Source organism: Mytilus galloprovincialis, chromosome 9 (assembly GCF_965363235.1).
Source record: "Mytilus galloprovincialis chromosome 9, xbMytGall1.hap1.1, whole genome shotgun sequence".
In the NCBI taxonomy this organism is placed as follows: Eukaryota; Metazoa; Mollusca; class Bivalvia; order Mytilida; family Mytilidae; genus Mytilus; species Mytilus galloprovincialis.
Window position 1 is genome coordinate 18,961,176 of NC_134846.1, and position 72,089 is coordinate 19,033,264.

A 72,089-nucleotide genomic window follows, 5' to 3' on the forward strand; every position below is an offset into this window, starting at 1 on the left:
TGATTTCAAAAATTTTTGAGAGGTCTATAGAAAATCAACTTGTTGAATACTCTAATTCATTTTTCCACATTTTTCTGTCAGCTTTTCGAAAAGGATATGGATGCCAAACCGCTTTATTAAAAATAATTGAAGATTGGAAAAAGGCTTTAGATCAGAATAAATATGTAGCAGCTATATTAATGGACTTGTCCAAGGCTTTTGACTGCCTACCCCATGACCTCCTCCTACTAAAATTAAAATCCTATGGGGTTTCCGCCTCATCTCTTAAACTTTTGGAAAGCTATTTAACTAATAGAAAACAGTGTGTTTAAGTAGGTACTAATTCAAGCTATTGGCAAACAATGTTTAAAGGGGTGCCACAAGGGTCAATATTAGGGCCTACATTATTTAATATTTTTTTAAATGACATTTTCTATTTTATTCATAAAAGTGAACTCTATAATTATGCAGATGACAACACCCTTTCATACGCAGATAACGATTTAGATAAATTAATTAAAACTTTAGAAGATGAAAGTAAAATTTTGATAAACTGGTTCTCAATAAATAAAATGAAAGCAAATCCAGAAAAATTTCAAGCAATAGCTGTAGGTAAAAAAACTAAAGACAAAAACCTAAAATTTGAATTAGAAGGTAATGAAATAGAGTGTGAAGATAACGTTAAACTTCTAGGTGTAACAATAGATTTTAAACTAAATTTCAATGAACATGTCTCTATAATATCATGCTTTTTTACATATAATATGTAAAAAAGCATCCAAACAATTAAATGTATTAAAAAGAATAGGTAAACACCTGACTAAACTCGGAAAATTAACCATTTATTATTCTTTCATAATGTCCAACTTTAACTACTGCCCACTAGTTTGGCACTTTTGTGGGGAGGTAAATGCAAAAAAGATAGAGAAAATTCAAGAGAGAGCACTAAGGTTCATCTATGAAGACCATTCAGCAAGTTATGAAGATCTACTCTGCAAATCAAAATTACCATCTTTAAAAAGAAGAAGAATGAGATCTTTGGCGATTAAAGTTTTCAAAATTATAAATAAAGATTGTCCTGTATATCTCCATGATTTGATTCACTTAAAGGAAAACACTTACTCTTTCCAGAATACAGCAGATCTACCACATGTAAGAACAACTGCATATGGCCTACAATCCTTCAGGTATGCGGGTGCTAGGCTTTGGAATGAGCTGCCAGATGAGCTTCGAAAGCAATCATCTTTAAATCAATTCAAGAACTTGATAAATTCTTGGTCTGGCAGCTCATGCCAATGCTTTGCCTGCAAAACCACTTAATCTATGTTCATTTTTTTTGGTTTGTTGCTTTATTTTCAGCATGGCAAATTTATTTTATTATCTTTACTATAGTGCTTCTGGTGCTTTGTGCTAATTTTAGAAACTTTATGTGCTTTTAATGTGCTTTCTATGTGCAAACCATTTTATTTGTGCTTTTGTTTTTATCTCATAATTGCATGTATCAGTATGTGTTTAACATATACGATGCTTAAAGAACTTTTGTGCTGCATGGTTATATACTGATATGAACTCTTGCTTTATACGTTTAATGTTGTGTGCATGACTCGATATCATGTATGTTTTGTTTTACTTGTTGTTATGTCGGTTTTTAAAGCTCTTCAGAGCTTATGTTTGTAATTGCTTGCTTATACCGACTCTAAATAAAGCTTTATGTCTTATGTCTTATCCTTAAAATTGACAGAAAATAGCCAAGCTACCAGTTTGTTGAGACATGTTTTGAGTGCCCGCAAAAGAAATATCCTACAAACCAATAAAATTGATAACAAAATTTTTCCTATAAAATATGTTCTGGCCCATCCACTAAATATTTTAAAAAAAGTAATTAATTAAATTAAAAATGACAGTTCTTGCCCATCCAAATATTTCCACAAAAAAGTGCTTGCCCCGCCCCATTTTGCACCGGCCCATCCATCTGATAAATATTGAACGGTCCCTTAGTGCAATAATTTGTTCTTAGTGCACTAAGGAAGCCCTTTGCGGTATTTCTACTTGTACCTGTAAATACCGAAAAGAACCATCTCAGTGCACTAAGAACAAACATTTGCAAACAAGTCTAAATTATTTGCGCAATTAAATGATTGTTTTATTGGAGCAAATGAATGCTGCAGTTTTTAAGATAAAGTGATGCAAAAAAAAAAAAAAAAAAAAAACGAATTACCGTAATAAAGTTGTTGCGCAAATTAATTCTTTTTCAGCGAAACTGGATATCTGCCTTCAAAACACCATGTGTACACACACAAAACAGTATTCATCTTTTACGCAGTCTAGCCTGAGAACAGTTTTGGCAATTTGTGTAGGATTTTAATTTTAGAATGTACACAATGTAATGAATACATAAGTACATCGTATAAATGCACGATGATAGGGAAAAGTTTGGTGCGTCGATAAGAAATTTCATAGAGGCATGTGATATTTGTAAAATTTCAAGTCTTTCAATAACAACCATTTGTAGAACTGATTATTTCGATCCGTCAAAAATGTGTAATATAATTAAAACTTATATTATTTAGTCTCTTTCATATATACAATAATTATTGTAGTATGTTTATAGATAATGTAGATTTGTATTTGATCATCGATTGTATGCATAACGTCCAGTGACAAATATTTCATGTATTCGTACAAAAAGCAAATCAACAACTTTTGAAATACAATTGGTTGGTTATTTAAGGTAAATAATTTGCATTTAAATAGGTGAAACTTGGCCAGAAGCCACCTCTAAAATAAAGAAATATAAAAAAAGGTTTAGTTAAACTTTAAATCTGTATTTTACTCGTACATGGACTTGCGCACTTTTTACAACCAAAATAAAAGTTTTTAACTCCGATAGCAGGACTCACAAGCGATGCTGGTTCCATAGATGTCTTCAACAATTTTTTATATATCCCTGGCAATTTTCGGTTTATATCATACTCTGACATTGAGGTGAACAAATACCATGGATGTCTTGTCTTCTTTTTTTTTAAACATTTAGATATAAAACGTGTATCTCATATAAATCCTCATTTATAGAAATATTTGGTGGATGAGAGAGAGAGAGAAAGAGAGAGACTTATATCGCGAATGTGATGGGAGGAAACGTTCCCCCTTTCGTTTTATATATATATTTTATAATATGAGGCAGGCATTTCCTGTAAATGGGGACGAAGTCTGTATGAATTATTTTTTTGTAACTTAAATATTTGTTAAAAAAAAAGAAACGGAATTACCGTAACGTTTCCGATTTTGGTTCTGTTGTAAGGGATTTTAGTTGTGACGTTATTTAAGTTATGACGTCATATGCAATGTAAACAAAGAAACGCTATCATCAGGTAACGTTTATTCATATCAAGGAATTATTAAAAATGAAATTGGTATTGCGTCCCTTCCTATTTTATACTAGACTGATAAATATATTTTTTACTCAAAGTTTCATACAAACGAGACCGGAAAAAGGAAGTACATTGTAGATTTCTGCGCAGATCCGGAAATTCAAAAACGCGACAAAAAAAAAATAGCTTTCTGAAATGAAACCCTAACATATATCAGACGCTTAACAAAACGATATACCATACGATTGATGAAACGCTAAACGATATCACAAACCATACGATAAACGAAACGCTAAACCAAACCATGTACCATACGACAAATAAACCGCTTAACCATACGATATACAAAACCCTAAACGGTGACATTTACCATACGATGAACGAACGCTGACCGAACGTTGTACGGATGCTATACGAATGATGTACGAACGATGATCGAACTCTATACGAACGATTCCCGAACGCTGTACTTACGATGAACGAACGGAAAAGTGTTAACTTTTACGTTACAGGGACTGTAACATGAGTGTAAGGATAAGTTAACCCGAACACGTCTCTAATTATGCAGTAAATTCATGCCAAAGATGAGTCTATTTTTTTAAATGTAATGTATAAAAACGCTGCCACCTACAGTATGATAGACACGTTAAGTTCGATGTATATGATTGGGAGAGTAACGTTCATGTATCAACTTTACTAATTACTATTTCTAGGCATATTCATAAATATTTAATACTATGTATATTGCCGATAGCCCAGCAATACTGGTGGGCCCCATATTTTATTAATATAATTGATATACACAATATACATGAAGCATAAGTATCAATGAACGATAAGTAAACTTTCATTAAATATAAAAAAGAAGATGTGGTATGATTGCCAATGAGACAACTATCCACAAAAGACTTCATTAAAGAACTTAATAGAAAAACTAGTAAATTTTGGTAAAAAATAGGGGCTCTGTCATCAACGATCCCGCCGGCCAGGAAAAATCAACAAAAACGAGTTACCTCGGTTCAAACTCCATTTACTGCAGTCAAAAGACTACATTTTAAATAAAGTGGAAAATGTGGGAAACCTGTGTCCAAACCCAAATGCTCGGAAAACCGTCTCGAGAGTTACACGTGAACTGTATATAACTGAATTAAATATACTATATGGAATAAGTAATAAATCAAGTTACTTTTTATACGCCCGTCAAAATTTTGACGGGACGTATTATGGTATACAAATGTCCGGTGTCCGTCCGTCTGTCTGTCCGGCGTAAACATGTCGCACCGTTACTTGAGAACGACTTATCCAAATTTCATGAATCTTAATATAGTTGTTTCTTATAATGGTCAAATGATCTGTATACTTTTTGGTGAAAATAAGGTATAAACTTTTTGAGTTACGGCACTTTGTAACTAAAACAAGGGTATGTTTTTTTTTCACATGTCGCACCGTATCTCAAAAACAATTTATGATTATTGCTTAAAACTTTATACACTTCTTTGTTATATTAATCTTAAGATATGTATACTTTTTGATGATGATTCAAAATTTCATTTTTGAGTTATTGACTATTTTGTATAAAAGGGGAGGGGGTTTTTACATGTCGTGCCGTATCTCAAAAACAATTTATGATTATTGCTTGAAACTGTACACACTTCCTTTTTTTATATTAATCTAAAGATCTATATACATTTTGGTTTGATTCAAAATTTTATTTTAGTGATATGTAGTTTTTTGTAAAAATGCCCTACCGTGTCTCAAAAACAATAAATGGTTATTGCTGAAAACTTTCTCAGAAACTATTGATGATTATTGCTAGAAACTTCCACACAAGACGTCGGGCGTATCATGCGCTCATGGCGCAGCTGTTTATTAGTAAAATATCTAACCCCTACTAAATACAAATTAAAATAATAATGCAATTGAAAATGAAATTCATTTTACTGTTGTCCAGTCTGATGCTTGACTAGAAGTGACCAACAAGGGATAATATTCCCGCTAAATATCAGTATCACGTGATATGTATATACGTGTACATAAGAAGTACCCGTCCATGTATCAATAGTATTCACAAGTACCGTTATTACAGTAATTTCCCACTATACTATCGAACTGTTGGAAGAGAGGGACGAAAGATACCAAAGGAACAGTCAAACTCATAAATCTAAAACAAACTGACAACGCCATGGCTAAAAATGAAAGACAAACAAACAACAGCACACATGACACAACATAGAAAACTAAAGAATAAACAACACGAACCCCACCAAAAAAATAGGGGTAATCTCAGGTGCTCCGGAAGGATAAGCAGATCCTGCTCCACATGTGGCACCCGTCGTGTTGCTTATATGATAACAAATCCGGTAAATAGTCTAATTCGGTAGGTCACATTCATGAAAGGGAATGGGGATTGTAGTTTAGTTACAAGCATGTGCTGTATAGGCTTTGCTCATTGTTGAAGGCCGTACGGCAACCTATAGTTGTTAATTAATGTGTCTTTTAGTCTCTTGTGGAGAGTTGTCTCATTGACAATCACACCACATCTTAACTGTTTTATTACGGTTTATTGTATATATAACTGGGAATGGAAATGGAGAATCTGTCAAATAGACAACAAACCGACCATAGACAATAAAAAAGTCGAAGGCCACCAAAGGGTCTACAATATACTTGTAGCTAGAAAATCCTGCACCCGGTGGAGTCCTTCAGCAGTCCCCTAAACAAAAAGCAGTTCAGATCAAATGGACGTCACATTAAACTCTAAAACAAATAAATGAACCAGAATTAAAAAAAAACACACCGTTAGTTACTCTTTTGAATTGTTTTACATTATCATTGGGGGCCTTTTATAGTTGATTGTGCTGTATAGGTTTTGCTCATTGTTGAAGGCCGTACGGCAACCTATAGTTGTTAATTAATGTGTCTTTTAGTCTCTTGTGGAGAGTTGTCTCATTGACAATCGCACCACATCTTCTTTTATATACATACAAGACTAACAGTCAACGGCCAGAGACGCAAAAATGAAGCGGGCTTTAAGATGTTTTGTGAGATATCAGCCTCCCCCATACCTCTAGCCCATTAATAATCAACAAACAATTATGTCAGGCAGTTATAAAAGTTAAAAAGGTAAAAGATTTTTGATTTGGTTGAAATATATTTGACATTTGATTTGCATTCCTTCTGTTCGTTGATATTCAAGCGTTTGATTTTGTTAAAGTTTATGTACTTCCTCTGCCTTATAATATTTTTTTTAAAGCCGTTAGTTCATTCTTAGTACAACAATCTGCATTCGCGCAAATTTCTTTTTTAAAAATACAGAGAAAAAAGAATTAAAATCAAACGTGTAATTTGTTATAATTCAGGTAAAAATTTAAGGTTTCTGACGTGTTTTTTCGATACTATTGAAATATATTTTCTGACATATTATTTAGATACTATTTAAAAATATATTTTCTAATCATGCGTATTAGTAAAACTATTTTCAATTTGCAACAATTCATTAAGGAATCCGCATTTGGCTAGCTGTTATGCTTAACAGTCCTTATCCAATATACCCCTATTCTCCAGTGGTATTTCAATTTTCACATCATATGGCAAAATCAAGGGTACTTTATTCAAAAGATTTGCACCACGTGACTTTGTCCCTTTTGATCAAATTACCTCCCTTAGCTTAAGATTGAAAATATAATTTATTGTAGATTTGCGGATAATCCAGTCCTTTTCCGTCATGTATCTAAAACTACTGTATCTTTAAAAACTTCCTTTGGCGGAAATTACAAAAAATGCTGTGTAATTCTAAGGGAAAATGCTTAAAATTTGACTTTTTACGAAATGGGAAGGTTGAAATCATCATGTTTTTTAAAGAATTTGGCCGAAAACTTAAGAAAGCAGGTAAGTTCAAAGTTATTTAACTTTAAAATTCAACCTACAAGGTGTTTCCCTGTATGCGAACAAATCATGAACAATATCTTCTAGCATATGTATTTCTGTTTTGAATCTTGCTATTTTACGATTTCCCGTCATTTTATATGATCTTACATAGTAATTATACTATGTTTATGCTTCCGATTTTTAAACTAAAAAGGCCGAAAGATTTCAGAGTAGACAGTGTCCATTTGTACACGGACAGAAGCCTGAACATGCATGAAATATTTGCTACTGGAGGTTCAACAAACAACAAACACTGGACACTTTTAATTTGCAAAACACTCATTTGCAAATCCGCCGCCGCCTCAAACAAGAGCTACAATATCATGTATATAACCAAAATGTGCAGAATTACATGGGATTCAATAATTTCATTGGTTTTCTACAGTTACTTTCATATTTATTTTGCAATTTGAATTATAAAAACATGGGATTTTCAATATCCCATGGGACAGGGCAAAATCCCATGGGATTTACCATTATCCCATGGGATTTTGGTTAAATCCCATGGGATTTTTTTTGTCCCATGGGATTATTGTAGTCCCATGGGATATTTGTTGTCCCATGGGACAAAAAAAAATCCCATGGGATTTTTAATATCCCATGGGACAAATTAAAATCCTATGGGATTCTAATTGTAAATATATAGATATAAATAAACAGTAATGTGTATGTTACAATGTATTCTATTTGGTAGTAAATTATTATAAGATGAATCTTTTTAATTGAATATCTTTTTTTCTTGGGAAATGTTAATTTAGCATATTGTTCTTTAACTGTTCAAAACTAAACTTTTAAACAACAAAGCAGATAATGTAAGTATCAATATATGTTTATTCATGAATTATAGAATACTTTCTTGAAACACAATTATTTGCCATTTGAAATCAATAAAAACTCTATTGTTAGGCTTATTTTACATACTAGTAGCTATTTAAAGTAAATCTATTTTTTTCACAATATCCCTCAACACAAAACATTAATAGTTTCTTATCATCCAGCATTGTTTGATGGTATAGTCCACTTTTTGGACATTCAGCACAGAACTTTGACATTATTGTGGTTTCAATATTTTTTTGAATTTAAAAGAACTTCAAATCATTGACTGAGTGATGAAAATAATAACTGATCCAACTTTTTTCTTTGAATTTATTCTGGTCTTGTTTCTATGTTTTCTCCATTTATTTTAGGTGGTGAATTTCAATCCTTCTGAAAAAGAACCAATAAAATCTAAAGTAATGGATTATACAAAATTGTTTTCATACATGTAGCAATAATATGATTTTCAATAAAAATAGCTATGCGGTATGGATTTTACTGATTGTTAAAGGTTGTCCAGTGTCATCAGTTGCTAACGGCCTACATCCTTTGGTCTCTGATGGAGGGTTGTCAAATTAGCAATATACCACATCTTCCTATTCTAATACCATATAACAATCAATTAATTTATTCTTTATAAAATTTGGGTATTTTCCCAAGTTATATACATGTACATAATATATATATATACTGTAAATTCGGAATTAATGCAAGTTTTTTTTTATTGCGAAAAATGCAACGGAGTTGTAAACGCAATAATTTAAACTCGTATTATGAAATATTTTATATGGCATATATACATACTGACATATATTTATATATGTATGTGTTTTTATTATATATATATTATACATGTTATATGTTATTCAGGTCTCAGACAGAGTATATACTGTGACAAAGGCGAAGGGGGTATAAGCCCTAAGCCGGGAATGTCACAGTATATACCTTTTGGATTTCATATTATTATTATATTTTAAATCTAAAATGCTTTTTTCCTTTCAAATTTTAAGCTAATACTTGATGGATTTATCAAGTTGATCTTGTTGACGAATTTGTCATTGTGAATTTTTTAACTACAGAGTAAACATAAAAGTGATAATGTTTAATGTTTGTGAAGTATTAATGGTCATTAAATGTGTGTATGTTAGTTAATCAAATGTATGACATGTTCATGGTTGTCATGGTTGTATAAAATGTACATTAGAACAAGGTTTTTTTTCATATCCAACTTTTTTCAGACATCATTTTATTGTTTTGCTGAGATTTATTTTTTAAAGCGCTTGCTCTAAAGGCCATTTTAGTTTTTTTTTTCAAGGTTAATATAATCAAATATACATTTTTTGTAAACAAATATTTTAACATTAATTATAGCTATCACAGTGCAGTGGATCAGTTTTTACTAGTGTTTTAACAATGAAACAAAAATTAATATTGAAAGAGAATATTGAAATAAGACCAGAAAATATAGCTTTTGGGGGGGGGGGGAAATTTTCACAATAGTATTTGTGATTTTTTTTCAAATGGTCATTCATCATGTTCATGTTACACCAGTGCTTGTTTTAAGTTTTACACATGTCCAATTTAATTATCATCTAGTCTGTAAATAGTCTTAGTCTTTCATCTGCAATATTATGGCTGTCAGTTGTCTTGTTTCAATTGCATCATTCAATAAAATTTTTATTAGTAATCTGTTTCTTATACTGTAATAAAAATTATGTTTGGAATCATTATTCTAGTCATTTATTTATGATTTTATATTTTTGTGTGATTTTGGTTATAATATTGTGAAAAACACGCCAAAAAATAGTAAAATAAAAGGATTGCCTGCATGCAATATGATTTGACTCATTTTGTTTACTTTTCATCAATATCATGATTTCATTATTAGTCAGGAATGTATAAAAAATCTGAATGCGAGTGACAATTTCATATGCCAATATTGTGTTCACATATTTTGTTGATTATAGTTGAATAAAAAAATGAAAATAATGGCTGTGTTTACTTTTTTTTAGGGGAGACAATTCAAACAATAATACAGGCTTAACATTGCCATTTTTTTTTACCTGTCGGCCTAGCCACAATCAGATGTGCATTTTGTGTTTCACATGAAGTCAAAAATGAGTATCACCTCAGGGAAAAACTCTTTTGATATTTTGGTTCAAAAATGGTTTAAATTATGAAAAATTGCCATCGTTAGGCTAACACTGGAAGCATTTATTTAATTAGATCCAGTTTTGGAAGAAATATTTAATTTTTTTATTAAATAAATGGTGTTTAAAAACTGTATAATTTTCTGTAATGGTTGCCTTCAAGACATTGTCACCAGTGTCAGATTTTTGGTCAATTACAAAGACAACAAAATATGTTTTGAATTATTGAATATCAAACATTTTAATTGAAAAAAAATTGACAAGAACATGTTTAACTCACAGTTATTTCAAACAACAGTAGCTTTCTTTGATCATTAATCTTATCTGATAAAACTGTATCTAAACTTATCTATAGATAACAAAACTTCCAAAAAAACCCTTTCTTTTGGTGTATAGAACATTAAAATAACTTGATGCATATTCGTACAATAAACAATCAAACTTACAATACAATTTATATGTTTTGTCTACGGACAAGACATTGTATTCATATTTAATGAAATGAACTATTAAAACCTAGTAATTTTGATATTGCTGAAAGTGTTCTCTTGAAGAAAAAAACATACATTTTATCAGGTTTATCTATCAAATGATGCTTAACTTTGAGGAAAATGGAAACAAATACATTTTGATAATTTCTACGGACAAGACGTTTTATTGATATTCAATTAAATGCTTTCAAAGATGATTGTTAAAGTTAAGATTAAAAGTTACTAATTAAATTTTATGTTGTGTTTTTTTTATTTTGGAAAATATAAAAATGTACTCACAATTCTTTACATATCTCAATAATTTATTGATTAAGCCAAAATGAAGACACATTCTTTTAACTGAAATCCATATATCTGACTGTTTAAAACAATCAAACTATTATTAAAACTCAATTTTGACATAGTTGAATGTGTTCTCTTGAAAAAATAACATACATTTTACCTATCAAATTATGCTGAACTCAAGGAAATTGGATACACATATATTGTGGTGATGTCTACGGACAAGACAATTTCAGTTAAAAAAAAAATCTGTTAGAATTAATTGTGACTATATTTATGTTGAAAATACTGAGTTTTAATTTGAATAGATAACTTTCATCACCTATAAATAAGATTTAAGTTCCATAGCAGACATATAATTGAATTTAATACTTGTTATGTACAAGTGTCTTGTCCGTAGACACTTCCTCATCTGCTGTTAATACTGAAATGCAAAAGAGAAAGTTAGAGAGAGAGAAATACTTTTTCTTCATTTGATTTAGTTAATCTTTTAAGGTATGCAGCAACAGGAATAAACAATATTGGAGTAATATAAGGTTTGCTTTTTATGACTGATAATCTGACACTTTTTAAAATCCACTCCTGTAAAGTAATTTTACAAAAATTGAGAACACTTAAATTACCATTTATTTATTAAAAATAAGATATTTCTAAGTTTAAACAACACATAGGACTTATTAAGACCCATGAAGCTAAGCAATATTGATAAAAAGACATGTCTACGGACAAGACATGTGTCTACGGACAAGACATTCTGACATATTTTTGAATTTTTTCCTCTATTAATAGATGGTAGAAAAAAATGTTAGTAGTGTTTTCATATCTACAAAAGAACAGGAACTTAGCAATGTAACATTAATGTAATTATGCTTCCAGTTTACTAGGGAATGCATGTCTACGGACAAGACATTTTTTCACTTTATTTGTATATTCAACTTTGATGGCATATGTCTCCAGCTAGGGTACTGCAATTTTGATAAATGAGGTATTTTTTTTTATAATGTATATACTAAAAGAGAAAACAAAACACATAATAGCATAAATTTGATTTATTTTTCTCTTTTATCACTACACTGAGCAAGCTAAAATCAAAAGTACAAAATTGCATAACAAGCGCATAGTATTCAACTTTTTATCATAACTTTGTAACCACTGAAGATTTTTTGTTGCAACAACCAGTAAAAGAAAGATGAATAAATTGTCTATAACAGTGAACCAATAATGTAGTTGAAATTAAGTTCACTTATTAACTATCAAATGATAAAAACAGCGAAATTTTAAATGAAACAACATAACGTGAAATTTTGCCCATTTTCAGCGTGTATTTTAGTGTTTTTTTTCAAAACGGTAACACCTATACATAATATTTGATATTCATTGTGAAGCCCTACATTCTCTTCTTCAGTTCAAAGATGTATTACTTATGTAAAGTTTATCTTCTTGTCTTTACAAGCCTATAACATAGACCCAATATGAAATGCACATCTGATCTTGGCTAGGCCGTGTACAAGTTAAAAAATTGTTTTCTTGGTAAGGGAAACAACTCTTACTCATTTTTTTTTACTTGTATAAGTAAAAAAAAATTACTTGTATAAATAATTAATACTTATGTAAACACATTAATTTAAATTTACTTGTAGAAGTAAAAAAAATACACTTGTATAAGTAGTACCCCTGACTGTATGGATTAAACAGGATTTTTCAAAATCGTAAAATTTAAAATCGCATTTAAGTCTAAAATGACAGAATCGCAATAATAAATGCACGCAATAATTTATGAATTTTACAGTATAAAGATCAATGTTAAAAGTTAAAACTTTAGACAACTATAATAACATTCCATTATTCACAAGAATTTGCAATATATTATACAAAATGCAGACAACAGAAACAATATTTCTTTAAGCTTTTGAAGTTCAGACAGATTTCAATTTGTGTTTTATTTCAATGAAAAAATACCTTGAACATATTGGAAATTATAACATTGATACAAACAAAATATGTATGTTTTAACCCTTTTTTTTTGAGTTGTTGGCTTGCTGTCTCATTTTAATATACATTTAAACATACATCAATAATCTTCTTCTTTATTAAAAGTAAAAATGGGATATTTTTGATTTTGATATCCCAAAACATTATAATTCTATCACATAACTTATTACCAAGTTCAAAAACACCAATGTGTTTGATATTAATTTTAAGACATGTATAAATGTTCCAGACCATATCAGTATTCGGATCTTACTTTTATGGTCCAGAACTTACAGTCCCACCATAAGTGTACAGTCAGACCATTTAAGTATACTTGTACTGTCTGGTACCAGCTCAACCAAACCTGTGTTTTTATTTTAACTGCAATTAAACTTTTTGTATTAATCTATTAAAGATTTCAGTTATGTTGATCTGTACTGTACATTTGTTTGTAATAAACTTGACCAACTTCTTAAAATTGGGCAGACTGTATGCGTACAGTCCAAATACTTGTTTGTTCTGGAACATAAACATGATTAACAAGCATTTGGCAGGATGTCATGCTAAAATCCCATTAATATTAGTACTAAATTTTGAGTATATACATGTAAATCCACAAGTTACTTACTGAAATTCATGGTGAACACTCACCAAAAACTTACAATTTAGAGGAAAGACTGGAAAGATGAATGCACTAACACTATCAAAACAGAGCATAAAACTTACCGAAAAACAAGATGTTTTACATTTATCCAGGAGCAGGATAATTGAAAAGTTGTTTTTTTCTTTCTCTGCTGTCCATCATATAACCTTTGAATTCATTCATGCAAAATATGAAAATCTGCAAAGGTAAGACCTAGAACCTCAACTTATCCACATTTTGAATTTTGAACTGCATACTTGTCCTTTTTCATCTTGCTGACAACCTAAACATAAAAAAATGATAAAAACATAATTCTAGATTGAATTTGTGTTTTTATTTTTGTTGGTACATGTACAAACAATTTTCCCAACTTTAAAACGAAAACATCATCACCAAAGAGGAGGTCATACTAACCTCCGAAATATTTATACAAACCGAAATTATTACTTGATTAAGATCTTGTCGTAAATTAATGGCATAGATACTCTTATTTTTGAAAACTTGATGTCTATTGCATACTTATATTCCTTTGTACGAGAGTATGCATATTAAGATGGACTCCATGGACTTTAATGTAAGCATGATTAATTTTACAGTCACTGACAGTTTTTCAGCTCTATGTGTACATTTTGAGAGAATCTTGCAATACTGTATATTCTGATATTCAGAACTTATTGTGAGGTTTTTATTAATACAACTGAAAGCTGTATCTCGTTTTCATTTCTGATACATATTTATGAGCTGAAGACCAGTGCCGAATTTTTCTCACTGCATTGAAGACCCATAGGTGACCTTCGGCCGTTGTCTGCTCTTTGATTGGGTTGTTGTCTCTTTGTCAAATTCCCAGTTTCCACTTCCCATTTTATATCATGTATGCTGATTTTTCTTAAATTACAATATTCAATCATGCAATTTTGTCTATTATTGAAAATACGATAAGCAAAAATAAATGCACAAAAAATTTAACATTGTTATATATATGTAAAAGACTTTTTTTTTAAATTCAAAACAGCCTGCCTACACTGTTAATTTCCTTGTTTGATTTCATATTTTTAAAGCCTTTATAGCTAGCTAGATGGTATGCCGGGGCGGATCCAGCCATTTTAAAAAGGGGGGTTCCCAACCCAAGACAAAGGGGATGATCCTATATTCATTTGATTTGTTTTATTGTCTCATACAAGAATATATATGGTTTGACGGTGGGGATCAGGGATCCTGAAATTTTTTCACCTAACCACTGGATGACAGGGGATCTCAACCATTTAAAAGTTTCTCAAACATGTGGGGGTGGGGGTGAACCCCATGGACTCTCCCTATATTTCCTTTGATTTGTTTTATTGTTCTATACAAGAATATATAAATATGGTTTAGGGGTGGGGATCTTGACCGTTTACAAGTTTTCAAACTAGAGGGGGTGGGACTTCACTTTTATTTTATTTCATTATTAATTTTATTGTCCCCGACAAGAATATATATGGTTTAGGGGTGGGGATCTGGATCGTTCACAAGATAATAGCACATTCTCAAATTGAACAGAGTGGGGTAACCCCCAAAGACCTCCTTTTAATTTCATTTGATTTGTTTTATCGTCCCATTCAAGAATATATATGGTTTAGGGATGGGGATCTGGACCGTTTACAAGATAATAGCATATTCTCAAATTGAAAGGGGTGGGGATTACCTCCCATGGACTCACCCTCCCTTCTTTCTTCCCCCCGAAATACCTTTTAATAAGCCCCAATGCACAGATAGTTCACAGTATTTTCCCTTGATTTACACTAAAGAATATACACTATACAGGTGTAATTTTTTTTTTAAAAGATAATACAACTGAAGACCACCATGACCACAGTGGTGGATCCAGAATTTTTCATAAGTGGGGCCCACCGACTGCCTAAGAGGGGCCTGCTCCTGCCATGACTCAGTGATTCCATATATAATCAACCAATTCTTTTCCCAAACAGGGGGCCCAGAACTCCTGATTCCCCCTTTTTTCCCTCATTTCAATCACCCTGATATAAATTTAGTTTTATCACTTACAATAGGAATGGTTTGAATTCCCCAATAATTCTTATATACCATTAATATCAACATATTTCATTTTTGATAAATGAAATGCAAAAGTTTTCTATGGGTAGAAATGGATAGTGGGAAGCTTTCAGATTCACACCATGCCGGTGGCTGTGTTCAAAGTGCTGGGTTTTTATGACCCTCGTTGTTTGCGGACTAACTATTTAGGCCAGTGGTGGATAATAGTGTGCGTGCATTAATCTTCTATACCTTCTTAATCAATATATTCAAATACTGACGGCAAGTGTTGTAATGATGTATCAATGTCTTTTTGAAATCACCGTGCTATTTACATGTGGGATCGAGAATGCAGGGGAAGGAAACTTGTCAATTATGTTTATTTCTAAGCCAAAATAAAATGAGCCGCCGTAAAATTAACCTTGGGTAATAACAGTGCATGTAAGGCTCGTCTCGGAGGGGTGTCTTTTTTCTGTCTTCTTTTTATGCCCCACCTACGATAGTAGAGGGGCATTATGTTTTCTGGTCTGTGCCTCCGTTCGTTCGTCCGTTCGTTCGTCCTGTTTCAGGTTAAAGTTTTTGGTCGAGGTAGTTTTTGATGAAGTTGAAGTCCAATCAACCTGAAACTTAGTATATATGTTCCTTATGGTATGATCTTTCTAATTTTAATGTCAAATTAGAGTTCTTACCCCAATTTCACGGTCCACTGAACATAGAAAATGATAGTGCGAGTGGGGCATCCGTGTACTGGGGACACATTCTTGTTTTAGTTATATTTTTAATAACTTACACTTTTTTCCATTATTCTCTTTCTTTCACTATTCTTTATTCCTTTTTTTTCTTTGTCCTTTGTTCTCTATTCTGTTAATTCACATCCATACCCTCTTATGTGTATGTGGACTTACTGTAGTTTATTTTTTAGTTCTGGCAGAGATATTAGATACAATATATATGTCTCTGGTTTTGGTATTATGCGATAAGTCAATTTCTTTTTCATGCAGTGTCATGAAATATAATGGTTTTATGCATATCAGCCAAGATTGTGCGCAACATTTTAATAAACAATTCAACACTATATACACGTTATGTGAATTTTATTAAAATCGATGAAGAACATGAATTTGGCAGCTAGTGCCCCTTAAACAGGTAAAGTTCAATTAACAAATTCTGATCTACTGGCATTCAACACCAAATTACTTACTTGCTGTATATTGATAAATGTGATTGATAAATGTGATTGTATATTGTCAATACCTCAACATCGAGAATACGTCATGTGAGGTGTTGGTCGCTACGTTTGATACGGGGTCAGGGGCGGATGCAGGAATTTTCGAAAGGGGGGGTGCTAACCCAGGGCAAACAGGGCAAAGGGGGGGGGGTGCAAAACATATGTCCCGATACAAATGCATTGATCGGCAAAAATAAAAGGGGGGTGTGCACCCCTGGAACCCCCCCCTGGATCCGCCACTGGGGGTCAAAGGTTGCGGCTTCGAGACAGAGAAAAACATCCAGGTAAAAAGTGTAGAATTTTGTTTTTGAAAATTTGAGTTGTAAATTTTCCTAAAAAGTACTTATTTCCGTTCATCTATTATGGGTATAAACTAAACTGAACAAGAAAAGTATTAGTAAACAGACAGAAAGTCCGACGTTGAATTAATTATTTTACAATTAATTGTTTAAATATATGAGAGAATGTTTTAGGCGAATTTTCTTTAATTACAGATAAATGTATTTTAGGTTCAGGAAATGATTTATTCTTCGGGTACGTCTAAAAACCGCTCAGGACCTCCTGAGTGCACTCAAGACCTCCTGAGTGCACTCAGGACATACAAAGTGCACTCAGGACCCATTACCGTAATCATATCTGCACACATGATGGATGTTTATATTCGTTATACGCTTCTTATTTTAGAGTTAAATTTTGGTAGAAGTTGAAATCGCAGGGGCGGATCCAGCCATTTTAAAAAGGGGGGTCCTAACCCAGGGCAAAAAAAGGGGGGTTCAACTACATGTCCCCATTCAAATGCATTGATCGGCCAAAAAAGGGGGGTTCCAACCCCCCCGGAACCCCCCTCCCCCCTCTGGATCCACGCCTGAATCGAACTTAGATAGATATGTTAATTCTTATAAAATAATGAGGGCACGTGTCACTGATTACACAACTACTGAGCCATGAATTATCCAATCAACAAAATTGATTGGATTATCTTTATTGTTTTTTAGGAATTGTATTGTTTAGTTCAGTTTTACCTTTAACATGAATTTGCATATAGAAAAAATAAAACATATATCTCATTCGATGTGCTTTTTCAGTTTATTTTTCATGATGACGGGTAAATTAATTTGTTGTGTTTTGCAGTTCACGAATAAAGAAAATTATTTTATAGTTGCGTTTTTTTTTCTGTAACAAGTTCGATTTTTGTTTTTCAGTGTGATTCTTTTCTCTATCTCTCTCTCTAAATCAAGTTTTTAAACAAACACAATGTTGACTGAATATCGAATTTTATTACATTTGTATATCTTTATTCTCAACAAACCATTATACAAGAGAAGACAATTATGTACAATATTCAGTTTAACCTTAACGGAAATCTGTGCACGAAGACTTAGTCGTGGTTTGAACGGATTTCGTGTCAATAAACTGTCTTCGAAATAGTCTTTAACTTTGTTAATGTTTGTGTCATTTTGGTCTTTTGTGGATAGTTGTCTCATTAGCAATCATACCACATCTTCTTTTTTTAAATTTCTCGCTACTACAATCTAACTTACATATTTTTTAGAAATAATTATACCCAAAATATCATAATTTTCATAAAAACGGAGACGAAAACAGAGACAAGTTCATTTTCAGAATTTATTTTTGCATTGAAATTCGTTTCAGGCTTGTGAAACTGGACAAAACGACTTTAATTAGAGAAAAAAAAACTTAATAAAAACGGATTTCTTAAAATATTCGTATAACTCAAAAATAAAATTCCTGGACAAGTTCGATAAAAATGAGAAATAACATCTAACTACATGTATATGAGTTTGATTGTTTGAAAAGTACGGCTTTTACCGTTTAGAACGGATTCCATATACAAAACTTTAATTAATATAAATTCTTTTAAAGTATGAACATTTATAATTATTTCCCTTTTCAAACTCGTGCAAAGAATTAATTACTGGTCCAGGACATGATAATAAAATTAAGAATAAAACTTAAAAATTTATGGAACGAAATTTTAATAAAAGACGAAAATCTTAAAACATCGTGATATTCATTCTAGACGTCACAATTTTACTTCCCGCATGGTCACACTGTACTAACAACACAATGTATAAAACAACAATAAAGATAATCCAATTAATTTTTTTGATTGGATAATTCATGGCTCATTAGTTGTGTAATCAGTGACACGTGCCCTTATTATTTTCTAAGAATTACAAATTCTACCAAATTTAACTCTAAAATAAGAAGCGTATAAAGAATATATGCATCCATCCTGTGTGCGATGACTATAAAGGGTCCTGAGTGCACTTCGTATGTCATGAGTGCAATCAGGAGGTCCTTCAAGCGGTGTTTAGACGTACCGTTATTCTTCTGGAAGCTTCAATTTTTTCTTATCAATAACTTTTTCACAAGGAGACATTTTTTTTTGACAGCATGAACCCCAGTTAATGAGCAAACACAAATTAAGAACGAAAATCGTTTACAATTAAATTTTATAGAAGGAAAAAAGGGGGGGGGTAATAAACAAATTTTATTTACGCTCACATACTTTTAAACAGATTTGCATATGTAAGCTCTCTATAGTTAATGTTAAATTATTTCAGGAGTTTTGAAAAAAAGAATATTATATACAGTTTAATTTCGACTAAAATAGTGATTCTTTTTATAGATTTGGTACCTCAGTTTCGACTCAACATTTCATTTTGAATTGTTAGATGGCAAACTCTTTAGGCGAATATTGTATCTGTTCTTTATTTAATTATGGTGATATTGGCGATAATATTCATTATAACAAGGCCTTGTACAAATCCTTGATTATAGAATGTTTGGTAATATAAAAAGACGAAAGTAGACAAACCCTAATTATGCAGGGTTTCACAAGTTGATCTCCAAGCGGCCCACATTTAACATATAATAAGATCTATATTTTTCAACGTTTTCAAAATGAAATAACTTGAATTGAAAATTTCCCAACTGTGAAAATTTGTTATTTCTAAACGTCTTTAATTATTATTTCGGAAAAAAAAATTATTTAGCATATTCATATATTTTCATAATTTTTTCCGCAAAACCTTTTTTTTTGCAAAGTTTACTTCTATATGTTTTTAACCATCACCAGCGACTTATTCTCTGCCATCACCAATTAGTCCTAATTATTAAAGATCAATTGCCCAAATTCAAATGATGATTGGTATATCCAAGGATTTGTATCTTACTATACAAATCCTTGGTATATCGTATTGAATATGACCATCGGTCATCCGTGACGTATCCCAAATAACGACGCATGCCGATAGATAGATCATAGTTTATTAATTAGCGTCTCGCAATTTAAATTTCATCAAGGGGACTTAATTAAACCAGTTTCTATACAAATCTTGAAAAAACGATGTACATGTACTTTTTAATATTTTTAAAACAAATTACGAAAACGTTTAGTGTAAAAATCACCGAATATAAATGTTTCTTTCTTGCAGGTTTTGGCATTTGTAAATAACATTAACGTTTTGGAATTCTAATGCAAAAGACAGTCGATTCAAACTGAAATAACTTCTTTAAAGATGGTTTGATTTTTTCAGAGACACATGTATTATATATGTCTCAATACATGTATTATATGTCTCTGATTTTATCAAAACAAAAATTACAAAATTATAAAATATGTTAGTTATCGAATGTATACCCTGAACTCTTACTATTATATATACATGTCCTAAGTTACTTAATGTCCTGTGTGCAACCAGGAGATCCTGAACGGTTTTTAAACGTACCATTATTTTATATGCATATATTCAAAGCTGTTCTTAATTATATGCATACTAGGTATCAGTGGCGGATCCAGGGGGAGGGTTTCGGGGGTTGGAACCACCCCTTTTTTTGAACGATCAATGTATTTGAATGGGGACATATGGTTGGAACCACCCCCTCCCCCTTTTGTCCTGGGTTGAGACCCCCTTCTTTTCAAATGGCTGGCTCCGCCGCAGAGGTATATTTATATATATATATGTGTGTACCAGCCCCCTCCTAAATCTTGGGAAACAAATGGTAGACTATATAGGGAATCACGGAAGCATGACTGGACGTGACCCCTCTAAGGCAGTCAATGAGTCCCCACTTATGAAAATTTCTGGATCAACCATTGCTTAGTTCTAGTTATCTTAGGTCCTAGTGTGAAATAATGCCAATAGGTCTTTTAAAACACATCTTTATTCATACATGTATATATACGTTTTCTCACGGATTTGTTCATGCAATATTGGAATTATGTTTACTCAATGCGCAATTACTGAAGTTTATATTTGCTACTTTTCTTCTTAATTTCATATAATTTTTTTTTGATTTTTTTCTTCGAAAAATTAGTGGTGTTGAAATAGGGAATGGACACAGATACCTTATCACATTTTATAACCAAAGAAATGTTGTATAATGTCATCAATCTGTATTACACGTAGACAGGATGTTCTCTAGAAAACTATACGTTATACACACCCGAGAATACACGCACTGTCGTAATGGAAAATTACTGTATGTTATAGTTACCTGTAATCAGCTTTGCAACACCATGTCATGACAGTTCGAAAAGATTTTCTTCAAATCAAATTGGAATATTCATTTTTTCTGTAAAATTTAAAACTTTAAAAAGTAAGACTTTGACAAAATTATGAAATAGAAAGAATTGAACAATTTAAAATCGTATTTTAACAAAGATTTAGATATAATTTTACAACGATCCTTAAAAAATAACCAAACAAACGTTGAAACAAACGATATGAACCTACGCCACACCAGTTTGCCATCTCAGTATGCAAGGCAAGGGTGCTTGGTGAGGCGCTGGAACTTGATGTACATGTATCATTAAGTTAATACAGTTCTGTTAGTATTGACTGCCTTTTTACAGAGACTTTCTATTCTTACTGTTATCAGTTAGTATAGACGGTTCCTGGCTTAGAATGATTCTCTGCTCAGCAAATAGTGCGTAATTAGCATTTGAATCAAATTTCTTGTAGAAGTAAAAAACACAAATTAATGTATTTGACAACTTTATTCAGGAGCACAGTCTATATTATCCGGCGTAAATAACTTCGAGATTTATGTGGAAGTTTACTCTGCTGCTCGATCTATGCTAATCGATGTTCCAGTATATTTCATATTTATATTTATTCGTGAGGCCTCGTCATCGTTTATATTCACTAAAAGCACAGTCGCCTAAATATTTTATATGGCGAAAAAATTGCGAAAATTGGGGGAAATAATATATTTTTTGTGGCATTATTATTTTAGAATCTTAAGAGGTTGCTTGCAAATTTAACTCTAAAATGAGAAGTGTATGACGATCTATAACGAATATATACATCCATCATGTGTGCAGATACGACGGCGACTATATAGGGTCTGCCATGAGTGCACTTTGTATGCCCTGCATGTGTGCACCCAGGAGGTCCTCCTGAGCGGTGTTTAGACGTACCGGGAAAATCTGATCTGATTCAGGATCAATTCATCGGTTACACTCCCCTGTCACCAGTGATTCTTTTTTGCTGACATTCTGAAAAAGTATTGTGTAGTCCCTGTGTAAGTGTTGACTCTCAACTTGCACATGTGATTTTTTAACACTCCCTGGACTTCTGCAAAAACAGAAAGTCACAGGACATTCCGACAAAAAGTCACAGGACAAAAAGTCAAACACATGTCAAACTCAGGCATAAAGTAACAATTAAAGTTAATAGGACAAAAAGTCACAAACAATTGTTGACAATTGATTGAATATAAATGAAAAAAGATTTTGAAATATCTTCTTTTTATTACATATATTCATTTTTAATTTTAGGAAATTGTTCATAATATAAAAAAGAAGATGTGGTATGATTGCCAATGAGACAACTGTCCACAAGAGACCAAAATGACACAGACATTAACAACTAGAGGTCTTTACGGCCTTCAACCATAAGCCAATATAAAGAAGGTATGGTATGATTGCCAATGAGACAACTGTCCACAAGAGACCAAAATGACACAGACATTAACAACCATAGGTCACCAAACAGCCTTCAACAATGAGCAAAGCCCGAGGTAAAGCCCATACCGCATAGTCAGCTGTAAAAGGCAATCATACTATATCTTTTTTTTTATATTTACATGTTAAAAAATGCATGCAAATGTAATCAAAAGCTGCACACAAACGTAATGATTTTTGTGCGCAAATGTAATGGTAATGTGCGCAAACCTAATGCACTGATTTATTTGTTTTTAATAAATTTTAATTTAAAGTTGCTACATCATGTTCATGTATAAAACTTCAAGAAAAATACAAAAAGAGTGTTTTCTTGTTCAAAGAAAAATAATCTCAAAACTAAATTGTGACTTTTTGTCCTGTGACAGTGTGTGACTTTTTGACTGTGACTTTCTGTCCTGCATTCAGATTGAATAGGGGAGTTTGGTTGACCCCGCCTCCCTCTATCTGAGACTACTTTATCAGTGATGAGCTTTATGTTTCATGTACAAATGTATTGTGCTTGTCATATATATGTATGTCGGATAAAAGTTCTACAGACCTTTAATATGTTGTATTGTTATATGTATAACCGACAATAAATAAATAGCCCCTAACAAGTAAGAATTAGGTTACTTCTTTTTGTTTTGACATCTTGCATGGGTTTTTATAGCCCCGTATTAAAATTATGCCCCCACTTTAAAAAAGGGGGGGGGGTATACTGTTTTACCCCTGTCTGTCCATCCATCCTTGCGTCAGTCAGTCCGTCATGTCCGTCCGATGAATATTTTTCTTCCCATTTTCCTTAGGAACTACAATAGAAGGATTTCTGAAATTTGGTTTCAGGGTTAAATAAGTCAGCTATACCGTGTGATGCATTTTCAGATTCATCACTCGACAACTTCCTGTTTTCCCAACACTTGTATGATTTTACACATGATAGCCAAGTTGAAAGTTGAAAACTAACAACCTAATTTATGTACAAAAAAATTGAAAAACAGATATGTTACACATAAACAAACGACAATCACTGAATTATCGGATCCTGACTTGGAACAGGCACAACCATAACAAATTGGCAGGGTATAAGGAACTTTGAAAATATTTAGTTTTTGTGGTTTGGTCAATTTTTCGGATACTGTAAGCAATAAGGCCCCTTTATTTAGTGAATGAAATAATTGTAAGATGCACTTAGCTGTCTGTCATATTTTATATGAACTTGACCTCATTTTCATGCATGGTTCATTGGTCAATGAAACACTGCATTGTTTTGTCAGTTTATCATATGTTTAAAGTTACAGGTAGATTATATTTGGTAGATATGAAACAATTGTAAGGTGTGCATGTCTGAATGGCAGATTCATATATAAACCATGACCGCATTTTATTGTTCTTTGGTCAATGATAAGTTTTCTTGGTTTTGTCATTTTATCAGGCCACATTTAAAAGAATGTCTGTTTCCCCTCCCCGGGTCTACCCTTTGTAAACAGACCAGGAAGGCAGGTTTTTTTTAGCTCACCTGACCTGAAAGGTCAAGTGAGCTTTTCTCATTACTTGGCGTTCGTCGTCTGTCGTCCTGCGTCCGTCGTCTGTAAACTTTTACAAAAATCTTCTCCTCTGAAACTACTTGGCCAAATTCTACCAAACTTGGCCACAATCATCCTTGGGGTATCTAGTATAAAAAATGTGTGGCGTGACCTGTCAAACCAACCAAGATGGCCGCCATGGCTAAAAATAGAACATAGGGGTAAAATGCAGTTTTTGGCTTATAACTCAAAAACCAAAGCATTTAGAGCAAATCTGACATGGGGTAAAATTGTTGATCAGGTCAAGATCTATCTGCCCTGAAATTTTCAGACGAATCGGACAACCTGTTGATGGGTTGCTGCCTGTGAAATGGTTATTTTAAGGAAATTTTGCAGTTTTTGGTTATTATCTTGAATACTATTATAGATAGAGATAAACTGTAAAAGCAATAATGTTCAGCAAAGTAAGACCTACAAATAAGTCAACATGATCAAAATTGTCAGTCGACCCCTTAAGGAGTTATTGCCCTTTATAGTCAATTTTTAACAACTTTTCATAATTTTTTGTAACTTATTTAAAAATCTTCTTCTCTGAAACTACTTTGCCAAATTTAACCAAACTTGGCCACAATTATCATTGTGGTTTGTAGTTTAAAAAATTTGTCCGATGACTCAGCCTACCAAACAAAATGGCCGACATGGCTAAAATTAGAACATAGTGGTAAAATGCAGGTTTTGCTTTATATCTTTGAAACTAAGACATTTAGGGCAAATCTTTCAAGATTTAAATGTCCATCAGAATAAGATATATCCCCTCACAAATTTTCAGTTGAATTGGACAACCTGTTGTTGGGTTGCTGCCCTAAAATTGGTGATTTTAAGGTAATTTTGCAGTTTTTGGTTATTATCTTGAATACTATTATAGATAGAGATAAACTGTAGACAGCAATAATGTTCAGCAAAGTAAGATCTACAAATAAGTCAGCATGATCAAAATTGTTAGAGGACCCCTTTAGGAGTTATTGCCCTTTATAGTCAATATTGAACAACTTTTCGTCATTTTTGTAACTTGTATAAAAATCATTTCTAAAACTACTTGGCCAAATTTAACCAAACTTGGCCACAATCATAATACTAGGGTATCTATTTAAAAAAAAAGTGTCTAATGACCCCGCCTACCAATGAAGATGGCCGACATCAGTAAACACATTAACAGGTGAGCGACACAGGCTCTTGAGAGCCTCTAGTTTTTTTTAACTGGATGTGATTGTCATAGCATGGTCACATGAATGGTTTGACTTGTCCAGTCCAGGCCACTTATCAGTTGTTTGTGCTCAATTTGAGTGTATTTATTTAGATTATCAATCCTTCTGCTTTCAAGCACTTTCCAAAAATGGAAACAAATTATTTTCAGGAAAAAAATAATTTCGATTTTTTGTGGAAAATAATTTTTTGACCCGGGCGCTTATTTTTGACCCGTGTGGGGGGAGGGGAAACAAACATATTTTTAATTTTGGCCTTAGATTTTTTAAGCATAGGTCTACTTGTTGTATGGAATGACTACAAGGTATCATATAAAAAAGATGTCTGCCTGCCAAGGTTAATTTTACTGTGACCTCATATTCATAGAATAATGATAATATTCATGATATTGAACAGCAAGAATGATGAGTAAGTTGATGTTATATACAAATAAGACAAAATTTTCAGTTGCCTACTAATTATGTAATACATGTAGTAGTTATTTTTGTCATTAAATGATGTTTACCCTTTTATGTGTAGGGCAAGAACATGAAAGATAAAGGGGAAACTATAAACAGAAGAAATTATCAACAAAATAAGATTTACAGAGGTCAACAAAGCCTAAATGGTAAGTCCACTGTTATAAAATTTTTTGTCCTTGAATAATAATTAAATATTTATTAAAATAAGATGTGGTATGATGAAAGAGAAAACTATCCATCAGAGTTCAATTTAGTGGATGTAAGCATTGTAATTACTTATTAGAGGCCATTGATGACCTGTAAGTAATGAGAAAACCCATACCCTATACATGTTATAGTAATCTATAAAAGTCAACACTAACCAAATTTGAAACAGAGCATCAATTCAAACGTCAAATATACCAGACTAATTTATAAAAACAAAAAATTATGAAAAATAAAAATGACGGGTATGAACCAACATCAACCACTGAACTATGTACAAGCTCCTGATATTAGACAGGTATAATATGGCTGGGTTGATATAAAAATAAGAAACACTTAGCAGTCTGATTTCCAATGAGACATTTCTCCAATAGAGATCAAATGACATTTAAGGAGGCTCTAGGGTATAACAATTTCAGAAAAATGTTTTAATATTTTTTTTTCATAACTCAATTTATTTATATCTTTATCATATGGTACACCAAATCATTCAAAACAATCAATTCGGTTTGGCCCCAGATGACTTTTAAAATGCATATATCATTGAAAAAGCTCCAAATTATCTCCCTTTGGTGCAAAAAAGCCATTTTTTGGCATTAAAAATGTAATATCTTATTTAACTCATCGGTGGCCTATATTTTTTATTATAATTTTAAATAAGCTGTACTTTAACTAAACTATTATAAAATTTAAGCGATTTCTGTAATTTAGTACTTGAATATTTAAATGAAAGTTTATCATATTAATCATAAACATGATAAAATAGCCATTTTATTGATCTCTTCACTGATAATTTTTGAGTTTGTGTATATGTAGGTCAGAAATCTGGATTTTCATGGTCATCATTCACAGATCAATACTGAACGGAAAACTTAAAGCTGATATTTTTCTCCATAGTGCGACTTTTTTATTAATTTGAAATGGAACATGTTTTTTCCTACATTTATTTGAAAGAGGAAATTTCAACATGATGACTCTAAACAAAAAGGAGTCATATCATCACGATCATTGATGCACAAGAACTTGATCATATAAATACAACAATGTAATTATCAATTGAAAGATGGAACGAATGAACAAGATATTAGAATGTTGTTGTCCAAATAAACTTGCTTTGTCTTCTCATTTGAATCTCTCCATTCAATAAAGATGTACAGAGGAAGATCTTTGAAGAACAGATTGAAAAAATGTTTTGTCTAAGAATTGCAGGAATATTCTAGTGAATGAAATTATTTATTGACTTCACTCTTATATAGTGGACTGAATAATTGTACATAGCAAGCTGTGAATAAAGAAAGCAAAAACTTTAACAAAAAGTGTTTATATTATAAATTTGCAATTATAAGCATACTATTATGTACACCACAAAGTTATATATAATTCAAATTGTTTGCCTATACAAGTATTGCAATGAACCTATAACAAAGAAAATCTTACCTCATGAAAAGAGTGAACTATTCAGTCAGAATATGAAATATTTTTTCAGTTCTATTTTTCATAATAGAATAAACAAGACAAAGATTTCAAAACAATATTTTTTCATTTATTTAGAAATTTCATCATTTTGTTTCAGTGAAAGGACTTTATTCTTTGACTGTAAAATATTATTATTATACATTCCAAAATAAGAATAATATTTATTGTCATATAAACAAATAAAAAACATGTTTGTGACAAAATTTAAAAAAAATTATATATATGTATATATAAAAAATATAAAAAAAACTCGTATACATTTAAAACATTTTACTACCAAACAGCATTCATTGTAACATACACATAACTTTATATTTATATATATATATTTATAATTTTAATCCCATAGGATTTTATTTTGTCCCATGGGATATTAAAAATCCCATGGGATAATTATAGTCCCATGGGATTTTTTTTGTCCCATGGGACAACAAATATCCCATGGGACTACAATAATCCCATGGGACCAAAAAAAATCCCATGGGATTTTGCCCTGTCCCATGGGATATTGAAAATCCCATGTTTTTATAATTCAAATTGCAAAATAAATATGAAAGTAACAGTATAAAACCAATGAAATTATTGAATCCCATGTAATTCCGCACATTTTGGTTATATACATGATATTGTAGCTCTTGTTTGAGGCGGCGGCGGATTTGCAAATGAGTGTTTTGCAAATTAAAAGTGTCCAGTGTTAACAATCAATCAACTTCACAAAAAAGATCCTTTACAATGCTACAATGCAATATTTCCATTTAAATAACTCGAAAACTTAATGTTATTTTAATTATATTTTTTGCAAACTATCACATAACTAAACAGTAATATCTATGTTTTTAATTTTTTGTTTACAATGTGTTGCACCTTCTGTTTTTACGGTCAAATATATATAAAGATCAGAATGGAAATGGGTTAGGAGTCAAAGAGATTACAACATGACCAAATAGTAGAAACCAGCACAAGATCGTCAATGGGTCTTCACCACAGGTAGAAAATGCCTCAACCAGGAGGCAGGCATCAGCTAGTCTCTAAACAAAATTGTGTACTAGTTCAGTGAAAATGTACGTCACAATAAATTCCAAAACATAAATAAACTAAACTTTAAAGAAAACCCTAAACCAAAAAAGCCTTATACAGGTTAGAGGCTCCTGACTTGGTATATGTGCAAATATTTGGCGGGCTATGTTTTGTGAGATCTCAACATTTTATTCATAGTACAAAAAAATCACCATTCGTTCAAATTTGACAATAAACATTTGATAAGATTATTGAATAAGTTTGAATAATATGCGTTTCATGTTTTTATTTTTACAGGTATCACATAAATTCAAATCCTTTCAAAATTGAGGACACAATTCACAAAATTCATATAATTTCCTAACATACATAGATAACATATAAATACAATCAAGCATACATACTGATTTATAACTCGGAACAACTATATTGGAAAACGAAAGAACCAGTACAAAAAGGTATTACCAAATGTTGAAATATAAATTAATTTATATCAAATTCATTTTCATGAACTATATGCAAAATTGAATTAATAATATAGATACAAAGTGTTAAAATCTAAAAGGTTATTTTGTATGATTTAGATATCTGTGGTTAAGATTTCAGACATGTCTCATATTTCGATACTATTGAAACACATATTCTAAAAAATCACGTATAAGTATAACTGTAAAAAAATCTTTAATCATTAATTGCAATACATGTATTTATAAAGGTTCTGCATGATGGGTTAATCGCTTGGGATAACAAGCGGAATATTGGAAACCAACATATTTGTGATGATACTTTATTCAACGTTTAGCTGTTTCCTCAACACTTCGCAACAATTAGATTCCAATGGATGGTTGACTTGTCTCGTACATTCATATTTACCATGAAGTTTTGTATGTCTATGTCATTATTTGGTTTATTATTTAAAAAACGTTGGTCTGGAGTATCGAGCCAATAAACCAAAGTACTTAGCTTGGTATAGATAAACTATAATCGATGGCGAATTTAAAAACATTTCTTTAGTTTTAATTAATTTATAATTTTTTTTTTTATCTTATTTTATTTTATTGGACATGTTGTACAAGTGTAACTGATGAAAAATAACTTCAGTCGAAAAATATGCAACTTATATTTCGTAAATTGAACAAAAAAAGAAGAAAAATAGTAGGAAAGCTTTGTCTTTAAATGTATTGGTATGTAACTGAATATTTCAACAAAAACAACACGTTATTCCTGTAATGTGTCAGAAGAGCTTTTATGGATTCCCCCATCACAGGTTTACATAATTAAAGGTACAAATGTCCGCAAATCTACCTCGAATTGCTTCAAAGAAGATAAGAATAAAATAAGAAATTACATATTTTCCTAATGTTAATATGACAATTGACATTAATAAATACAAGATAGTTCATGTGCATGAACTAACTCATATTATAAACTGTTATCACAGAATTTAAAATATTTTCTAAAAACATTCTTGAAATATTAAAAAAAAAAAGATTTCTTATTTACACACTCATGCATGTTGGTAACGTGTTGTTACAGAATCAGAGTACTACGAGCAATAACAGACAGGCTACGAAACTAGCAAAAGGTACAATTATACTGGTTGCGCCTGAAAATATAAGTTAGAAGCGATAAAACATGAACTCCTCTATATACATTTTTTTTGATAAATTACAAGATATAATGCGTACCAGGTATGCGAAGTAATTGCATTCGTAGCGGGAAATGTAAATCAATCGACAGTTTACATGCAAGAAGTCTTTGTGTTTGAATTTAACTACTGATAAGGTCGGTTTGTTTTTTTTGTTGTTGTTAAAACACAAATGCTTTGTATTTGTTATGTATTTATAGGTATATGATTATTTTCACAGATTGTAAAATCAATTTGATGCTCACGTACACTGCCCAGATTACAGTATTTATTATTCATTTTTCTGAATTCATATTTTGAAATTCAAATTTAATCATTAAAAACTGTTCACTGTACTTGCAAAAATTCATTAATATTTGACCTTACTGCATCGTTCCAATATAAATATGATATATATGATAAAGTCGGAAATGAATTAGTTTCTTCCTATAAAATGAAAAGATTAGGGAAACCACTATAATATAAAAAAGAAGATGTGGTATGATTGCCAATGAGACACCTATCCACAAAAGACCAAAATGACACAGACATCAACAACTATAAATCACCGTACGGCCTTCAAAAATGAGCAAAGCTCATACCGCATAGTCAGCTATAAAAGGCCCCGACAGGACAATGTAAAACAATTCAAACGAGAAAACTAACGGCCTTATTTTTGTAAAAAAAACGAAAAACAAATATGTAACACATAAACAAACGACAACCACTGAATTACAGGCTCAATAATAGGTTAGGCAAATAATAAACTTAAAATTGAATGTTTATAATTGCATTTACCATTTGTTCTGGTTGAGTTCTTATTGGTCATAGTACTAATCATCGTTGTCATGCTTGATGTCGTTTCTGCTTCAGTAAAATCTGTAGGAATAGCCAAGAAGAATATATATGATATATGTATGTCATCTTTTAAAAGTCTTATTTAAATATTCATTCAAAGATATAAATATCTCCTTGATTGAAAATAATAGTCAGCTGTTATTGCTGTTGGTGTACTATTTAATCACATTGATCATTGATCAGTGGAGTAACTAGGTCATTTTCAAGTGTACGCCCGAACCTCGGTCAGGGCCTAAAGGCCCTATTGGATCCAGGCCAATGAACCAGCTGGTAGTAGATCAGCGGGTGCTAACCCTCCGGAAGTTTTAAAGTTATCGAGAATGACATACCATTCCTGTAAATGAAAACTCATATCAATAACAACATTCTTTAGATTCAAAATGGTTATTTTTTATTTTTATTCATTGTTTATTTAGAATCGTAAATGAACATGTGTAAATAGAACCCTGGTTTTTCGCCTGAAACTTCTCCCCGTAAAAGTTTATTTATTTATCAGTCCATTCACAGGATTTAAACAAATCAAATATTTTCATTTGATTTCTGCACAAGTTTCATAATAAAATATGGAGGTTTATAAATTTATCATGTAAATTAACTCGACATCATAGAAACCAGGCTTACGCTATACGCGTTTTCCTCCAAAACAGTGTCATTAACTTTGACCATGGTTTTACAAATGATTTATATGTACCAAATTTTAACCCCAGAATGTAACTTCTTCAAGAAATTCCTTTTAAAAAAACAAAAATTACGGAAAAATTCATCATATATAATTTCGTCATGATGCGCTGGATACTCTTTTGACCATAAACAGTTTTTGTCCAGCTTTCGTAAAATCATACGACGGTTTCACAAAGTTATTAATATATAAAAACTGTAACCACATACTGAACCTACATCCACACAGTTATAATTAAAAAAAAATGCAAACCACATTTCGAATCTAAGTACATATGGAATTGCTTTAAAAAAGGAAAGCGAGTATAGAAATCACGGTAGATTTAGACTTTGACAGAAAATTAACAAATATATAAATATGACACCAATTTTGTCATTTTATTCGAAATTACAAGCAATTGAAGAAAGACAAAGAAGGTTGATGTACTGTTAACCAATTCTTTTAATATTATCTAGATGAAAATATTTTGTTTTACCAAATTCAAGTGTACGCCCGGGCGTTTTTACGTAAACGTAGCTACGCGCATGTTGATGTAGCCATACTATACCGATACGTTATTTTAAATTCATCATGCCAAAGTTATTTGCCGATGGCCACTCTGTGTCTTTACAATAGAGGCAAATTAAACCAAAGGGACATCCAAACTTAAAAGTCGAAAATAAACTGACAATTTAAGACCATAGAAAACAAAGACAAATACAAACAGACATACACCTGTACACGAAACACTTTTGGTGAGGTGCGTGTTGTTTATTCTTTAGTTTTCTATGTTGTGTCGTGTGTGCTGTTGTTTGTTTGTCCTTTTCATTTTTAGCCATGGCGTTGTAAGTTTGTTTTAGATTGATGAGTTTGACTGTCCCTTTGGTATCTTTCGTCCCTCTTTTATAGAAATGCAAAGTTTAAATAGCGTGAGTCCATAAACGAACAAGGAGTGTTTCATATGTGCCCCGGATGGTAGACAAATATGGCTACAATCGATAGACAGATTATATGTTGTTGAATTATTTAAGGTAGCTTCTACTTATTAAAGGAGATAACTAATGTCCATCTTTCATTTCGAATAAAATTAAAATTCATGCGATCTCTATTATTAAAAATTGTAACTAAATGTTCGAAAATAACAAATTCAAAACATTACAACAATTATTTACAAGATATGTTATCTATACACACGACAAAGAGACATTGAAACTGCTGACTAGTTTCAAGTGGCTTTTATTCGAAATGCAATTTTTATTGACAATCTATTTATTTAGATTACAAACAGTCCAGTGCAGCAAATTGGACATGTTGAACCGTATTAGCTAAGTGATTTAACCCGTAACTGATAGTCCTAATATAATTTTGTTGAAAACATATAATATTGTCTCTGTTCAATGTTAGTCAAATGTTCCTGTACTAACGATTTACCATGACATGTACATTTGATTTGTCTCTATTAAATCGAATTACGAAATTTAAGCATAAGTGCACTGTCGTCGCTTCCGTTCATGTATTTTAGACCGGTACATGCACGTTGGTGCATACATAGAAGAAGACATTAAACAGTTCAAAATAAACTTCTTTTACCTTTTAGAATTCATGCACATTTCTCATAAGTGTTGTCTCTAATGCAGCTGCCTCGCTAGCTTGTACACACACACACCATATTCCTTTCATTGTATCAATTTAGTCGGTGTAATATAATAATCGTGCCTTCTTACACATAATAATAAACGGCTGTATTGTCTATTTTGTATATTTTAATATGCATTTTGAAAAAAAAATAAATCATTAACAGTGTCCATTTTAAGGGGGGGGGATGAATTATACAAACAGTCATCTTTATTGGATTTAACTCTTTTAGGTTGCATTTCTGTTAATATTGACTATGTAATTTCCCATAGGAACTCGTTTTACGGCTTAAACTGTACCACTTTTACTATGAAGTTTTGAAAAAAATCTTCTAGAATTGAAAGTTCATATGCACCACAATTTTTTTCAAAGGTCAAAATATAGGGCTGTGCGGCATATTTTCAATATGCCCTGAACTTCTCAGAGTTTTAAATAACACTAATTTTCTTAACTACCCCTACCTCGAATGAAAGGTTACCGAAGATTTCAATGTAAACAATATGCACATGCATATTTACTGGTAATATTCCCAAGTTATTTCTCTGTGAGATGGAACACAGAGAGCATAACTGGGAACCAGTATTTGTAAACAAAATTAATTTTCTATGAATAAAAGAGGCGTGGTTTGAGAATCAGCTGTATTTACAAAGTGCAACCTTTAATGGGTTATTCTTAAATGTTTTTTTTATCTTTATTTGTATCTTAAATGTAGGTCTCTGACCTACATTAACATTCAGCAAAAACAAGAGGCACATAAAAAAAAATAGGTTAACAGTTAGTTCTATTTAATATTTGATTATTTTTCCTTTATTTTGCACGTGTTTTCAAAATCCCTTTTACATCTTTCTGTTTAACTTCAGGTTCGTATTGTTTTTATTTAAGCTGTGTTCTCTGACCTCTTATTGCCAAAATGAAGATTAGTTTGAAAAAATATTTATAGTTTAAAAACGTATAACAAAAATACCGAACTCCAATGTAAATTCTAAACTGAGGGGAACTAAAGAGGCCCCTCATGGGGGGGGGGGGGGTCCTAGTAATCATATAATCACCATTTTTTTGCCAATATAATCACATAATCATTAAATATTTGCTTATCTTTAGTAATCAAATAATCATAAACTAAAAATACAGTCCTAGGTAATCAAATAATCATGAGATATTTGGCTTAATAATCAAATAATCATTAAAAAAACGGCCAAGTAATCACATAATCAAAAACCCCATGAGGGCCCTCACTAAATAACCGAACACCATCATTCTAAAGAAAAAGTGAAAACAACTGTCCTATTCCTGACTTGGTACGCTAATTTTATAACAGCAATTTAAATCTAAAAAAATCAGTATTTTCATGCAAGTGTCATAATACTGGCTACTGGCAAGGTGGCATCCTCATGGACTATCAGTTCATCAGCACCAGCAGAGTTATTTGGCGTTATAATGTGAGAGCATGCGCAATTAACTTACCACTTTCAACTGCAATAACCATGATAACGTAGATCATATAGATGACTATTAAACCCAATAATGTTGAGTTCTGAAAATAAAAAGAAAAGAACTATTTTTTACCACTGTCATTACCATGTTCGATTGCCGTTATTCATTTTAAATAAATATCAAAATGACTAATTCAATTTACATCCAATTTGAAATTAACCGCATAGAATACAGCAAAGCGAAGCTTGTGTTTTATTATACACCCGGACCAAACTTCCAAACATAGCAACTTTGGACGAATGAGGTGTGTGTTTTTTTCTACTCAACGAAACTATTTATATACACGTCTAAAGTTCTTAACGTTTTACACAAAAAGTCGGGGAGATATCAGGGTCAAAGAAAAACGGGCACTAATGGCAAAAGGATTATAATAAACGGACAATAACAGTTCGAAAACGACACAGAAAATTGAAGACAGAATAAAAAAAAACAATACACCCAGATAAAGTCAGTTAGTTAAAATTTAGATGCATAGGAAGGATTAATAGTTTATGTTCCTTTTAGAAAAACCATCCGCCGTTACTACTGTAATATTGCTGCTGGAGTTTTGCTTTATAAAACATGGTAAATTCATTAGGAAACCTAAATCACCTGTGATATTGTTCAATTTACTTTATCAACCATTATATTAGAGCGAAACAAATATTGACAATTTCATTAAAAGAGTACATAAAGAAAGATAATTCTAGCTCAATCTTATTCTCCTTCCGAATCGACTGTTTTGAATTTGGCTTATACAACTTTTTGTATAAAAATAAGAAGATGTGGTACAATTTCAAATAAGTATTCCCTTTTCTAGAGACCAACTTTCATAGAAGTTTAGAACTGTGTATGTTTATACGATTTTTGTCTGATAAACAGGTATGAATTATAATACAATTCCATATAATTACCTTCATTTTAATATTTTCCAAATTCTTCTTTTTTTATAATTCAAATACAAGAAGTAGAGCTGTCTTACAAATGCTGATTGATCTGTAATAGAAAAAATGAAATATTTCCATAATTTTGCTTAAAAGTTACCGGTTTAGTATTTTTAGTGGATAATTATTTCAGTTACTGACATTTGACACGCAATAATTTTCTAATGAATTATAATTTTCGAAACATACCATCACCAAAAACAATAGAACACCGGATATGTATTTCATGGTGCCATACGATTTTGTCACTGTTGTTGCAGGTAATACTTGTACTTTAGGTCTGAGTTCATCCCATTTTTTGTGTGTGTGTGCGTGTGTGTATGTGGGGAGATCACATGCTCAATCTTCTGTTTTATGTGTAATACTACATAACCTGTTGTTGGACTGCTATTTTTTTTTTATCTTATTACCTTCATAGCCAATGTACATTTGGCGGTGTCTTGTCATCATAATGTACATTTGGCGGTGTCTTGTCATCATAATGTACATTTGGCAGTGTCTTGTCATCATAATGCACATTTGGCGGTGTCTTGTCATCATACAATAAATTAAATTTGATTGCCCGATTGATATAATTCAATGGCTATGTTTAAAATCAAATATACATATTAAATTTACTGTACGGCTTTCAACAATGAACAAAACCAATATCGCTCATAACTGTTTTATGGGTAACACATCAACCTTGCGTACGTAGTATCCATAAATTCTTAAAAAATATATCCGTAGATATTCCATTATATTGACAAAGTTGGATGAGCAAACGAAACAGACTTAATAGGTTTATGCGATAATAATGGGGATAATACCATACGAAACAACTTCCTTAAAATTCAAACAGACATAAAAAAAAAACAAGTATCAAGGAAAGACGAAAAAAATAAAATTGAAGTTGATAGTAAATTTGTCAATGACGTCAACAAAACCGTTTGTAACACATTGACATTCAAGATAGCAAACATAAAACTTTTGACTAATGTGTGATTATAAACACTCAAATCATTTTATTGTGATTTAACTTCTTTTTCTTGTATTTCAAAAGAATACATGTAACGAAAAACATGCTTGAATAATTCTTGTATACGAAATACAAATATACATTTCAATGTTTATTGTAATTACAGCAAAAATCTTAAACCAAAGTTAAAAACATCCTTGTTCGTATCAATGTCTTTTGTCAACACTGTTTTTCATTCGTTTGATATGAGATCACCTCAAGTTTTTGGTGGGGATCGTGTTGCTTAGTCTTAAATTTCATATGTTGTGTTTTCTGTATTATTATGAAACGTAGGATTTACTACCCTGGTTTTCAAAAAATCAAACGTACATTTTCTGAATATTTAACGAGGCACGAGTGGTTGACCTCAATATTTAATTAAAAGATGAACAATGAAATATCATTTAATCTAGGCCAATCGAGATAACAAGTACAAAAAACGTCAACCCAAACACACACACCGATCTGTACAAGTTAGAACATTGATTTGAATTGAATTTTGTTTTACATAATGTAGTATTATTTCACAAAGTTTTTTTCAGAATTTGTGAAGATATAAAAAAGTAAAATAACAAAAAAATAGAACTCAAAGGCAAATTTAAATGCATAACGGAAAGTCACTTTTCAAATGGGAAAACCAACAGGTTTAAAAGAGTGACGAAAGATACCAGAGGGACGAAAGATACCAGATAGACAGTCAAACTCATCGATTGAAAACAGACAGACAACACCATGGCTAAAAATAAAATAGACAAACAGAGAAATAATAGTTAAGAAAACACAACATATGAAATTTAAGACTAAGCAACACGATCCCCACCAAAAACTCGAGGTGATCTCACATCAAACGAATGAAAAACAGTGAATATAAAAAAAATATGATTTTTCCCTTTTTTCTGTAAATTAAACTAGTATCATAAAACTGTGTTTATTCAGTAAACATTTCATTTTCAACAAATTTACTCTTACGGTAAATTAGGAGGTGTAAATACATATTTTTCGTCCTGTCGGGCATTATAATTAAATTAGAAATTATCGAAAAATTTATATACAAATGTATATATATATACATATATATATATATGTTTAATACATGTACAAAAGTGAAGTGATAAAACAGATTATTAAACAATATTGGACTAAAATAGTTAACTATTCATTATCCAATATATTATATTTAAAATCCTAAAGAAAAATTTAAACTTTTCAAATCGTTACTTTAAAAGGTACAGAGGGACACCAAAGTAAAGTTCCCAAAACCGTTAAACGAGGAAAATAAGTCAACACCATTACGGCTAGTAATGCGAAAAAAAGAGTAATGTGTATAACAACTTAAGCCATCACAGAAAATACTGTTGATAGAACGACCATTTATATGGCTTACATTATAATGATGAATGCTTAACTTCCAATTGATACAACAATATTTTCGCGTACACTGTTGCAAATAAACTCACCAAAGATACCAGGACTAAATTTTATATATACGCCAGACGCGCGTTTCGTCTACAAAAGAGTCATCAGTGACGCTCGAATCCCAAAAAGTTAAAAATGCCAAATAAAGTACGAAGTTGAAGAAAATTGAGATCCAAAATTCCTAAAAGTGTTGTCAAATACAGCTAAGGTGATCTATGCCTGGAAACGTGAAATGAACGTCGCTTTGCTGTTTTTTGAATAGGGTAAATCGGAAGATGAACGGTGTTGTGGTGTTATCGCAGTCTGACCCGGAGGCCCTTGGTTTGCTGTTATTCATATAGGCTAAATCGGTAGATGAACGGTGTTTTGTAGTCCGACACCGAATCGACCAGTATTTGTCCTTCATTATACATACCATTGATATTTACATTAGCAGAGAAGAAGGAATCATCCTAATAAATGTGTAGTTTTTTGTTCGACCATGACATTTATCGAACTTGAAGCAACAATTCTAAATATTTACCGAGAAAACACATTAACAAATGATTTAGCAGATTTTAGAGTGAATTAGGGAAAGACATTTTGAGGAAAGTGAAATTCTGATGCAATAAATAAGAAATTTCCTTACCTATCGTTATACAGCTGCTTTATATATTTACCTAATAAAAATATGTTGACAATTTCCCTATTTCTCGATGATTCTCTTCTTTTTAGGTGAATATAACGAAAATCATCACTATATACAATCTAACCAGTAAGGGAAGAATGACACGTTTCAAATGCGTCAAACAATAAAGTATTGAAATTTAAAAAGTAACAAAAATTTCCGTGTTGAATGTTGTTACAGGAAGCGTTTATTTCTCATTTGTTTGTACTTACCTCTGAGGAGCCAAAAATTTCTAGAATTAAACTTTTTATCTAAACCTGATTTTTGGGTTTATATGACTATAAAAAAGAATTGGTGAAGAAAACATCATATGGTAGTGCGCTTCTTTTTTTTGCTACATCCCTCTGAAAGTACCAAATTTTGATGATTTTTCCATTCTTCTTCCATTTTTACCCATTTTTAGGCTATTATCGTTTCACAATTAAACTTTTTTCATACTCTCAATAAAGATGAAGGAGACCAATCTGAATAAATTCAACTAAAAAACTACAGTTAGGTGTTAATATAAGAAAGTTTTATGCTATTTTGATGCTTTTTCGTGTCAAATTTACCATGTTGTCAATTTTGGAAATTTGTGATTTTTCTCTGTTTAAAGAACAAAATGCGTATTTTTTCAACTTCCTTGTATTAAATGATTGAATACATACATATCGATGAAATTTGAAAAGAAAAAGTTATATGGGATGTTTATGTTTCAGGCAACATAATATTTTGTACCCCTCACCCATTTTCTCAAAATTTTACCCAAAAAGACTCACGTGATTAGTACTAAATTTTGAAAATTTCATTACACAAATCTACTTATTGGAAATACACAATTCTTTCACAGAGTTAAGTTTGATTATGATAATTAACAAATTCGTTGCTATTTTCCACTTAATTAATAAATGTGCAGTGATTTGTTCGACTTTGACATTTATCGAGCTCGAAGCAACAATTCTAAATATTCACCGAGAAAACACATTTAACAAATAATTTAGCAGATTTTAGAGTGAATTAGGGAAATAATTCCAGTATGAGACTTCAATGAGACTGAACGAGACTGAAATGTCAGAAGAATACATTCTTAAGACGAAATATTATTTCACTATTTGAGATTACAGTACGTTTCTGACAATTACCTGCATTGAATCATGCATGTGTTTTGGTAATTTTTCAAATTTGATCTTGTAAAAATACAAGATTAGGTTAAAATAAGGCACAATCCATTATAAAATAAATAAAATAATGATTTCGAAACAAAAAAGACACAAAACAACCAAATGGCACATACATTTCATCATTAGCTTCTAGTTAATATAACTAAAAAGTAAAATCAGAAAAATACTGAACTTAGAGAAAAATCAATTCGGAAAGTCCATAATCACATGGCAAAATCAAATAACATAACGCATCAAAAACGAATGGACAAAAACTGTCATATTCCTGACTTGGTACAGGCATTTTCAAATGTAGAAAATGGTGGATCAAACCTGGTTTTATAGCGCTAGCCCTGTCACTTTGATGACAGTCTCATCAAATTCCGTTATATAAAAATGGTTTGAATACAGGACAAGGTTCACTAATGGCACAGTGTGGCCTCAAATATTAACTTTATCATAAAACACCAGAAAGGTCACAATTTGATTCAGAAATGGATCTATTTCAAAAGTCTTAATTAATGTTAAATAAATCAGTTCTTTTCATTAACGTACTATATTCTCCAAAGTTAGCCTATTTTGAACATTTTGTCAAAATATGATGATTTTGTGGGGTCATAGCTTCATAAAATTTAAAGGAAGGTGCCAAAAAATATATTTTGTACAGATGCTTTATTTTTATCGAGCATCTTTCATTTTACAATATTGATACGATGGAAATCTGATAATCGATTTGTTGGATTAAATTTGTATATGTTGCAAATTTCTTTGTTTAACCAGTAAACCGGAAAATGAAAAGGACAGGTTCCAGTCAAATATCAACGTCGGTTCATGCATAATGACGTCGGTGATGTGTCTGCGTCAGTCATAGTTATAAATCTGGGTTAAAGTATTTGTCGTCGTAAGACAACGACAAGCAATTTTATGAACGCTAAGCAATGTTATATAAACTGTGGGAACACCGATACGTTTAAATTGTTAACTTACAATATAAATTTTAGTACCGATAAAATATATTCAAATATTTTACTATAATGTTTGGATGATATCTTCAAATGTCATTAAATATTTCCATAGATATAAATTTCTTACATTTAGCCTGAATAGAGATTTTAACATGCTTTTCTTACAAAAATATAATTTAAAGTATGGGTCATCTTGGTATCATTAATGCAATTAATGTTTTGTATAAAATATTCATGACACAACACTGTGTATGTGAAAAATTTAGGAGATAAGTTTTGCAATATATGTTTTGAAAATAAGGATAAAAAGCAGAATCATTGAACGTGTAGTCTCCCTACAAACGAACATTTGAAATTTCCTTATCACACCTTTGACCTTTGAGAAATGGCGCAGTTGCAAAATAAAAATTATGCTTAACAAATATACATTTATTTGGTAGTTTAATACAAAAAAATCTCTGTACCTGTTTTTTTTTAGTTTGACATAAACAGAAAGTCATATAAAACATACATGCAAACACAGAGGACTACACACATTGTTTTTTACATTGCTGTTTTACAATTCAAGATGGTAATGTACAATTTTGGAAAATATCTGTACATGCCTCTGCTGGTGGACTATTAGTCCCCGAGGGTATCACCAGCCCAGTAGCCAGTACTTCGGTACTGGCATGAAAATACGGACTTTTTTTGTTATTAAAATTTGCTGTTACAAAATTAATATAAGTTAAGGAATGTATCTCCCTCATGCAAAGCTTTGATTCCTTTTCATCTTTTATATAAGCTTTGGATTTCAAATATTTTGGCCACGAGCATCACTGAAGAGACATGTATTGTCGAAATGCGCGTCTGGTGCAAGAAAATTGGTATCGTTTATTTTATATTTACATAGGTCCCAACTTGACAAACGGACTTTATAATAAGCAATATCAATATTCACTTTCCTATTAACTTTTTTCCCTAGCCAAGAATCAAGCTTAGCAGTCATTGCTTTCTTTTGTTTCTAAATTTCAATTCAGCTTTTTTTTAAAATACGTTTGTTTTAATTATCGTATACCTAGATTTTAGATATTTCTACAATACACATTTTACTACTAACAACCAATCACGAAAAAGATTGTATTCACTTCCCGGTTACCTGCAAAGCATGCGTGACAAATCAGATGTCATAAACTGTCGAAGTGACACAAAAATAAAAGATTTTTTGAAAAAAGCATATCTTGATTGATTTTATCATGAAATCTTTGTCATCTTTCGTTCAGGAAAACAAGATACATCCCGTTGTTTAATAAGGTATTTAAACTAAATTGTTAAAAGACCATTTACTGTATTGCTTGACATATTAATGTGTAAAAATACAGTTCTATTATCTAATTGTTATTTGGCTATTTGATATTTATATATTAGGTGCATTTGAGTCAACAGTACTTTTCGGATCTGGAGAAATGATTCATTATATACAATCAAGGTGAAATATTGTTAGATTGTTTTGTTTTTCTCTTATTCACTTATACCATATAGTTAACGCTACTGCCCTGTAGACCATTTGACAGAAGCCTACATTTTGACAACGTTGGGTTATCATTGTCTGGATTTGACAGTCCTTCATCATCATTGTCATTACCCATTTTTTTTGAAAGAAGAAAAGGGGAGAAATAGTTATGAAAGGTACCAGGATTGTAATTTAATACGCCAGACGCGCGTTTCGTCTTTTCAGTGATGATCATATAAAAATAGTTATAAATCCAAACAAGTACAAAGTTGAAGAGTATTGAGAATCGAAAATTCCAAAAAAGTTGTGCCAATACGGCTAATGTAATATTTTCCTTGGATAAGGAAATCCTTTGTTTTTCGAAAAAAATCACAGTTTTGTTAACAGGAAATTTATCAAATGACCATATGATTGATATTCACTGTCAACACCGAAATACTGACTACTGGGCTGGTGAAACCCTCGAATACGTAACAATTTCGTCCTTTATTTGTATCAGAAGTATGTAATCGCTGCTCCTCTGATATCGTACGTCTGGCAAAGTTCATACTTGAACTTGTTCCTTTTCATCGTTTGGTTTGCATTACTTCTTGACCATTTATGTATGATTTTATATATGTCAACAATTCAATTTAACAATTTCAAAAAAGAGTTATGGGCAACAATAATACTTTTTTGACAAGGTCAAAGCCTTCATCATGTTCCCACACGATTTTTTTAGTTAAAGATATACGTAGTGGAAACACTATGGTCATACATCAGATTAATAGCCCTGTTTTACTTTTCCCCGTAATAGCTTCGCAATTGCATACTCTGGTGCATATACTTTTCATATTTATAAACAAGATTATGGTACTATGCCTTCAGGGCATTTATATAAAAAGATGGGGTAAAGTGGTCCATCGGGGTATGCGATTTCTAAGCTATTTAATGCGGGGTCCACACATTGCCGATTACTGCTCCCGTTTGAAATCAGACAACGATACGACACGAAAAGTGAAAAAAGTCAGATTACTATCCTTAATTATCTGGTATGTCCTATCATTGTCTGAACGCAGTCGTTTAAGTTCGTAACAGATTCCTACGGGTCGGGAAGGGTACAAAAAGTTCGGCGAAGCACCCCGACAGTTAGGTGCGTCCTGTAACATTCGGGGGGAAACTCAGCCGATTTTGTCTAGTCGGATTACAATCGTGTCTATGTCGTGACAGATTCTGCTGTATCGGATCAAAATCCTAACAATGTTCTGTGTATTTTGGACGGTGTCCTGTGGAACGGGAATGATCTGAAGAAATTTTTCATTGATGTTTTTTGGCAAATTGAGTCTAGATTGCATCAAGATCCTGTCGATTGCGAATCGTTTTTGCCTAAAACGTTCTGGAACAGTCCCGTTATTAATACGAAATTCGTTAATAATAGCCACGTCAGAGTCCCGACAATTCGGTGTTGACATGAATAACAATTATGTGGTCATTTTTATAAATTTTCTGTTCACAAAACTTTGATTTTTTCGAAAAACTAAGGATTTTCTTATCCCAGGCATAGATTACCTTAGCCGTATTTGGCACAACTTTTTGGAATTTTGGATCCTCAATGCTCTTCAACTTTTTATTTGTTTGGTTTATACCTATTTTGATATGAGCGTCACGGATGAGTCTTATGTAGACGAAACGCCCGTCTGGCGTACTAAATTATAATCCTGGTACCTTTGATAACTATTTACAGAATATAATACGACTGAGACCAGACAAAGCCGTTTGCAATGCGATAGAGCGGACCGTAATAGGATTACGCTCCGACTGTACCTGATCATCCCGAGTATGCCGACATTTTTTGAACGGATAACTTCCGTCAGCGTCGGTTCACTGTCTGGTCACTGCCTGATTTCTGTCGGATTATATTCGGTAGAATCGGGACGCAGTCGTGACAGACTTACTCGAATTTTACCAGGCAAAAGATACAAATCGGATTAGAGGCGGATTGAGAACGGGATGATCGGGATAAATTCGTTTGGAAACGGTTGAATATCGACGCTTCCTGAACAATATCTGATTGTTGTCGTGATTAAATTATTTTGTTACAATTTTTTATTAAAGTTTGAATTTCCATCAACGATTCACATGATCTTGATCAGACTTTAAAGAATTGACATTACTATACGACGTGTCACGGTGCTTTTCTATCCAAATTCATGTATTTGGTTATGAAGTTATATTTGTTATTCTCATCGGATTTTGTCTAATGCTTAGTCCGTTTCCGTGTGTGTTACATTTTAATGTTGTGTCGTTGTTCTTCTCTTATATTTAATGCATTTCCCTCAGTTTTGGTTTGTTACCCCCATTTTGTTTTTTATTCATAGATTTACGAGTTTTAAACAACGGTATACTACTGTTGCCTTTATTTTTTACTAATTTTAATCGGGAAAGGTCCTGTCAAGGACGGCAGTAAAAATCGTGAATGTGTGACCCCAGCTTTTATAAGGGATAAAATAAAACAGGGATTGAATCGTGGAAATTAATCTGAAAGTAAGGTAGTGTATCGCACGTTATTCCAAAATTTCCGTTTAACATTTGGTGTTTGAACAATGTATAACTTTTTGTTAGGAGACAAACAGCACTATATATATAATAGATTGAATAGTTAATGTGTGTGCACATGACACTTATTGCACTCAACTTAAACATGTTGGTCAGCATTGTCAAGAACAAACAGGGTTCCTGATAATACAATATACACATAGTATAACCATATAAATAAATTCAATATTTACTGCATTCATTTGGAAATCAATCCATCTTCTATCATTTTAGTATAATACATATTTTGCAGGATTACGATTTTTTACCCTCTTAAAAAGTTGCAAACCAATATAATATATTAATACGATAGTTTCATCAACAATGTTCCTTTCAAACTATGTTAATGAATTCTTTAAATAATTACAGAATATCATATTACTTGATGCGTACGATCTAGATCAGAATCTAATGATATGACAATATAGGCATTTGATTTGTATGCGGATGCAATGATATAGAATTACGTGACTTGAAACATTACAAAATAAACAACAACATTTCATATATATATATATATATATATATATATATGTTTGAACGTGCTCCTCGTCATTTCTGTCTGGTACCGAGTCGAAATGGTGAGTTGCGGTGTGATTAATCTAACCAATACTTAGCGTAATATCTAATTTATTTTAAACACTATGAATCTTAACTTCATATCTACAGTTCGTTTATTTTTTTAATTCTTAAGTCATTAAAACACATAATTAATTGTTTTTTTTCCATTATTGTATTTTACAAATTTAGTGTAAAAAGCATACCACCATAGAGCTGCATATTGTGTTGAACACCGGGAATTTGCTGTTGCCTTTATTTAATACGCGCGTTATTCACTGTGCACCAAATTTTTGTATGTTATTTCTTCATAGACAGAAAAAAATATTACAGTCATTTCTTATAATTTAATTCTAAATTCCATTTTAAACTGTAGAAAACCTCGAAAAAACGTTGATGACGTCACGGTCACATGACTAATTTATGTCTATGGTCTGATAACAAAATAACGTCAGCCAATCAGAAGACGCGTTACATCCAAAATTAAATTATTCAACGATCATCCCAAATGTTGTATTACTTAGTTTTTTACCCAGGGAATAAAGAAAAGTAAAATTTAGAGAAATCTTTAGGAACTGTAGGTCCTCAATGTACTTTATATTATTTTATACTTTATTTTCCCTTTTTATTTTGTTATTCAAGCGCAACTGATTAGTCTCGAAGATCGCTCGTATGGTGTATACAATTTAATGTTTGTTGTATAAGCATACATATGTTTGTAAATATTTAAGATCTGAAGATTAAAAAATAACAATCATTATACAAGGATTTTGTTAATATTAAAACCAACCAAAAGAAGTAGGATTATTCATTTTCTAATTTTTCGGCCCGAAAGAAAGACCATTTAAAATGTTCTTTCAATACATATTTCATAGTTTGTTGATGATATTGGACGCTTTCATACCAATGCTATTAAGACTCAGGTTACACTAGATACATGTAAGTCTGCCTCATATAATATATTTAACAGATAAACATTTGTCGTTTCAACAACCCCCTTTCACCAGTTATATCTTTTAGCATTTGAATTTAATATATCATTATATCACTTGTCATTTCAGGTTTCAATTAAGCTTATTACCTATGGTGTATTCGTTTTGTTGATTACTGTCGATGATGCGTATTGTAAGTTAAATATTAAACATAATATTTGCATTTTAAAAAGTATAATCACAATAATAATGAACTGCGAGGAAAATTCAAAACGGAAAGTCCCTAATCAAATAGCAAAATCGAAAGCTCAAACACATCAAACGAATGGATAACAACTGACGTATTCCAGACATTTTTTGATAACGATGTTGTTTGTTAGAACTTGTCGTAAACGTGTTTGCAAGTTATTGATATCAATACCAAATAAAAATAGGAATTGAGATGTACCTTTTTCAATTTGCGTCGATTAAACGGTAAAATCTGTATAAAGCATAATAATTTTTTTGTGTATGGTCATTTAAAAATTGATAAGAGTCAGCTATGCTGTCAGTATTTGACATTAGAAGTAAATGATTTGCACTATTCATGATATTTATCTATAGTTATCAAAGGTACCAGGATTTTAATTTGGTACGCCAGACGCGCGTTTCGTCTAAATAAGACTCATCAGTGACCCTCCTATCAAAATATTTATAAAGTCAAACAAGTACAAAATTGAAGAGCATTGAGGATCCAAAATTCCAAAAAGTTGTGCCAAATACGGCTAAGGTTATCTATGAATCTATATCAGTTGTGAAATTAATTAAAGGACTTTTAAACCATATCTGTTACAAAATTCAAGATGAAAGATTTAAATCATTCCGTTTGTATGTATCAACCGTACGATACCATTTATTACCTATAATACTGATTGCTGTCAATATATCATTTAGAATCTGGAAGAAACCAATCAGCACCTATAATACCTGAATACTGATTGCTATTAATATATCATTTAGAATTTTTTCTTGTATGGTTGATGATCTATCTTTAAAAACTTAAACTTAAATCGGTTTTTAGTATTTGAGAGGACAGTTAACAAACATATCATTTTTCTTTTTAAATTTAAACAATTATCGTTTAAGGTAAACTATATAATTATACGTATCTCTAATCTTGGTAATTGTTATTCAAGTCTAAAAACAGCCGCAAAAACCATTTATTAAGGATATTGCGAATTTAACATATTGAAGGTAGTGGCGTACATACAATTATTCTTTATATTCCACCTCCGTAACACATTTTCTCAAATTTATCTAAACTTCGTTAAATGCCAATATAGACTTTGATGTCACTAGATAACGTTTATTTATGTATAATAATCATGTCGAAAACTGTTCTGCACATGATTTGATAAAAACCTGTTTCACATTTAGTCGGCATATTAATCTTAAGAGTAACCATAATGTCAGTTATCACTACATAACGTTAACTTTTTATACCCCCGCTTTAAAAAAATTGGTTAATAATGTTTTACCTCTGTCTGTCTGTCAGTCCATCCGTCCGTCAGTCCGTCTGTCCTTCTGTCCCACAAATATTGCAGTCGCATCTTTCCCAGAAACTACATTAAATACAGCACCTGAGATCACCCCCAGTTTTGGTGTGATTTCTTGTTGCTTAGTCTTTAGTTTTCTATGAAGTGTCTACTGTACTATTATTTGTCTGTTTGTCTTTTTTTAGCCATGGCGTTGTCAAATTATTTTCAATCTATGAGTTTGACTTTCCCTCTGGTATATTTCGTCCCTCTTTTACAAGCATTTCGAAAATTCGGTTTCAGAGTTTATAGAAGTCATTTATACCGTGGGATGCGTTTTCAGATTCATTACTCCACAACTTCCTGTTTACCGTACACTTGTATAATTTTACACATGATAGCCAAGTTGAACATTTTCGTCACATTTTTCTCTAACTAGAACTTATAAAGAGGCATTTGTGAAATTTGGTTTCAGGGTTTATATAAGGTAGCTATACAATGTGACTTAACAACTTCCTGTTAACGGAAATATTTCGACGGGGGTATCACCAGTGAGCAGTAGCTCACAGTTTCACTTGTTTATTATGTGTAAAATGTCATATATTGCGTTTAGATGTAAAAAATTACATGGTGTCAAACTAAGAAACCAAAAATCCATACTAATTGCTTTTTAAACCGATCCCGTTACAGGGCTAAAATGTACCTTGTCTGTTCAACCGCCATGTGAAACGTAAATTGAAACAGATCCTTTCTATTTCAAATTTCAGAAATAAAAAAAAAAGAATAGTAGAAAACTATTTGTCACATCACTCTTTGAGTAGATAGGTTTCAGAAAATGTACTAGTTATAATATTCTTTATTGGACAAATACGTATGGATTGTTTGCAAGAAATGAACGAAGGTATTTTTTTTTCTCAGCCAAATAACACTGAATGTTTTTGTTCGCTATTTTTCCTCAATTGAGTTTAATAACTGATCTGTAACTGTTTTTGTTCTATCGATTAGATATTTTGATAGAATCTTGACGATTTAAAGAGTGTCGTATTGGTATGTTGACTAAATACCTGTGCATTGTTGAATTAAACATTGAAAGTTAAAATATGAGGTAACTGACAAAGAGACAACAATCCATCAGAGACATAAAAAAGTAGGTTTAATCAACTAAAGAGGACGATAGGGAAAAAGTCATGCTGCCTTTCATATGTTGTTTTGTGTTTTTACGGAGGGGTTGCTCACTCCATGGTGTTGTCCCCTCATATGTCTTTTTATTCATCATTAAAAGCACGCCTTAAAATGAAATAGATTTATTATCTGAAAAATATCAATGAATATGATATGTTTCAAGTTACTGACGTTTTTCCGTTATTAATAATACGAACGGAGTTCATTTGTAAAATAATTTTTAGTTGTTTAAATATTTTTTTTTTAATTTATAGACGCATTCATAAAAAAAGAAGATGCGAGTCACAAGAAAACACATGATTTAAAAATACAATACATTATATAAATTCCATGCGTTCAAAGTTTAACTTAGACAATGGCCTGTACAACGCATCGATTTCGGAAACATGTCTTGAAATCGTTATGATAGCTAGTTAAGATTTTCAAGGATTTATCAATATTTAATTATATAAGTTACAAAACATGTACGATATTGCAAATGAAAAACAAACTGATATATTTTAACATATGTTTATTCTGGTTTCTTTAGCGGAAGAAAATACAACTATCAACACATCAACCGAAGTTCAAACAACCACAATGACTAGTGAAACAACACCAATGAGGGGTGAAACAACAACAGTGAGAGATGAAACAACAACCGTGAGCAGTGAAACTACAGCGACTGACAAAACAACAGAAAATACGGCAGATGCAACAACAATGACTGACAAAGCAACAACTATAGCTGCTGTAATTACAACAATGGTTAAAGAAACAACGACTACAGAAACAGCATCCTTATCGTTGACGGCATCTGAATCTCCGATAAATACTGTACAAATAGACATTGGAACAACAACGGAGCAAACAGCAATAACATCGGGAGATGATGCAACTATATCTAACAAAATGAATTCGAATATAGGTATACATATTAAATTACTACATATGATGTTGTATTCCAGCATATAAAGCCATAAACTTTATAATTTTTTAAACCGACCTTGCAAGGGCTGTTTATTCAGTCAGGGTTGTTAATAACTTCCATCAATATCATTTGTTTAAAGAGACATTACATAAACTGCTTATAAAAGATTTTGTCATTTCACCTGGAAACTCAACATCCACATGACACAAATTTTCTTAAAATGTGTATTTAGAAAAACATGTGCCTATCAATTGAATAGTTTCAAATGTTATGGTGAATATTTTGTCAATCACATGGGAGGTTATAATCGTATAAGATTCTTTGATTAATCATAAAAAAAAGAGAAAAAGCAATGTATCATGTTCTGAAAAAAAGATAAATAAATAACAAGCAAACTTTCTGGTTTTGTGTCCTAGATAGTGTTACTTTCATTGTTCATTATTCATGTTATTCAATATCACATTTTTATGTTTGTAGAATCATCACTTGGAAGTGGAAGTGAGGAATCAACCAATACTTTTTATAGCCCGTTTTTAAGCGTTGTCATGAGTGTTATTTTGACTAGGTTCCATTTTTTGTGAATGTTAAAAATACGAATTGCATTAATGAGGTGTATTGTTGGCTATAAAATTTGAAAACATTGTATAGTAATTTGGTTATTTCTTATCATTTAGACGATAAAACTGTGCAAAAATATATCATCACGTTACATCACTTATGATTAGGGTTATTACTGTTACAATTGTTCATAGTTTAGAAAATTTTGTGTATTAAGAATTGGAATATGTGGTTTGTTTAGCAACGTTTCATCTAGACCAAATCACGTTGAAGGTAAGCAATATAGGTCAGCGTACGACATTTAACAATGAGCAAAACTCATACCTCATAGGAAGCTTTAATGGCACCTGAGTGACAAATATAAAATAACAGACAACTACGGCCTAAATTATGTACAAATGTTGAACAAACACAGCAAAATCGGGAAATAAATTTTATACACATGCACAAATGAAAACAACTCAATAACATGATTCTGACTTGGGACGGGCATATATAATATAGTGTATACGATAAGGTTGGTTAACTATTTTTGCGATCGCGTAAGCCCTCCCAAAAACTGGTACAGTGGTGTCATAGCACGACATAAGAATGCACTATAAAAATCAGTCAAGAAGGAAACTCGTCAGATAGATACAAAACACAGAAACAACAAGCAAAAACATAAAAGACACTACGTACATATAAGAGAGTATTCGATTTTAACTGAAGCTAGTTTAAAGCCCAAAGCTAATAAAAAACATATACCTAAATAGACTAAAATATCAATCAGCACGCAATTACTAGTAACTTCAAATTGAATTAGTCGTCATTAACAATTAACGAAAATAACATGATCTTGTACAATGCCAATTTAAAAGTATCGACATATTATAGGACCGTGAATTCGGAGTATATTTTAATAGACAGGCTCGGCAAAGAACAACACCGTAATATTTGCAATCCGGTTGTTATGAATTACAGCTAAATTTTTGAAACCAATTTTTCGTTCCCATTTATCCTTTTTTCGGCATTCATATGAAACTCATAATATTTTTGCTCGTATTCATTAACAGTGATTGTAGGTAACATTATTTAAGCCGAATGTCAGTTGCTAAGTAAATAACTTAACAGATTGATCGTTTTCTGAAAAAAAAATAACCTATTGGGTAAACAAAAATGTAACATTGTTATTAGTTGCTAGGTAAATTAAATGATGATAGTTCTGCCTTGGTGATTATGTTTATTTTAAATATGGGATCTTATAATTTTAGTATAATGATCCGATCTGCATCTTTTGTCATTAATTATCTGTTGTTTGGGTTCATTAACGGAATAAAATAAGTATAAAAAATTACGTCATTTAAAATATAACAAAATAAACAACAATTAACATGTTCAAGGTAACACCGCGTTGATCTGACCAAAAACACGGTGGGTGATGTAAATTATCAGACTTATTCAAATAAAGATGGTTATAAAGAAAATTCTCAAAACTTTTTTTCAATCTTTCGAAAGTCTTTCAATACAGTACTTAAATTACATTTTGCTCATCCTTGTCTAATAAATATATATATATATTTTGGAGAAGGTAAGTTACAAGATTTATCTGCTCTTCTGTCTGTTTGTTGTTTCTTTGACACAATTCCAATTCTCAATTTTACTATATATATGTTATGTATATATGTTGGACACCTACATGCAAAGTTTAATCTTCTCAAGCGATTTATAAATTTCGAACAGCGGAATACTACTGTTGCCTTTACTTGTTTCAATTTGAAGATTCTTATGACTTCAACGTTTCAACATAAAGACAAATTAAGGCAACAGTAGTATACCCTGTTCGAAATTCATAAATCGATTGAGAAAAATAAAATATCCGGGTTACAAACTAAAACTGAGGGAAAACACATCACATAAAAGAGGGGAAAAAACGAAACAACAAAAACACAACACTAAAGTGCAACACACACAGAAACGAACTATAGTATAACAATGGCCATTTTCCTGACTTGGGACAGGACATTTTAAGAACAAAATGGTGGGTTGAACCTGGTTTTGTGGCTAATCAAACCTCCCGCTTTTATGGCAATGTTACATGTAACATTAACATGACAACATTCCATTACAGGACTATAATACAAATAAATGGGATAACATACAGGACAGAGAAACACTCCAATAATAGCTATCAAAGGGTTTATAATTTAATACACCAAACGCGCGTTTCGTCTACATATTACCAATCAGTGACGCCCGGATAAAACAAGTCAGCGAGCCAAAAACAAGTACAAAGTTGAAGAGCAATGATAACCAAAAGTTCCAAAATGTTGTGCAAATACGGCTAAGGCTATTTGCCTGGAATAAAAAAAAAATCCTTGAATAATATCCCTTTGTTATGTTCTCTTTAAGTAATGTGTAATTATATATTTGTTTGGGGGCCAGCTGAGGGACGCCGTCGGGTGCGGGAATTTCTCGCTACATTGAAGACCTGTTGGTGACCTTCTGCTGTTGTTTTTTCTATGGTCGGGTTGTTGTCTCTTTGACACATTCCCTATTTCCATTCTCAATTTTAGTAATACATTGACGGTGTGTTTTATATAGCCCGTTTCTATGTATGTTGACATTTGTTTTTAAAGCAGTTCAGTGTATCTGTTCTTGCGTCGCTTTCCTCTTAAACTAGTAATTAAATGTGTTTCCCTAAGTTGTGATTTGTCCCGCAGGTTTGTTTTGCTTGATCGACTTATAATAATAAATATCGATAATATCGTGTCTAAATACGACCAGGAAGTGATCTGCTGGATACGAAGAGTTGTTATCGCACAATATTTGGACTGCATATGGATATCACATGACATCGTTGTTTAAACTTTATATATCTGTTGATCTCATATGGTATCTCAACTATATTTCTACACCCTAATGATAACTCGGTAGCGAACCCTTCCTACAGGTATAAACATGGCATTAACGACTACAAAAATGACCTTTTTTTGTTATCGAAGCTCTTTAAACACAAGCAAATACGCACATGGTAACTCGTACTGCAAATACAAATAGTTTAATAGTCAATTTCATTTTTTTCAATTAAGATTTAAGCTAATGTAACATGTGTTATGTTCATCCTTCACCTACATGAATAAAGGCTGTTATGTAGATATGAGATATGTTATGTAATGAATAAAAAATCTAAAAAACACACACTTAATTGATGTGTAAGTTGTACGCATAATCCCTTTATGATACGTTTCTCATTGCTAATTTGCATTTTTTTCATAGACCTCTATATCAAATTATTGAACTTTATGGAACAACCCTTTAGTAAATCAAGTTATATAAAGGAACTCAATGAAAAAAATAAAACTTATAAAAAATGGAAAGACAAGTGTCATAACAATCGTTCTTATATCGATTTTGTTAAAAGCATATCAATCAATGCTTGTTTCATTTTTACTGGTGGATGACATATATATTTAAACTACCTTTAACTTAACGTTTTTAAAATTTAAATGAAATATGTAAAGAATAACCAGTTGATTTTTGTTTAACTTAAAAAAAAAAACAACATGAAAAGATGTCTTAATATGTGTAGTATGAACCTGTCTATTGTAATCAGTTATATACCTTGCTATGAAACTAAATTTGAGAGAAATATGCAAATATTGTGCTAAATTATCGATATAACGACAGATTATGATTGGTTGCTTAGACTGGAACTTTTTCGATTTTTACCTTTATTTTTGTATTTAGTAAATATTCTTTTTCAAATGACGATATAAACATCAGGAAGTAATATATTTAAGTGACGATACATATATGCAGTTTTGAACATGTTTTTGTCTTGTTTTCAACTACCGATTATTGACCATAAAAATCTCAAAATTATCTGCCTCATATCTTGACTTTTATCTAGAAATTGATAATGAGTGTCGACTGGAAAGAATTTGAAATCAATCCTTCGTAAGATTTTAAGAATCACGAGTGTGTTGTCTGTAATTGGATATCTTTTTTACAGATGATAGCAGATATATTCCTCATATAGTAACTGCAATAAATTCCCCTTTTCCAGAATGTGACTACTGTTTTATTATCGGGTTTGTACTAACATAAAGTAGACGAGTGCCAAATATGAAGCAGGGTCGACCTACACGTCCGGCCTTCAACAATGACCAAAAACCATATTGCATACGACTTATTTATCCGAGTTATATTGAAAATCCCAAAATGACGATTTTAAATTTTCAATAGAGAAAACTAATATTTTGTTTTTATATTACTAGCTTGAGTGATTGTTCACTATGTTATCATCGTTATGATAAAACTCATTTACTATCTTAAAGATAAGAAGCTTATAAATATAAATACTTTGATAATACATTTTCGTTAAATGTCCCTATCAATGATATTACATTTCGAAAGAGGCGTGCTGACTACTAAGGTGTTGATACTCTCGATTAAACCGTAAAAACTACAAATCAGATAAATACAACTTCTTTGTTAGAAATAAGTATCAATTACAATCATCGTTTAAAATATGTCATGTTTAAACAAAATAATATATCAGATAGATACGATTTCCTCATTACAATTTTGATATTTAACAATGTTGTGCCTTTTACGTTTGAGGAACAGCTGTAAAACAAATGTCAATGTTTTTAAAGTCTAACACTTTATATTTTTAACTCAAAACGGATGATTTTATAACACTGAAATTTGATTTACAGTTTGTCAACGCTCATATTTTTTTTATTATGATTTAGAATATAATACAATTGTATACCCTAGTTTTGTATACCTATAATGAATGTTTATTTTGTTCAAACATTGTTTTCAATTACTAGTAAATGGGGTTTAATACTTTATACAAGTGAGCGGCTTAGCTAGCTATAAAACCATGTCTAATCCACCATATTTACCATAGAAAATTCCTGCACAAAGTCAGAAATATCAAACACGGAAAAATATTTTCTACCGGGTTCCTATCTTGATGAAGCAGTGTACAGAATGTAAATGTATCAAGCAATAAAATATTAAACACATAAATTTTACTTCAAATTATATTTCTTACACCCATGTCCTAGTCCTTAATTAATGTTAAATTAGTACAATATTCCCTAACATATTGACTGAACATAAATTAGGACATTTCATCAAATCTTCTATTGAGATTTCTTAGCAATTTTCATTGAACATTTATCCAATCAAATCATTATGCATAAGTACAAATGCTGTTGATAGATGGCGTACAACAATGGGAGAACACTAATGTAAGTCATACTAATCAACATGTGTTCAAGTTGAATTTAGACAGTATTTTCAAGAATGCAGAGTGACCTTTTTCATAAATGTTAACTTGCAAAAGAACATTTTGAAAATGGTTACATGCGATTAACATATCTATCTATAAAATTCTCCCCACGAATAAAAAGTGTCAAGAGTTCCAAATTTCCAAATAGATGAATATCTTCTTCATTTTCTTATCATATCCCTTATAATTTACAAATTAAATATATGTTTTCAAATACCCAAATCACAATTATAAAATATTTACACAAGTACATTTTATTTTTAAATGCAATCAGTGACAACCGTTTACTATCAACCATCAATGATAATGATATCAAATACCAACTGGAAAAAAACTACAATCAGCAAAAAATTTATATATATATGAATTTCAATATCACAAATCTAATCAGCACCCGACCAATATAATCCCTCTAGCACGGATCACGGGATGAAATTTAAATCTTCATGTTAAACAGTTAAAATGCGTGCGAGTTCGAAACAAAATATAGTATATGATCTTGATCGTATATATTACAACTAATTATTTAAATTGAAACCTGATGATTTTTATCGTTTAAAGTCATGTGTGGTTTTCATATTTACCGCCCACGTTGATACATACGACATAAGACAACATCAGTTGATTAAAATCTAACAGAAATACAAGAGATGGTACTGTTTAAATAATAAATAGTCGAATTAGACTCATGAAACTCAAATTAAAGAGTTATTAACATTTTTTCCTCAATTTATATGCTCTTATTGCGTAGTGTCAATATTCTATGGAATTTCTATTTCACAACAACATGAACAAGTGTTTAAGGAATTACTATTATTTATAATTATATAATTATCAAAATTAAAAAAAAAACAAGTTGTGATTTCGTCTGATATTCAGGACATTTTACTAATGCCAATTTATTTTTTTGAGTTGAGTGTAAATTTAGTTTTTAGGCAGTTTTACATCAAAGCATTCATCATGTTCAATCTATGTGTTTCAAAATCTTATACATTTAATTCCTGTCCTGACATGTTTAATCAGGGGACGATATGGTGCTGAGCATTTTGTGTAGATAGTTGTTTTCTTCATCTTTTTTATAAGCTTTGAATTTTTTGTGTTATTAAAATTTGCTGTTACAAGATGTTAGAAATTATTATAAATCAAGGAATGTGACTCCCTCATACAAAGCTCTGAATCCTTTCACGGATTTGGCTATACTTTTTTGACCTTTTGGATTATAGCTCTTCATCTTTTATATAAGCTTTAGATTTAAACTATTTTGGCCACGAGCATCACTGAAGAGGCATGTACTTTCGAAATGCGCATCTGGTGCAGGAAAATTGGTACCGTAAATGTTATTACTATCACTAGGTCGCTGCCTCTGCTGGTGGACTGTTAGTCCCCGAGGGTATCACCTGCCCAGTAGCCAGTACTTCGGTACTGGCATGAAAATACGGATTTGTTGTGTTATTAAAATTTGCTGTTACAAGATGTTAGAAATTATTATAAATTAAGGAATGTGACTCCCTCATACAAAGCTCTGAATCCTTTCACGGATTTGGCTATACTTTTTTGACCTTTTGGATTATAGCTCTTCATCTTTTATATAAGCTTTAGATTTAAACTATTTTGGCCACGAGCATCACTGAAGAGACATGTATTGTCGAAATGCGCATCTGGTGCAGGAAAATTGGTACCGTTAATGTTATTGTGATGAAACTGTAATGCGTTGAATATTAGTATCTACATTTGCCTTTATTTAAACAATGATTTGATAATTTTCAGCAGCACTGTATTATCAATGTTTCGATATTGTTTGTATTAAAGTACCGAAAGACTTATAGCATGTATATAGAAGATACGAAATGCAGATGCAATTACATGTGGTTGAAATCTAATAAATAAGAACTTTGAATTTCGTTTGTTCATTGTACTGAATTCGTTAAAAAAAAAAACACTAAAAAGAAGGGTAAATTACACATCAAAACTAAATACATTTAATTTAATTTTGAATGTTACGCGTCTTCCAATTGGCTGTCAAGCTATCTGGTATTGCTTACAATTAAATGTAAGAATCATATAAGCATACTGTTTGTAAAGTATACCATTTTAATGAATTATACAGCCATACAATAACAGTAAATTCAGTAAATACCTAAATTATTCAAAAGTTTGACGTTTTGACTAGTACATGCTTCGAAAAAACTTATAGCAACACCATTGCATATCAATATATTAAAGCATAAAATGCAATTTTGATTCTATAATGACTGGCAAACAAAATATTGGACGACGCTTGCGATCTATACTAATCGAGTCGAAATATGTTTTTGCTATTTAGCAAATCTTGATCATGAAAAATGTAAAATTCAAATTGCGCAATCAAGACAAAACCGCTGGATTTGTTTTGAACTATTCAAAGTCAGGAACCTGTTGTTTGTTGATATGATTCATCGAAGATGGATAACAGTAGTATACCGGTGTTCAAAAGTTACAAATTGAGGGAAAACAAATCCGGGTCTCACAACAAAACCGAGGGAAACCCACTAACTTTAACATGTATAAGGGGAACAACAGGGACACTGACGTGCAACAAAAACAAACACTAACACACACAGAAACGAACTATTTGACAACAACTGCCAAAATCCCGATTTTGCACAGGAATTTCCGAGAAAAAAATGGTGGGGCGAACATAGGCTGATGGCTTAAATATCTCCCGCTTGACGCTACATGACACGTAAGTATTTCTCGTTTCTCGTTTTTCATATAGATAAGACTGTTGGTTTTCCTATTTGAATATATTTCAACTATTCTGTTCCTTAAGCATGTTAAGAGCTTAATGCTCTATGTGACCCACGGCTCTGTGTTCAAATTTTGATATATTGACCTATAATTGTTTATTTTTACATTTTGACTTGGATGGATATTTAAATCGTTGGCAAAAACAATAAACTAGTTGAGGCCAGACGAAGGATATCGAATAGGGTTGATTGTGATTAGAAGTTGCCATGTTTTTACATACACCCAGGTGTGCCATGCATGTATTATCAAATCTTTCTGTCTTTCCTTTTTTTGTTTTTTTTCTTCATTCATATAATAATCTCATTTAGTGGTGTTTTTAATTGTACGTTTGTGTTATCTAGAGGATGAAAGATAGAAAGAAAAAACGAAATGTTTTATTGTCTTTCTCAAACGTTTAATCAAATACAATAATTGAAAGATAAGTCATGGACACCGAATGTCAATCATTAAAGAATTTATTTTAATAATTGTGATTTGAGATGCACATCGGTATATAGCATTGCATATTACATTCTCGTCAGTTTGTTTTTAATATTTGCAAGCAAAATTTGATTCGAACAGAAGAGACGATATACAATCCATGTACACGGCGTAGATGTGACCGAAGAAACTATGATCAAAAACGGCTTGTACATGACTATAAATGACATATACTTGACAATAGCACTATTCCAAATTCCATGCAGATACGATAACGTGTTGACTGGTAGTTCATTTTTTTTTTTAATTTTTTGATTTATTTATACACAGTTGTCAAAAAATCTAAAGCAAACAACATCAATTATTTTGAATGCGCAAAAACTTAAAGGATATAAGCAGAACATTCTATTATAGGTTAAATTTACTTAAGGGAGTTGCTGCCAAATTAATTATTTAGTTGCACTTTTGATATAACCGGTGGATTGTGTCGCTAGCTTTAAAGAAATCAAATAACATACACACGGCTTCTTTTTTGTTCAACCAAACACATTTTTTTTCACAAACTTCATGCACAATTCAACATCAACACAAATTACAATTATAAAATATAGATATACAAAAATATAAATATAAAGTATATACATGATATATCTATTCACAAAAAAGTCTTTAAGGTACAGGTATACATACGATTAACATGCAGAAATTCGTGTGGGGTTTCATACAAACTATAAAATATCAGATCAAATAAATCAATAGATTCAGTAAAGTTAAATAAACTCAGTAAAGTGCAATTTAAAACATAGACATTAGAGTTCACTTAAAGTAAATACATAGTCAAAATAACACCCATGACTCCGTAAATGAATGAATTATAAAATCTAATGGCTAATTCTTCACAACCATTTTCCATTGATTCTGGAATAAAAAGAAACATGATTATAAAAACGAGTATGAATAATAAACACAAATTACAATATAACTGAGGTTATTTTCATATCTATGATCAGATGATTCAATTTATCATTATAGCACCAAATAATAATTTCTAAATTAGCAAACAACGGATGTGACGTCACAATTATATTAAAAGAAAGAAAGTCGTTTGTTTAAGTGTTACATATTTGTTTTTCGTTCATTTTTTTTATATAAATAAGGCCGTTAGTTTTCTCGTTTGAATTGTTTTACATTGTCTTATCGGGGTCTTTTATAGCTGACTATGCGGTATGGGCTTTGTTTATTGTTGAAGGCAATACGGTAACCTGTAGTTGTTAATGTCTGTGTCATTTTGGTCTCTTATGGACAGTTGCCTCATTGGCAATCATACCATATCTTCTTTTTTATATAGACCAATGGTGTTTGCTATATAACATTGAAAATAATGTGTTGTTTTTTTCCTCTAGACAAGCATATTTTTGTAAAATTCACATACGATACGTATAGGAAGAAATTAACGTCAAAACGGTTCAGTATGCTTTTATGATTTTTTTCTTGCATATGTTTCCCTTTAAAATACATTATGTCTGCATTCATGTTATACGTCTTTGTATGAATTTGAAAAAATCATTATGAATTTCACTCATGAATGTTAAAGTCTGTTTTTAGACACAATACGTAATGTGTGATTTCAGATCGTGAAATTCTATGTTTGTTTATGTTTCAATTGTCGGTTAACAGATCCCAATACCATTTCATTTTTTTCATATTTTATCAAAAACAAAATCAGAAAAAAACTTTGACACAAATTTCAAAACAAGACAACGTAAATAGTTTAATCTAGTTACCTGTACTATTATTGTTAGATGCAGTTACAGCATCTACCACAGTGACTGTTGATTGGTCCGTTGTTGTCGTTGTGTCTATTTTCACAGTACCTGCCACCGATTTGGTTGTTGCATCTTCAGTCATAGTTGTTGTTGGAATTTCGGTTGATGTATAAACTTCAGTTGTAGTAGTTCCTGTTAAAAAAAACCTATAGACTTAGTCATGAAACCCCCGTACCTTTTGCTCTATCCTTTATATTAGACAGATATTTGATAATCTCTGTACTTGATATTTAATGTTCACAATATTTGCCACTTGACAGCTTGACATATTGAATACATGCTTAACTAGGTCAATTATAATATGTTGGCTGAATGATGTCATGTGATTTTGTCACATTTCCCGTATGTTACATTTCATTTTAACTTATTGATCCTTTATCCTAAAAATCTGTCATTCAACATGTTCAATTATTTTTTCTTCTTTTAACAAATTGCGGTCTCTACAAAGACTTGCTGTATTTCATAACAGAGGTTTAATAAATTTAACACTTATAGTTTGTGGGCGTAACAACAACATGCATTTTGTCGTGCTTTACCTTTTCTTTGTATAAATACATATTGAAAAACATTGAGAATTTCTCCATCTTAAAAGTATTATTACCATTGGGAGGTTTAAATACATCAAAAAGGTTCCAACTCACCATATATACTTTCAATTGTGATCATGGAAACCAAGATGCAATACACTATGATGTTAGTTAAAATCTGAAATAAACCATTCTAATACAGTATTACAATTTTTTTTTCAGTTAATATGAAAATTATAACTTGGACATAATAGGCAGTTATGATTCCGATCCATGGAAACGATTTTGATATTTTTTAAATACTTTTGGAAGAAAGTTGAAAAAGAGAGGCAAAGTATATCACAGTAACATTCCGACTCAAATTCATAAGTCGAAAATAAAGTGACAACGCCATGGTTAAAAAACGAAAAAAAGACAAACAGAAACTAATTGCACACAAAACCAATCATAGAACGCCAAAGACTGCGCAACACGGACCCCAACGAAACTGGGGATGATTATAGCTAATATGGAAGCCTTAACACATCTTGCTCTGCATGTGATAGTAATATAAGAGACTGACAACGACATGGCAGGATACCGAAAAATAACCAAAAGAAAAAAAAAAACCAACAGTATGCAAAATCAAATATAGATAATTAATTATTGATCGACACGAATATCACACACATCGGGCTTGCTCTTAAATTTTTTAGGGATGTTAGCAGATCCTTAATCACAAGCGACACCCGTCAAAGTTGTTAAGACATAGTTGATTCTTATTTGTAACATGACATTATGTCTAGAAACTGTATATAACATTTGCAAGCAAACAATGAAATTTATGAGTAAACAATACTTCTAATTGTATTTTCTGAAATATTGTTTTAATTGGTTTCTTTAATCTTAGAGACATCACAAATCTATTTAAAAAACGACGTTGTGGATGAAAAACATAGATATTAACATATCTTATATTTATTAATACATCAATTGTATTAACATAAAAGTAAGCATTTTTAATGAACTAATAAATTGAACAAAAAATTAAACAAAACATGAAATAAACATGCATATATAGTTTAAATTGTTTAACGGACAATCATTTCTTTCAAAGATTTTGAAAATGCAAAAGGGAAAATATTTTAATTACAATTAAGATGAACAATATTGAAAATATATTTGTCATTGTCACTCTTAGTTTTGGTTAGTTTGATCACACTACTCACTCACCATTTCGCCTCCAGATCAGACTGACGTCAAGTAAATATAAATGTATATATAAATGTACTTGTTTACTTTGCCATGTTTTTATGCATGCAATTGTTTATCAATACATCAGTTAATGAACCAAATTATGATAATATCATGGCAGTAGATTGTGACACATACTTGGGAAAAATTGATACCAACTGATTATTTAATGAATTAAAAGATTCTGGACGTGATGTTTCAAGTAATATGATAGCCTATAAGTATTAGATTAATATATTTGCATCATTTAAAATTTCTTTGTCACAAAAAGTGGACATTGATATCGTTTTTGATACAGTTTGTAATTAACATTCTAAGATGTTAAATATTTGGTATTCCAATTTTTTTATTAAGTTCAAATATAAAATGACTTAATTTCCATATGAATGCAGTGAATAATTCATTCTTTTTCAAGGTCTGTTCATTACTATGCACTTGTATTGCAGTGATACTCACATGGAAAAGTTAATCCCCGATGTACGTACTATATAATTAAAGCTTTCACTCTTGACGAAGTTTCAATTGCATTATAAAAAGGGAGATACTTCACCAAGGTGCAGCGTTATTATTGATTCAGCTCCTTGATATTTTCAATAAAGGAAGGACAAATCTCGTTATTATATGATATATCGTTTGCATCAAAGAGTAAACATAACATATATAAATTGATGCATCTTTTTTTATATTCTAGTAATGATAAAGGTTATAAAACAATCCAAATTGATGAGACATACGTTTTTATAAATCCATACTTTGATGAAATTTATAGGTTATTGTAAATTTGATATATTCACCATTTTCATTTTCAATTATATCGTAGGATACTTCTAACAAAATAATATAATCAAGCTGATGGACAAGGATTTCGGGAAACAATTAAGTCAATGATTTCTTTATAAATGCGAAGCTCTAACAAAATATGGAAGCTGTCGATATCATCAAAAAAGTATTTTCAAATTCTTATATAACATAATAATGTAAATATAATGACCTGTTAAAATCAAACGGGTCCAGGACCAATCCAGTATATCTTATCATAATCCTTCGTTTTTAATTCAATTTTCTATGTGCATACATTTAGAGTAATTAAGAGCTGGTAAACTCAGTGTATGATAAATATTTCTGGTTGTGGAATACATTCTTCTGCATTTATTTCCATATTTTTCTAGAAATTCACACTTGAATGTTTGTAGTATAATTATTGTGTGTGTACTCAAAAAGGGGTGTTTCGGTTATGGTCATGAAGACCTAGGCCTATCCTCCTCAGGTATTTACAGCCTATATGTTTCCCTCCTTGTAATATGTAAAATAGTTCCAATTTAAATTCTCTGAAGGGGATACATTTTTAAATCAGTCGGGTCCAGGACAAATCCAGTATATCTTATCAGAATCCTTCGCAATTAAGTCCATTTTCTATGTACAATGCTTATAATAATTGTTCCTTGTTACTGAGTATATTTTTATTATATAATACGTAGGTTCATATAGAATAAGGCTGGTTAGTTTCTGTACTAATCAACATTATATTTTACCATACCACCGTAAATAGATTACCTTTTGAATCCCGCACGTTGTATTATCCCGATTTGTATAATTTAACCAATTGTACGAGGTATAATTCTCGGTTATCTAATATTGACTGAGATTTAGACTCGTGCTTTCTGGAATTCAATACAAGAACAATGTCTCTGACACTGATTTTATAGCACGTTTTATTGTGATTATTGATAAATAAAAAAAAATATATTTTATATGATACGTTTTATCAACCTTATAGTTAAATGGATTTATATTTCGGTGTGTTTTAAACGATCTGATGATAAGACTTTGAATAATACTTTTTTTATATCTTTTTTATTGATTTGCTGTTTTGACATATGATTTGTCGCGCATACTATACCTTTATCGACAAATGTAACTATTGTCGCAGCGGAAGTCAGTACTCAACAAAAATATCTTTGATATATTATACGTGCTTTGTATCAATATTTGTGTCGGCTTATTTTCTATCTTTTACATATATTGGCTATAGATGCAGACAGGTCTGAAACTTTACAATTGTTCACATAACTTAAAGCTGGCATTTTAACTGCTCTCCCAGTAATTCGAATACTTTTATAATGAGAACAGCTAGTTGGTTTTATCTTTGGAAGACCAGACATACATGGACGAATAGATATTAGAAGATGTGATATAAGTGCCCATGATACAACTTTAAAATCTATTTTTCACAATTTGAAAAAAGTAAACAATTATAGGTCTAAGTAAGGCCTTCAACACAGAGCCTTGGCTCACACAAAACAGCAAGCTATCTATATATATATCTTTATTCCTATGACGTCAATGCATTAAATTGGTACAGAGATAACAAATACAATCAACAAATATTTACAATATGTACAAAACAAGCTACAAAAGGTCATAAAAATGTCTAGTGTAAATCTATTCTTACAGGAAAACCAACAGTCTAATATATATCAAAAACAAAGAAACGAGAAAAACAATCACTGAACAACTGGTTCCTGGCTAAGGACAGATGCAAACTAATGCAGCAAGTTTAGACGTTTTAACAGGCTCCAATTTGATGAAATTTGTTGCATCTTGTCTTTTATGTTTGCTAATTTGCTTTTTCTATATGCCTTTTCGTGTTTCATTGATACAGATTTCGTAGCTTTTATACATACCTTCATTTTGTTATTGTTCTATGATAAATATCCTTGTCTTTTATTTTCGCTAATGTGCTTTGTCTACATGCTTTTTTGTGCTTCTTTGTTACATATTCATTTGTTTTGTGAATATTGCGATAAATCATAATTTTCACTGCTGTATCCTTTTTTGACGTTTGTACCTATTGTTGTCTGTTTCTTTTGTTTACACAAGCCATACAAGTTAGAGGTCTCAACAAGCTATAAAATTAAGTTTTATCCTCCATTGTCTACAGGGGTAAAATGCCTGTACCCAGTCAGAAGTGTGACAGTTTTTGTCTTTTCGTTTGATATGATTGAGCTTTTGATTTTGCCATTTGATTAGGGATTTTCCATTTTGAATTTTACTAGGAGTTCAGCATTTTTGTGATTTTACTTTTTTTACAGATCTGACAGAACTAAAAAAGTAAAAATAAACAAATACTAGGTCCGTGTCATTGGCATAAAAGGCATTCAACAGTTTCAAAGAAAATTTTGTGTAAGCTTCAATTTGTGCAAAATTGATAAATTCTGGATAAATAAAAAGAAAAACCTCTTTTCTGTGTATGTGTACTTTTCTGATATGGAATATGATATATAATCAGGAAAGTATGCCTTTAGAAAATAAAAATGGTGTCACCGAACTTTTTTCTTTTACTTCAATTAAACTGAAATATCATTAACATTCGTTTATAAATATTTACTTTAACAGGTACCTACTTTCACATATTTTTTTAATTTTTTTTCACATAAATTTCAATTCTGACACAAAAATTGTAAATTTAAGCAAATACCAATACCGATTGTTTTTAGCTTTTTGACAATATAAAGGCTGACACTTCTACATAACTGACGAAACAGTTTATATAGATATAAGAAGATGTGGTATAATTAACAATGAGTGAAAAATTCAGCAGGAAGCAAATGACAATAATAGGTCAATGTACGTCCTTCATTAACGAACAAAACACATTGAGGTATAAAAGGCCATAAAAACAAGTGTCAATATTTCAAACTTGCGATCTTATCGATGTAAAATACAATATGAAAACAAATATGGTACACAGCAATAAACGACTACCTCTTATTTTCAAACTTCTGACTTGGGACAGGCACATACAGAGTGCGTCGGGTAAAACAAGTATGCTGACGCAATTCCTGTTTCTCATTCCTGTCGACAAAGAAAAATACAATTTACTTCATGTGCCCCTATCGCTTTCCTGGATTGAAATTCATCAGGAACAGTCAACGCGAAACATCTAAAAGCCATCGATATATGCAATATAAATGATTCACTATTTTATTATTGAATATCTCGGGACTACAGTTCAGTAAAAGAGGGGCGAAAGATACCAAAAGGATATTCAAACTAATAGATTGAGAATGAGCTGACAATGCCATGGTTAAACAATAGTACACAAGACACAACATAGAACACTGAAGACTAAGCAACACAAACCCAACCAAATGCTAGGAGTGATCACAGGTGCTCTGGAATCGTTAGCAGATCCTGCTCCACATGTGGTACCCGTCGTGTTGATCATTGTATTACAAACCCGGTAAATAGTCTTAATTCGGTATGTCACATCCGTGGAAAGGGAACGGGGTGGTAGTTGAGACATAACATATATGATATCATTTGTGAAGCGGATATTCCGTAACGGTCAACCCACTCGTGATGGCGTCCATAAAATGTACGAAGGAATGATTTCAACTTCATTTCATTTGGAACTGTTTGTTTTAAATCATTCTTGTGAGCATAAAATTGAGAATGGAAATGGGGAATGTGCCAAAGAGACAACAACCCGATCATAGAGCAGACAACAGCAGAAGGTCACCAACAGCAGCATATTTGCAATATTAGGGTCTTTAAAGATTGATGTAGCATGGGCATTGATAGACTCATTCAGTTCCGTAATTCTGAATTGTAGCAACGACCTCCTAGCCTTAATCCATTCGGAAAGAGTATCTTCATCTTTTTTATCGCATTCAACCAATTGCCTGGCATAATCTGCGACTGAGTTCATCAGTATTTGAAGTTGTTTTTCTAAATAATAGCTTCAGGCTCACAATATTTCCGATATCTGGATAACTCATTTCACAAGGAAGTGTTATGGACAACGCTGAGGTTACCGGTAATAACGTGACCAGCTGGATAAAATATGAACGGAATATATCACAGGTACAATCAAGAGGCACTGACCCAGTGCTAGTAAATAAAAACAAACATTTTACTAGTTTTGTGTGTTAGAAATGGCTTTTGTTAGGATATTAAATAATTGATTGCACATACGTGACATAATACATAAATGGATATCATCACTGATTTTTAATACAGAATAATTGCCATACGTAAAATGTACTGTTCTTATATACTCATCATAAGTAAATGATAATAAGAGAAAAATAAAATCAACATATTTCTTTTTGTCATTTGTCATGTCTTGTATCAATGCCTTGTATGTTTTTTCTTAGTAATGTATCAATAGTTAGTAAATTAATTTGCTTGCATGTAATTTGGATTTGTCCCATCTCTAATAGGTTCACCCGTCATCAGTACACATTTAGGTGATATATCCGGTTTGTGCATTACGGTCCTACACTCTTTGTCATATGTACACATCATCAGGCATTCAATTGTACTTCCAATATCCATATTGAAAACTCGGCTTGCTGGACAGCTCAAGGTCAGTCTGTATCTTGAAATAGCTTTCGATATTTCCTGTTCCTGTTGTAATGTTGTATTTGAGTTTGCTGTAAAAAAAGTTTTAAAAATGATGTGAATATTTGGTTGTTATTAAGGTTGATGTCTTGATTTAACGTGAAATATGATTAAAATATTTGATTTGTATACTTATAAGACTGCATCATAATTTCTTTATTTCTTTTTATGGTATTCTCGATCGATACATTTTATAAAATGTATGCCGAGCATCGAGAGACAATTAATAAAAATTCTCATTGAATCCTTAACTTTAAAATTAAACTGAAACAAGATATTTAGTTATGCTGTACCAAGTCAGTTCATGTAAACGAAGTGTTGGTCGTTGTTGTTTGTTTTCGTTGAAGAGGAAGGTGTTGTTTTAGTGGGGTTTGTTGTACTATGTTTAGCTTATGAAGTATCTAAAATGAAAAATATGAAAATTATAAATCCATGTCACATTGATAATTTCAAAATTCACCATTTTCCACATAAACAAATGCCTGTACCAAGTCAAGAATATGACATTTGTTATCCATTAGTTTGATGTGTTTGAACTTTTGATTTTGCCATTTGATTGGGGACTTTCCTTTTTAAATTTTCCTCGGAGTCAGTATCTTTGTGATTTTACTTTTTACTTCAACCAAGTCGATGTCAAGTTTCTTCCTAGAAGAAGCTTTACTGCTGGTGGATTATTCCTCGAGGGCATCATTAACTTGGTAGCTTTATGAATGATGAAAACTAATAATACAAAGAACAAACCGGCTGAGACGTCGCCCGGATTACCAAGATCCTCTTTTGCTGCACGGAACACTGTAGCATTTGATTTATGTGTTCCACGGAATATCCTCCGGGACACCCCTGATTTCACATACGTTCAGCCAGAAGGTAATTACTACTTTAAAAATTCAGATACTTTTCATTAATTAAAGCCATGTTGCGTTAATATTTTCGACTTTTTAAAGACACCTGCTACAAGTGAATCAACACCTATCATTTCTTCTTGTAAACACAAAAAAAGGAAAAAGGAGCCCGTGTAAGACATGTAATTTGTTAATAACGACTCCTGATTTTACCAGTAATAAAACAGGAAAAACGTATTATATTAAATCTTTCGAGCCTCTGGACTGTTCCACGGACAATGTCGTGTACGGAATTGAATGTACTTTGTGTGGACTACTTTATGTTGGTGAAACTCGACAAACTTTACGGAAAAGGAGGATTCAACACCGGTCTGATAATAAAGATCCGCAATTCAGGGTTCTTTATAACCATTTTAATCAACCGGACCATGATCCTTCTTTATCTATGAAAGTACGCATCATTGAGAAATATTATCACCACACAAATAGCCCTGTATTTAGTACTCCTTTCCGAAAAAATAGGGAAAATTTCTGGATAAGGGAACTAGGTACTGCAATGTCATATGGTTACAATGATAATGTCAAAGGAGTAGGCAATTTGTCAAGTCCAGTCTGCAGTGATGTTAATGTAATGAGTTTATTTAATACTACCTTACGAAACCAGCGTAGTCATGGGCAAAAATGTTACCATCGGCCTAATGTATAAAAGTCTTCCAAATCTAGATCGCCCTCTGAAACCTTTGATGACCTTCTTTCTCATCTTCATCATCCGCTGGGGTTACATTACATTATAACTATTCTTTTTTCACTGCCTGTTAATTTTCTAAAATGTTTGAGAGATTATGCACTTGACAAAGAATGCATAAATACATTTTCTCCAATATACAGACTTGTCAGTATAATTTGTGTCAGTAATGTAGCTCTTTTCCGTCTTGTTAAACAAGTAAGATCGGAACCTTTATATGAGGAAAAGAGGAAATTCCTTTCTGTTTACTTTACCAATAGAGGAATTAATGCAATCAACATCAGCAACGTTCTACATCACAAGGAGGTAACAACTAAAATTCCTATTTATTTTCAAAATCAGTCTGTTCCCTCTGACATGTGACTGTACCCACTCGCATTACAATTACAGCCCCTCTGGCAATGTTATTACTGGGGATCTAACCATAATTCAACATAAAAATCTCCGAAAGGTGATTTCTCATGGTCCTAAGTTAAAAGAACCCCAACACATCAATTGGAACCATAACTTCAAAATAATTATGGATTCCATTGAGGACTACGCCAGAGCATGGGCTAAACGAGAAGAAGTTCAACTGGAAACTTTGTCAGAATGGGTCAAAACAATCAGGTCTCTGATAAAACGTCGCATTCATAAGTTGAAAAACTGTGTTAATAAAACGGACCAAAGTCCGTTTTAAGAGACAAAGAGGCTGTAGAATGTATATTATCTCTTCAAGATGTGTATGTTGTTGTTCCTTCGGTCAAAGCTTCAAATAATATTGTCTTTATATGTAAATCGTATTACTACGAGTGTCTTGTAAAAGAATTAGGAATAAATTAGCACTCAGGTAATCCCACATACAAAAACATATCATTTGACAAGGATGAGATTTTGGCGAATCATAAGTCCTTCATGGCTTCAATGAACATTGCATTGAACAGCTAATCGGAGGACTTACCTTGTTTGTATTTGATACCTAAACTTCACAAAATTCCGTACAAATAACGGTACATTGCCGGCTCATCTGCGTGTTCCACTAAAGAATTGTCCATTAGATTGACTAATATTCTGCCCGCAGTGAAAGAGGGGGTCTTCAGAAATACTGTGAAATTGTTTACTCGCGTAGTGGTATTAACCATATATGGAATCTTTAAAACTCTAAAGAACAGGATAATTTTAAATCTCGGTCTTTTTCTGAAATTAGTTCTATTAAAACTGTTGATTATTCAACCTTGTATTCCCCATGTGAAATTGAAAAACCGTCTAAAAGAAATAATCCACAATGCTTTTCATCATAAAAATGGTAGCATACGCTATAAATTTATTACTTTGGGATACCATAAGGCATATTTTGTTAAAAATGAACAAAAGGATAAAACATGCTACACAGAGACACAAGTGATCAGTATGCTGGAGTTTCTTTTTGACAACATATTTGCTGAATTTGGAGGTAGACTTTTTCAACGAATTGTCGGCATTCCTATGGGAACGAACTGTGCGCCTCTTCTTGTCTACCTCTTCTTATTTTCATATGAATCGGAGTTCCTTCAGACACTTGTCAAAAACAAGAAGATCAAAGAAGCCAGGTTATTTAATTACACTTTCAGTTATATTGATGATGTTCTTTCCATTAACAATCCGAACTTTTCTGATTTAGTTCCATTACTGTATCCACCAGAACTAGAAATTAAAGATACAACAGACACGGCTTCCTCTGCCCCATTTTTAGACTTATACATCGAATTTGACATACACAGTCATCTTAGTACCAAAATCTATGACAAACGAGACGATTTTAATTTTGAAATTATCAGTTTCCCCACCTAAGTAGCAATATACCAACTTCACCTGCATATGGAATATACATTTCCAAACTTATTTGGTATTCAAGAGCGTGCAGCTTCTACCCAGACTTTGTAAACGTGACCAGTGTCTGAGCAGAAAGTTGTTGAACCAGGGGTATGTCAAAGAACGTCTCGTCCTTTTTCTAAAAAAAGTTCATCGGAAGGTACAAAGAACTTGTTGATAAATATTCCGTATCAACTTCACAAATAATACACGATGGCCTTGAAGTATAGATTTTGCGTACTGACGTTGTTTATCATCTTAATAACGTGTTATAGTATTCTTT

The 72,089-nt window shown here is 31.5% G+C and overlaps 1 protein-coding gene and 3 long non-coding RNA genes across 6 annotated transcripts; 2 read left to right on the plus strand and 2 right to left on the minus strand.

Moving 5' to 3' along the window:
• Positions 1-8,088: 8,088 nt before the first annotated feature.
• Positions 8,089-16,953, minus strand: LOC143044562 (uncharacterized). Its single transcript, XR_012968711.1, has 3 exons — positions 15,911-16,953; positions 13,714-13,913; positions 8,089-8,483 (listed from the first exon to the last, which is right to left on the minus strand). It is a non-coding gene; the product is annotated as an uncharacterized LOC143044562 (long non-coding RNA).
• A 5,381-nt stretch (positions 16,954-22,334) lies between these two features.
• Positions 22,335-27,843, plus strand: LOC143044564 (uncharacterized). The gene is made up of 3 exons (XR_012968715.1): positions 22,335-22,439; positions 26,166-26,253; positions 27,128-27,843. It is a non-coding gene; the product is annotated as an uncharacterized LOC143044564 (long non-coding RNA).
• A 1,232-nt stretch (positions 27,844-29,075) lies between these two features.
• On the minus strand, positions 29,076-39,195 carry LOC143044563 (uncharacterized). 3 transcript variants are annotated; one of them, XR_012968713.1, is made up of 5 exons: positions 39,041-39,195; positions 35,970-36,051; positions 35,047-35,116; positions 31,230-31,310; positions 29,076-30,410 (listed from the first exon to the last, which is right to left on the minus strand). It is a non-coding gene; the product is annotated as an uncharacterized LOC143044563 (long non-coding RNA). The 3 variants fall into 3 exon arrangements; XR_012968712.1 differs by having other exon boundaries at positions 39,072-39,193; XR_012968714.1 differs by lacking the exon at positions 39,041-39,195 and adding an exon at positions 36,410-36,560.
• Positions 39,196-45,810: 6,615 nt separating this feature from the next.
• On the plus strand, positions 45,811-50,986 carry LOC143046676 (uncharacterized). The gene is made up of 4 exons (XM_076219786.1): positions 45,811-45,830; positions 46,869-46,932; positions 49,965-50,342; positions 50,823-50,986. Exons 1-4 carry the CDS (start codon positions 45,828-45,830, stop codon positions 50,924-50,926), a joined length of 549 nt encoding a protein of 182 aa, XP_076075901.1. The 5' UTR covers positions 45,811-45,827; the 3' UTR covers positions 50,927-50,986.
• The last annotated feature ends 21,103 nt before the right edge of the window (positions 50,987-72,089 follow it).

Bases quoted from the DNA above. Each gene is read 5' to 3' on its own strand.
- LOC143046676 (XM_076219786.1), top strand. The intron at 46,933-49,964 runs GTAAGTTAAATA...TGGTTTCTTTAG, and splicing joins TACTGTCGATGATGCGTATT to CGGAAGAAAATACAACTATC. The intron at 50,343-50,822 runs GTATACATATTA...TTATGTTTGTAG, and splicing joins CAAAATGAATTCGAATATAG to AATCATCACTTGGAAGTGGA.